Source organism: Anopheles darlingi, chromosome 3 (assembly GCF_943734745.1).
Source record: "Anopheles darlingi chromosome 3, idAnoDarlMG_H_01, whole genome shotgun sequence".
In the NCBI taxonomy this organism is placed as follows: Eukaryota; Metazoa; Arthropoda; class Insecta; order Diptera; family Culicidae; genus Anopheles; species Anopheles darlingi.
Genome location: NC_064875.1, coordinates 17,657,007 through 17,723,966, shown reverse-complemented (window position 1 = coordinate 17,723,966; position 66,960 = coordinate 17,657,007). Strand labels below are relative to the sequence as shown.

The window sequence follows — 66,960 nt, the reverse complement described above, 5'->3', positions numbered from 1 at the left end:
CAATGCGCTATATTTAATCCGTTTAAGGTGAATTTATCGATTTTTTAAAAAAAGTCTCGTTGAAAAATGCTAATGTGGTTTTACAATTCAATTTCAATTTACATTTTTTACTGTAAAAAAATAATGAAAACTCTATCATACTTATAGTTAAATCCGTAGTTTTTGTCGGATTCGTTACATTTCTCTTAGTTTATTGTTTTTGGAATGAGAGATCATTTTTGAAAATATCCTTTATACAAACATGTATTTAAAAGGCAATCCGTGAATCCGTTAACATGATCGAGTTGGTGAAAACTCTTCTTATCGGCATTAATTTGATGTAAATAATAATACTTTGATAATCCTATTAAATTGTACCTTCTCCTCTTTTAACTGTTGAAGGTACCTCGTTTTCCTTTTTGCTGCTTTTTTGTGGGCAGCATTTTGTTTACGGATATTCTTGTTATTTTGAGGATATATTTCATGTGGACTCCAGAGTAACTTCATTTTGTAATAGAATGGCTAAAACAACAGTAATTAGATGAATCCCAATAAGTATGGAGAACGGGGAAGCTATTGTTTAGCCAACTGCTAGTTATAAAATCCAACCAACTCTTCCTCATCTAATGCTATTCAGGTTGCCGTTGTTCATCTGTGCACATCCCTTTCACGGACACGTCCCGACGCCCAGCTGGACCATGTGACCATCATAAAGTTCCTGTTCCCAATTACGATTGCTGGCGGAAGTACTGAACCAGTTATCAAGCACAACTTACGTCTTTTCACTTCTCCGTTCCCGCTCCACCACGACAGGCGGTTGTTATCCCTGGGGCACTTTAACCAAATGCCAATATGCTTGAAAAAGCTGGTCCTGGCATTCCGGCGCTAGTTAGGGCTAACTATAAGCGCCAACTAGTTAGGGGAGTCGAGTCATCCGTATAGATAGATCGTGTCACGTGTAGTAGGGCACGAATAGCACCGAGAAATGGTTTCAGTTGTTCGCTTTGTTTTTCCTTTTTTGTTTTTGCTTTGGATTGGCCAAAAACAAACATTTAGATTCAATTCCCGTAAGAGCCATAGCCGTTCAAGTGGCCCCTTTTCTCCGTCTGTGCGCGCTCGTGTGTGTGTGTGACTCCCAAAAACCACTTTCTATTTAGTAAATGCAAGGCAGGGCAGGGACACCGTCCACTCCACTCCTCCTGGTTATAATGGTACCCAAGTGGCACGTAATGCACACACACAGCCACCAACCTCTCGCTCCGCTGCATTTGCTGTCCCGCATTCGTTATGATTTAATTTCCGAAATGCACTTCCGCTGCTGGCCAGTGTCCTCGTCGTCCTCGTTGTCGTTCGCTTGCTTGCACCGGCTGTCGCAGCTGTCACCCGGCAGTGGCGGTCCGGGCATCTCATTTACTGCCTTGACCAAAAACCGAAAACGCAGCGAGAAGCGAGAAGTTTAATGTCGAATTGATAGGCCCCGAGGGGGGTGAGGAAGGAGGGAATTTCCCCCCTCCCCCTACCTCCCTTGGTGTGCTCGAATGCGGGTGTTGCACCGTCCGGGTCCGTGCTCTTAATTTGTTGCCGTTGTTGTTGTTGCCGGTGCCGTTGCTGCTGCTCACTTCTGTCGCCCGAATGGCCGACTGCGATTGCGATTCTCATCCGTGATTGCCTCGCACGAAGACACACACAACAGACACACACACTGAGGCCACAAACGAAGCACGAAGGAACCGAGCGAGCGAACGAAAATATGCAAGCAACCGGGCGGCTAGATTGGGAGGAGCTGGAGCTGGAGCTGGAGTGGCCACGACTACGGTTGGCGACTTGTTTTATCGCTTGTTTGCCCGCCGCTGCTGCTGCTGTTGCTGCTGTTGCTGCTTCTGCTCCACTGTCCACCGGATTTCGGTTAAGAAACAGGCAAAATTTAGAACAAATTACCACTTCCTTCCGGCACTGCTGCTAGTGGTGGTGGTGGTGGTGGGGTCCGGACCAAACCGGAAAGTGTCGACGGATGGACGGGGGAGTAGTGTTCTCGGGGACACCCCCCACCCCCCATGCCTGCTTCCGGCTTCATCATTCGATAAGGTTTTCCGTTTTTGCAAGTTTAATGACACACCATCTGTGGCTGGCGTGGCTTCACTTGACACAGAGAGAGAGAAAGAGAGAGAGAAAGAGAGAGAGAAGAGAGAGAGAGAGAGAGAGAGAGAGAGAGAGAGAGAGAGAGAGAGAGAGAGAGAGAGAGAGAGAGAGAGAGAGAGAAACCAAATTGGCGAAGAGGTAAATGGCCGCTGCTCTGCTCTGCTCGCGGGACTTTTCACGGGAATGAACCACTGAAGCCTCCTCCAGAAAAACAGAAGTTGGCCACTTGCTGGTCACTTGCTAGACGGTAGTAGTGGTGGGTGGGTGGGATGGCCAGAATATTTATGGAGCAGAATTTTTATTTCCTCCTCGACGCGCGCGCCCGCCCAAGAGAGCGAGAGATATCCACCACTACCCTTGGGCCCTTGGGCCCTGCACTAATACACCTCGTGACGCCCACCGCTTGGTGTCGCGGAGTTGCCTTCGTGCCAAACGTAGATTATTAATATGCTAAATGGAGCGGACCGAATAATTGCACCATTTGCTCTGCTTTCCCCTCCTTTTGGGTTTTCTCTACGACTACCGATACTCGTTTGCGACGTGTGACAGCTCGAGCGAACGCGACCGAGTGGAGTAGAAGAGAATCAAGTGTACTCGAGATTTTTCCCGTTTTACTTTCCACTCGCCATTCACTGAAGTGGACCGAAAATGGATGGAAAAATCTCAAATCATATGCTCCAACACTTGGACCGCGCGTTGTGTGCAGCACGTGAGCATAAAAATGTGCGACTCCTTCACGCCTCACGTACCAGCTTATCGCGCGCGCGAGAGGGTGCTTCGCGTTGGCCATGGGAGGGCTTTATATAACGGTTCCGTTTTGTTGCCAGTTAGATACATTTTCCAGCAATCGACGATGCAGCGTGTGAGCATTTTACAACCTTTAGACTCTTTGCATTCCCGCAGGCTTCGGGAGATCCTTTTTACTCCATACGGATTTTTAGCGATTTACTCGGCCGGACAATGGAGTGAGGTGCGAGACGTGCTTGTATCGAGGGCGCGATGTAACAATTTTTTTTTTTGATCTGAGAACTGTACGATTAATCCAGCACCATTGGACTGGTTGTTTCAAAGAATTATCTTTACTTTGATCGGCTTTTTTTTTTGTATTTATCGATCGCTTCGCGGTTGATGTAAATACACACATGCATGCGCTCTGTATGTGAGAGAAGGAAAGAAAAGAAAATGAATCAACAGTTCGAGTGAATTCCGGGTATCACATCAAACAGTATTGGAGCGGTATGGCTGCTATCACCTCTGCAGCAGTGGATGAATGTTGTAATGAAGCGTCCCGGGATTGAGCGGAAAACCGATCAAAATACGGACGTACGTTGCTGTTTGGTACATGCCATGCCACAAAGCCCAGCAGCCAATATGAATTCCTTGTGATGTCTGTCACGTTAGTAAATTACAACAGCAGCAGCAGCAGCAGCAGCGACTAATCAATACTTTGCAGAAGCATTGCACCTTACTTATTGATTGCTTTCTGCTTCGCCGAACAGTATGCCGGGGGTTCCGAGGGAGGGTTTGGTCGTTTTTGGTGAAAAGTAAAATTCGGAAAATGAAATTTCCTTCCTACCGATACCCGCTACAGCACTAGAAATGTGAATTGAAAAGGTTTCCGAAGACAGGGACCGGGGTTGTTTACTAGTTTCATCGAGGGCTCCTCGATACGAGCTGGTAGTACACAGGCGGAAGTACTAGGTAGGGAATCTCATGGTTTTTTTCCTGTTTTGGTTATGAACAGTGAATGGTTTGAAGTCAATCGTTAGGCATTTGACATTCACCCACTGCCAGGAACTGTCGTGACGCACGAAATCACACAAGTTATGCGCTTCGGGGATTTTTGTAGCAACATGTTGTCTCTTTGATGTTGGTTTTCGGCCTGAAAAGGTTTTCCCAGATAGCCATTCAATGGGATCTACCACAATGCTGCCATAACGAGTGATCTATCGACCGAGGTTGTCGGTTCCACGTTGTGGAATATTGGAACTACGTCAGCCATGGCTAAATGATTCAAGTTTTTTAATTGCATGTGAGCACAAGAATTGTCACATACACACTGTACGATATAGTATCTACCTTGTGATCGTTTTGGTTTTTTTATTGCAAAACTCAACGAGGCGTTTTATCTGCATTCTTTTTGGGGTTAACAAAACGAAAGATTGCAATCTTGCCGTAAACCAAAATCCCATAACAATGTTTAATGAAATACCAACGGTGTACCGAAATCCTTCGTATTTTCTCTTGGACACTACTATCATTGGACACTACAGAAAACGTCATGTTAGGTTTATTTTTTCAGATTTCTTTCTATTCGCAACTGTCCAGCAGGCATTCCAATATGCAATGCACTGAATAGCATTAGAGAGATACTATATCACAAAACAGGAGAAAAGAATCTGTTCTTTCAGTTGAAGAGTGGCAGCGAGCAGCTCTGTAAACCCTTTTTGAATGTCAGAATTTACGTTTTCCATCGGTCAATAAAATGTCTAATCTTTGCAATAGCAAACAATTCTTAGTAGCCAATTAAAGAAGACAATCAATATAATGATAACTACGTTGATTTGTGGCTGTATAGAAGTGTTACTACGAAGCAGTATGGCACTGTTCGGATTGTTTTTTTCTCAAAAACTTTGCCAACTGCTAATTCCACTAATGGATACGTCCAGATCCGAACGATGGGCTCCAAGAAAAGATTTACAACGATACAAAAGGATTTGCTTTAGACACCACCTTCCGGGAACTACAGCTTCTTGGAATTGCACTCTCGATAAACATCTCTTGCTTTCAATTAAGTGCAATAGAAACCAAATCAACACTAATGGATGGATCAACACATTTCCTTTTTCTAATGAACAAGAAAAACAAACGATATTTGTATAAATGATAGATGATAACGTGTTGTTTGCTATGATTTCCCTGCATCCATCTCCTTAATGAAACGACCGATAAACTTTAATCGCCCGTATCCGGATTACTGATCTCTAAGAAATTACTGATAAATGCTGTAACCAGAGACGTTACATAATCTCGCATTCCATTTATCAAACGAAGCTCTGCTTAAAGCTGAGATCGGTAATGTAGAGCTGGTTCCCGGAATGCCAAGTTCTCCAGGAGCCCCTTGTCTAGCGTGTTACATCCGCCGTATATCCGTGATTGCTGACAATGAGCCGTGCGAATACAAATTACTGTTACATACTATCACCATCCTCACCGCCCTCGACGGCGAACCATTTAATAATCCTATCACATTGCTTTCCGCTGCTTACACACCGCGGTGTGCATGAGTGCTGCTGAAGACGACTGATCTGCTCACAGCATCACTGTAATTGGCAGATTACACCGTCGAATGATGCGTAGGCAGTCAGGCAAGCAAGCAAGCAAGCAAGCATGGGAACCAGTACACCGTTCGGTTTGTGCGTCTGTTTGTCTACGTCTCGTCACGCCGTAGCTCCGCCAGAGTAAAGTATCGTCTCCAGTAAACCGCGTTGCACATATCCTCCGCGACTGTTTGTGCGAAGTGGGATCTTGTTCCCAGAAGAGAAAAAAAAACGGAAACAGTGTCCTCTAAGGCTTCGTTTATTCTCGTTAACTTGTCCCTAGCGCACCGGCACTAAACCACAGGCGTAGCACGGAGCATTCTGGTCGTTAGCCAGCCTCCCTCCTCCCCCAAAAGGTACCGTGTTTAAGTGCCAGCGACCTCACGGATTGCGTACCAATCCATGGTTTCGGGACTGGCCGCGAAGGGAAGGTGTGCTCTCGATGTTGATGCTGCAAAAGGCCACCATCGCGGGGAGAGCGAGAGAGCAAAAAGCGCAAGCAGCAGAAAAGAAACACCCGAAACAACAACAATGGCGGAAAACAATTTTCCCCACACACCCCCACGCCGACTTACTGGTCGCAACCGAAAATGGTATTCGATAAACAAGTGAGAGTGCTTGGGCTCGGGGAAAAGTCACAAAAGTCAAACAAACAAACGCAATTAACCTTACAGCGGAGAACAGTGTAGCTCCCCAGTAGCACAGGTACCAGAACCAAACCGAAGGGAGGCTAAAACCAGGGAGGCTACTGAACAAACGGAGCTTGTGGCCAAAAGGGGTAGGGGTTTTTTTTGGCAGCCCCCCTGCAGCAACCCGGGGCCACCCGAAAGCCAATTGCTTCTCATCGCGCGGCGGCCCCTCTGTCACTGCCTGAAAACTTTTACCCGCCAGACGAAAAACCGCCAACCAGCCGTAACCCTTAATTATTCCCGGTGTTTTTTTTTTCTGCGCGCGCGCCGTGGGTTTGGAACGGAAAAAAGGGTACGGGGGAAAGGTTAGAGGCAGGGAAGGGGTTAGGAAGGGTGTGTAAAAAGTTTCGCTACGTGTTATGCTTTCGATTAGTAACACAATGATGTCCTGGCGATGGTGGTTAAGGCGAAAACATTGTGCCAGTGCCACCTTTGATTACTTCCTCCAAAAACCCAATACCGTGCGTTACCGAAAGTGTAACGCACCGTAACGTAAGGATGACAGCACGCAGCCTTAACTGACGACGGGCCTGACGACGGCGTCGAAGAAGGCTAAGCTTTCTCTATTCCTTTCTCCAGAAGAGGCTACTTAGAAGTTGGCCTTCTTCATCGTAAATCATACCAAATATCCACGCTTAACATTTGACCTCCAGTACCACCCGACCCCCCCTTAAGCGGCCAATGGTCGGATGAACCCGATTTTTAATAAACGACGCATAATTAATCATCTCGTCTCGACCAAGGTGGCGGTGCTGGTGGTGGAGGTAGTTTCCAAATTGTCAGGACACGCTGTCGTTATTAATTTTATCGTGTTATCTTATTAAATTTGGAGAATTAAAATGAGCGTACCACTCGTGCCAGGCCAGGCCAGGCAGCGGTGCGTGAAGGGTTGGAGAGAGCACGCGAAGAAGCACCCCGCCCGGCACAAGAGGCACCGGGTACGGACCGTAGGGTAGGGCTTCGGAACCGGCAAAGGCACAACCCTTATCTTTCCCCAAGTCCCGTGTCTTTGCCGGTAAGAACACATTCGCGTGGCAAAAGTTATGAATTACACTTTTGACTTTCCTTTCAAACAGCACCCTCTGCGGCACCGCACAGACCTTCCTGCCTTTCAGTGCCCCCAGTCCAGGGCCATTGGAAACGATCTGTAACCGGCTGCGACCTGCGGGTCCTTCTCCTTCTACTCGAGGGGCTGCGTAATAATCTTGAACAGCCCGGGGGAGCCAGTGCTACTACTGGTGAGTGTCAGCGCTGGCACCTTGTGCCACAGATGTTACTTACTTGTCTCTGTGTTCAGTGTTCCCTCTTCTGCTCCATGCTCCTTGCTTCGACCCCGTACCCGGTGACAGGACAGGAGTGCGCGCGTTCTCCGTTACAGCTGCTCGCGACCCGAAAGGAGCCGACCACAGTGTGCCTACGGTGTACTATACCAGGCGCAACGTGTAGTGGTGGCACAGGTAAGATTTTAATTAAACCATAGTTTGTAGCCATTTGATGGAATAATTATATTCTCTCCTTATAGTACCTTTTTGCTACAAGGGCTTGGTACGTCTTCAGGGTGCTGGCGGCCACCGTTCCTGACCATGCTTGTAAGCACTGGGACGCTAGGATTGATGAACTAGACGAGAGGAAACTCAGCAAATGACAGACCGACCGACCGACCGACGGACCAGACGGACGGCGTGGGCATGGACCTGAGGAATCAGAAGTTCTTTTCCAAAGTCAATCAAAAGACCTTTCGGCTGCGGCTCTTCTGTTCTTCTGTTCTGTTCTGTTCTTGGCAGCCGCTGTGGTATGTGCGGGAACGCAATTTCTGTTTGCCATCTGACCACTACCAGCACTCCTGCCTGGCGTGGTAGGTTGGGAATGCCTTGGAGCAGTAAAATCAATAAAGCACATCAGCTATGCAAACAGTGTCCAGAGAGATCCTCCACCACCGGCGAGGCTTGCGAGTGGGAGATGCACACGTGCATGTACGTATATACGTAGGTATCCTCACTCCAGGAGGGGGAGGGAGTGAGCGGATACTTTTCGTAACACACACACACACACACGCACCTACACGCACACCGTCACAGAAAGGACAGCAAGACAAAGTTTTGCTCGAATGAACAAGCGATTGAGTACCGGCCGTCCAACCGTCCAACCATCCGACCGAACCAAACTGAACCATCATGGTAAACGATGGCCTTTCCGGTCGGGACTTCCTTCCCCTAACTACTCGGGACGATGCCCCGGTGTGTGTCTTCCCGGTCTTCGTCTCAACTATCTCGATTGGTCGGATAATGGTCGAACGAACAAACGATAAACATATGGAGCGGTTGGAGTTTGGGGAAGAGTGTGGCGGCCTGGACGGGAAGACCTGGGTCAACATTCCGGTCCGAATGACCGGGACCATAAAAACCGGAAATGTAATTTGTTTCGCCACTGCCGGTGACGTACGGGGCCCGCGCCTACCCCAAATGATCGACGCTGTATCTTAGTTGTGTTGTGCGTTGCGCAATTCCACTGGATAGGGCATAGAAATTTGTATTTCTCTCGCGATGGTCTCCGTTGTTGGGTAATGGCGTCGAGGTAAGGGAACGATTTCAAGGACGCCATCACTATCTTCACCCTGGAAAAGGATCAAACGCTAATCGCTAATGTTGTTGCTGTTTTCAATTTTTGATTAGCCTTTCTTTTATCGAGCGACCGGTCGGTAGATTAGTCATAAATCATCCGTATGATTCCAGTGCGCGGAATGGGCTACGAAATAGACGGACAAAAGAGATGCAGGATGATGAATGGCACAAGTGATTGTATATGTGTGTGTGTATTTGTCTCAAGTGTTTGCCATGGTAATAAGCAAAAATGTTTGCTTTTAATTAAAGCCACGCAAAGATGGATGCTATGCGGTGGTTCCTAGTGAATCAGTGTTGCCAGCGTGCATCGGTAGGACGATGATGATGATGATGCTGGAATAGGGATCACAGGAGACATTGGTGGATTGAAATCTCGTTTTACTGAGCCAAGAAGCTGATCGTTATCGACTTTCGGTCCAATAATAACGTACCGGTATAGCGTTTGTCTCATTATGGTAAAGCTTGGAACAGTTAATATTTGGCCGCTTTTGTTTACTCATTGCAGCGCGCCTAGTGGTCACTTTGCCATTCCGTTGACGGCGTTTTAATCATTGTAGTCTGTTTATTTAGTGGTAAATTTTTTGTCAAAATTGATCTATGCCTTCAAAAGTTATCGCTGATGGAACGCAAAGGGAGAAAAAAAAATCTGCACACTCACTGTAAAAATTGGATTTGGCTGGAGAAAAAACCTCGAAAGTCTTGAATTTATCAAATTCAACTCAAAATACCGTATGTAAACTTTAGTAGGGGACTTTTACCTTGATTCTAGGAAAATAAAACAGCCGAAAAGTGTAACGAATGCCCGATTCTGCAAACAAAATTGAATCAACACTCCTGGGATCTCTCAGCGTGATTCCACCAAGAAAAACTCACGACAGTCGACATAACAGTTCAGGATATATTTTTAAAAGAAATTTTAAAGTCATAAAAGCTAGAAAATAGCCAAATAGGGCACTAGAGCGCAGCTTGATTGGCCAAATCCGTGCTAGGAAGCTGTATGAACAAGAGTTGACCGAATACAAACCATGCATTTCGATGGACGATGCAACAAACGTAAAAATGCATTTCGAAAAATACCGGCCAAAAAAATTACTTTACCTATCATCGAGGGAATGGTTTAGGAAGCGTTTGGTTTATTTACGGAGGTAAATTTGCCCTTAAGATGATGATTTGGCGTGGGATTTGTCATTGTGGCGACAAATCAAATGTTTTCACCATTAGGGCTACTTTCATTCGAAATTTGTTCCAGAAAAGAGTGTCTACAGAAAAGGATTTTGTTCTTCATTCGTCCACCAACGGTCCTGTGTAAGTTTGGCATGATTTAGATAGCTGTTCTTGTTGAAGGTATAGCGTTAATGTTTTGAATTCAAATAGATCGATTTCACAGGGAAAACTATCAATCCACAAAAATGACTGGATTTTCGTTCCATCGATTTCTATTGGACAATTATCACAAGGAAACTTAAAAAGTATATCAGAAATGTATAAAAACCAACTAAAATGAGGGTGACGTGCAACAGGAGGACAAATGATGTGATTTACAGTACTGTGCAAATATTTTTGGGTGATGTCAAAGTAAAAGTTGAAAAAGTCATATAAAAAACTAATGAATAATTTGCATCAATATTTCTTATTAAAGGCAATAAGAAAACCTACAAAATGACACCTTTTTTTTCTTTATACGTCATTTTTTGGCTGAGATATGACCTATTTTGTGCGGCCAAGTATTAACTGTTCCAAGCTTTATCTGGCTTAATTGCTTGCGGGGAATCCGGTTCAATCGTAATTTGGAAATTCCCGAAAGTGGCCTTTATTTGCAACGCCAATCATGCGTAATAAAAGGATAAGAGCATAAACTGCTCGTTCAACCGTCGATACAATTACACAGGTAGCGGTACCTTTGGAGTATTTTCCTGTGGAACCCGGTCTAATTGCGCTCCCGGTAGCCCGTAGGCCGGCAGCACTGTTTACGTATTTACGTACATCAATTTAATGGCTTCCAAGTAGGGCCCATTCCTCCCCGGGGGCTAAAGCCCATTAAATCAATCGCCACAAAACAATAGATACCAGGCTCTTTGTTTGGTCTACCAATTGAAGCTGCAGGAGCGATTCCAAGAACTTTGCCCGGTGCAGGATAGTGCTGCATCTGGCCACTCGTTACACAACGACGGTGCAAAAATACGACCACATACAAACTATTGGTAAGCAGGGAATATGTGCAAAGCTTTAGCACACGCCGCCGAGCGCACAAATTATGCTCCAGCGAAACCAAACACCAAAACAGCCACCAACGACCAACAACAAAAAAAAAATACTAAACAGACATAAACAAAACAAGGCACAAACAAGAGCAAACATATTGTGCTTTGGCGGAGGGGAGGGGTAGAGGGGGTAGTGGGGGCCACCCTTGCTGCTCGCTTTATGGTGGCGTTTGTTTGGAGCAAAGTTTGGAACCACCACCCTTCCCGGTTCCGCCGGTTCATCGTTGACTTAATGGCCAATGGCGTCGCGCGATGTGTGTGTGTGTGTGTGTACGAGTGTATCCTGTTCCGCGTGATATCGCGTGAAGCAATATTAATGTTACAAGTTCATGAAGGTGGCTTCGATTGCCCTCTCCCCCTTCGTCCTCTCCCCCCCCTTGACTGGGACGATAATTTTGTTTGGCTCCGGCCACCGAAGCAATCATGCGTTCAGGTTGCGTTTCCTGTCAGCAGCGTTTCCCTGTTCCCGGCTGTGTTCGTGTGTGTGTGTGTGTGTGTGTGTATGTGTGTTTGTGGCCATAAGGAGTGGGGTGTGAGGAGGTGTTGGTGAAGAGAGAGGGAGAGAGAAAGTTTTATCTTGGCAAAACACAGTCCCGTTATGACTGTGGGGCCCGGCCCGTGTGTCGTTGAAACTTTCTTCGGCAGACAACACACACCACGCCTGGTGGCCAGAGAGAGAAAGGAGCGAAAAGGAGGAAGAAGCCAGGCAGCATCCAGTCCGGGTGGTCCTATCGTGCACACCAAATGGCCAGAGTATTAAGTTGTGCTGTTGCTATCGGCGCGGGTGTGTGTGTGTGTGTGTGTTGTTAGGAGTGGTTTTGGGGGGCGTGAAACTACGATTGCAAGGTGTCTAATGACTAATTTAACTTATGGCCAGACCGGACTACAAACTCCTGGCAGCCGTTCGGTTCATGAACTGCGTTTTCGCTATCGGCTACCGTGCAGCATTCCGGGCGTCGTTCCGAGGTTCCGTGGTTCGCGCTGCCTGGTATAGGTCTGGTCGTACATGCCAGCAAACCGGTAATTCCCATTTCTTGCCATTTGTTCGACGTACCAGGTAAGGAACTTCCTGGAACCCCGGAAGTTTAACCTTTCGTCCTGGCAGTGTCAGACCCCGCGAGTGTCACGTGTCATCTCCTCATTCTCATGTGCCCTCCCCCCCAATCACGGGTAGAAATCACCACGTTTGACTTCTGTTTGGTGAAGGTAGATTAAATTATGAAACTCACATACCACACCAGCGCACGCACGCGTGTCCGTGTGTGCGGGGAAGGATTTTGTGATTGAATAACACGCGAGGAAATTAAATTAGCGGCGCTGCGACGGCGTGTACCGTGTTGATACCGCGAAAACCGCGATCCTTGATGTACCTGCCTTTAATTTCCCGGCAGGCAGGCAAGGCAAGGGTCTCGATCGGATTCCGATTTATGATCCGATGCCAACGATGATGATCACTGTTTTACTCTGTTTGCTCCACATTTTTGGGGTTGAATTCGATTTTTTTTTCGATCCCCAAAGGTGCTTAACCGTTTATTGCCAAGGATCAACTGACATGCGAGTGTGTGTGTGCGTGTGTGTGGTTGTATTGTTTTGGAGGAAGTGCGGTGGTGTGTGTGTGCGGAGCTTTGATCTGCTGTCACTGACAGAGCGCGCGCGTATACTACACGTGTATCCATGTGGTTTCAGTTCCAGTTCACGGAACACACATCCAAGTGTGCTTTGCGCTCCGACGAGTAGGAGCCCATATTTAGTAACAGTCTTTCGAGAATTACCCACACACAGAATCACACACACACACACACACACACGTGCGTGGAGTGGTTAATTAATTTCCAAGTGGCTTTTTTGCACGCGTTGGCCTCGGGTCTGTGGGTTCTTCCGATTTCAATCACTTTGACTGACGTTCATGAAGGCAAAGGTGAAGTAAAAAGAGGGGAGGGGGGGGGGGGAATCCCCAACGAATGTTCGTGTTCGTCTGTATGCGTGTGTGTGTGCGGTTGAGAACCGTTTTTACAACTTTTTAAATAAAAAAGCTCTCAAACTGACACAAAATGACGCACCTTGGTAGCTTTCGGTGTCCAATAATGCAATTTCGGTCACTGTGCACTCGACGACCGAGCGCTGATGCCACACTGGACAGGACAGAGTCTCGCACACGTCTGCGTGCGTGTGTGTGTGAGTTTCCCTGGAAAAATAGTTTTATCGAACCCATCGTACCCCGTGGTGCTCCTCTACCCCTCTGCTCTGGCGTAGGGTTCTTGTTGTTCGTTCTTGTTGATCCGTTCGTTCGTCTGTTCGTCCGCCGGCGGTAGCGGGTCGTGGTGTGTGTGTGTGTTTGTGTGTGTGTGGACTGCATATCGCACGATTACCTTGCACCACCGCATCGCGATTGGCCCACTCGCAAACAGCCGGTTGAAATGGCACTTCCGGCATTCTCATCATCATCATCATCATCAGTAGCGTCATCATCGCACGGCATCGCGTGTGCACGCGTTGGCGGGCGAGGGAGGGTGGGGCGTGCCGTTGGGCTATTTGCGCCAGCATAACGCCCTTCGCCAGTCACCGTACTGCGGCGACGGTGACTTCCGGGCCGGGAGTTTGCCGGGCGTTCCGTGCCGCATGAGACGCCAGGAAGCCGGAGGGCCAGGGGACCAGGCAGGCAGGCAGGCAGCAGACAAACAAACATACACCGCTCACGACAGCAGCTAGCCAGGATACACTCGATAGACACTGGAACGCCACGGACGGAACGCCACGCTGGATGAATCATTGATTTGGTATTACTCCAAAATGACTCCACCAAGGGATCGACAGCAATACAGCCGATTGATTGACAGCGTCAGGTGTTGCCGATCGGATTTGCCATTAAGGAAGTGTTTCAACCCGTTTTGTTTATCTTAACGGACGGGGATAAGCAAATGGTTTCAAATGGTTGATCAGAACGACGAATGCCGAACATTCAGTACCGAGAGCTGCTCAAATGACATTTCGTTGCGCGTTGTGTGTGAACAGTGAGCCTCTTGCATGACCAAATAGATTTCGTCTCAAAGCATATGGCAAATATTGTTATTGGAACGGAATTTATCGTTTCTAGCAGAATGAAAATTCTTGTTTTTTTTAGTTTTCTACTAATTTTTGATATTTATATTTACTTATGTTTACTCGTTGCTTAGATATCTGGCCTCGGGGCCAACATACATTAATTTTAAACAGGAATAAAAGAAGGAAAAGATATACAAAAGTTAAAAGGTAAAACTTAAAAGGTTATTATGTTTTGAAAGTTGCAAACCAAACTTATATTCCTGCAAGGCTGAAATAGCTATTGCAAATCTCGAAATGACAATTTGCGCTAAGCCAAGTTAGTCAGTTCTCATCGTTAAACGAAAGCTGCTATCGAGTACTGGCACTTTTTGGAATCAATTCAGACACAGTGTACTGCACGTCCCAGAAAACGCCACATCGGCCACACAGACGGACTCGAAGGGAAGTTCATGTTCGCAGTCCATCAACATTCCGCTGGTCATCGACAAGAGGCCCCTCGCCGGATGGTCCGAGCCAAGTCGAGCATCACGGAATCGACCCAAAAGCCCCTTTCCCCGTTCAGTCCGCTGCCGCCACCCGCTTGTCCGGCTAAACTGACGCAATCGATTGTATTCAATTTAGAATACACTTCACTTCACGCCGACCGCCAACACTTACTTTCCATCAAAGCGTTGGATGGGAAAATGTCGAACCAAAGGAACGAAACGCTAGGGAGCGACTCCGTACCACATCAACCCCGTAGTAGGCCTAGCCCCGCTGAAAAAGGAGCAACAATCGCGCGCGCTCGCTCTCTCTCTGTATTGCTCTCTTTTAGCGCGATCTAAGCATCCTGGATCAACCCCGGAAGCCACGGACCATAATAGGGGAGTGTGAAAAGCGAGAAAAAAAGATATAAATACAAAGAGAGAGAGAGAGAGAGAGAGAGAGAGAGAGAGAGAGAAAAGAGAGAGAGAGCGAGAGAGAAAAGAGAGAGACAAATACAGAGAAAGAGTGAGAATAGAAACAATCCAAATGGAAAATCATTTCCTCGCAAACGCACAAAAGGGCTTTTCTATGGAAGTAGAAAAAAAAGACAAGAAAAAGGCAAAGTGTAACAATCGAACAACAATAACAGGAGCACCAGCCGGGAACAAACGAAAGGGAAGGAGCGGAGCGAGCGAGTGAAACGAAATGCGAAACGAAGCGAACGAAACGTAACATTCGGCACGAAACCCGGTGACAGGAAGGTGGCAAATAAAGTCGAAACACCGCAAACGCGGCTGTAGCTGTCACTGGGGGGGGGCTCGGGGAGGGTGTTTGTGGGGTGGGGCAACATGAAACCTGCCCTGCTGCCACCGAACAACGACCGAACCCGAGTACAAACGGTGGGGCCCGGGCTAAAACGTCAAGTGCCACGTCCGGATTTATTTGATTTCCATTCGTGTAAACCAATGCTGACGTTAATGGTGAGCGGAGCATAGAAATTTTCACGCCTCGCACTGTGTCGTAGACGTGGGAGAAGGGAGGGGGGGGGGGGGTGATCCGACCCAGCGGATCCAGACACGGTCAGAGGACGAGGAAAAACTCCCTCCTCGAAAAAAAATAAAAGGGGGATGGAAAACCGAGGAAAAAAGTCTGCTGCTCTGGCCGGCAGGGTGTCGGGAAATTGAGGTTGCATGTTGCGAACTTACCCCCGGCACTACACACACACACAGTCGGTCTCACATGATGGCAGGTAGGTCGGCGAACCGAACCAATACCAAAGTCCAAACGAAACCGAGTCTAACGTCTGACTTTTCGGGGTGGGGGTTGGATTGTCAGGAGTCAAAAGTGATGATGTACCCCTGGGGTGGTGCCCCCTGGGTAGGGTTAGGGGTTGCTGGAGATGTGCTGCACACACACACACACAGACAGAGGCAGGCCGCGAGGGGATTGCCACCAAATAACACGATACCTGTCGTGTTCTTGTTTCAACTAAATTTGTTCCCTGCCACCACCATCACGGACGCACCAAATCACGCCACCAAAGGGAGCCACAGGGGGGGGGGGGGTAGATGCACCCCTTCCAATGAATATTCAATACCTTTTCCGCGCACTCTGCTGCGCTGCGTTGTGTGTGTGTGCGAGAACGTTGACCGTCGATGAAAATGCATCCCTTCGGTTGCGGTGCACCACGGTTTGATGATGATGATGATGATGATGATGATGGTGTGCACGCACACACACACGCGTGCACCGCACCAACCGCGAAAAAGGAACATTGGAAAGCAATTTCACTGGCGGGAAAGAGGGGATCTGCCCCAAAAGAGACATTTTATGTGTTTGATCTAATCTCGCTCTTGCGGCCTCAGCCACGGCTTTTTTGGGAAAGGAGGAGGGGGTGGTGGCCACAACTTGCTGCGGATTACTTCATATAAATAGCCCGGCATCATATCCCTCCCTCCGATGCTGGTGACCTCGGTTCTCGTCCCCGGAACGTGATCTCGACTCGGGGCCGGGCAGGTCGATTCGTCGTCATCGTCGTCGTCGTCGTCGTCGTCCTTTCATGGCGGATGTGGATGAATCTTTAAACTTTCATTACCGCGAACATTCGTGGTTCGTGTGGAAATGGATTTACCTGGTTCAAGCTTAAAACCGGCGATCGTTGGCCGGATCACCGGAGAGAGAGATAGAGAGATAGAGAGAGGCGCAGTGGAAGAAGGGATTCAATTTCGGAACTGCTTGCCGAGGGATTTGCGGTCTTGGAGAGAGAGAGAGGCAGCAGCAGCAGCGGCAAACAAATGTGAGAAATCGTATTATCATCATACCCTTCCATCTGCCTTCCCGCCCTCGGGCCTGTGGAGGGTTCTTTTTCGTCTGACCTTTCCTTGGGTTGGCCGACGCATACGTGTGCCGTATGCCAAGGGAAGGATTTACCGTTAATCCAAGCGCTAAGTGTAGCAATCAATGAGCTCTCGGCCATTGCCGACGCCGCTTATGCGCTGGTTTCTTGGGCCTGATAGTTAGTAAGCCCCGCGGGTTCGAAAGTTCGGCGGCAAATCGTTGATTACAGCGATGGCAGAAACACTCTCATGCACACGTACACACAGTAGGAATACAGGAGCTGGTTTACTTAATCGATTTTGCATATTGTCATTAATGAATTCTAGTTATTTAAAAGGTATTTTCGTGAATGTTTATCCTTCCAAAAGTGTTGTGTGGAATTTTAGGATTAATCGAAGCAAGACTGACAATGATATTTATTTTTGAATAATGGTGCTTCATACATGGCTCAATGTATGGCTCTCGCTACTTTGAAAACAGGTTCTGAAAACTTACGTTTTCTAAGACGGTGCCCTTCGTAGCAGAACAGGAGAGTTTTCTTAAAATTGTTGGTACTTTTTGTTTTGAAATTTAAAATTTGCGTTTTTCAGGAAAAATCGTGAAAGGCTTCTCTTTTCAACTTCAGAAAGCGGTCAAAAATCGAAAAATCGAAGATTCCATTAAAACTCGACGCTGCTACCAGGATAAACTTATCATATAACTTAACTTACATCTACATATACATAACTTATCATCTAATCATAAATATTGATTTGTACATTTCCGATAATTTTGCAGAATGCTATGACGGCCATCGAAAAACATTCTAATAGACTCGTCTGTCTTGGTTAAATGCCATGAACGTAGTTTTTAACTGCTCTTCCCCAAAATGCAACCGAATATGTACTTTAATGTGAAATTTAAGTTAAAAAATAAAGTAGAATGGTTTCCTCACAAATAATCTTCAGAAATGAGCCTGAAATGCCGAATGAACCTTAACGTGCCTTTTGGGAGAGGCGCTACTTGAGATGCTATTTTTCACAAAACGATTTAGTGTAGTTTAATTTATCAACCTCATATCAGCACTTATCGGCTGAAACTATATTTATAAACTATAACTATAAACTATAGTGTAAACTATATTTACACTATAATGTAGATTAGACAATGCACTAAATTATCTCTTGTGGATGATAATATTGAAACGAATGGACAAACCTACATTAGCATATTTGTAGCGGAATTCTTAACACCATGCATGGCTCATGTTGAACTTATGCTAAGTACACGCCTTGTATCCCAGGTTGCTTTGCTGCTTTCATTCTTCCTTGTCATTGTCACCGTTGTGGTCATAGTGAGTCAATCCTAGGGCCGGTGGCTATTCAATGCGCACATCGTGGTTGCCATGGTTTACAATTCGCTGTAATTGCTCTTCCGTCTATGTATGCAAGCATCACTGTCAACGCTGGCCTACCTGGCGGGCAGTTGTAGCTAGCTAGAAAATGTCATGAAACCATTCTCCTGAAGTTAATCAGGATATCGAATGCAAACAATTGCATGAACATTCTCCAACACACCGGAATCTCTGCTTTTGTTTATCGAACAGTACCGATGGCATACATTTTATTAAAGACGAGCAATGCGTGGTTTTGCGGTACTTATCGTGTTATGGTTGGGGTTGCAGGGAAAGAAAATCGAAGCAAGAGTACTTTAAAGTGTGTGTGTGGGTTTTTTTTGAGTACATGTTGTGTGTCCAGAACAGTTGCTGATGACAAAATAGAATTGATTCAAAGCACGAGGATTCTCCAGTGCAATAGAGTGCCATTCGAATAGTAATTACTTTGTGGGAAACTAATCAAGATCGACCTCAGGACGCCTCAAAGCGCATTTTGTGCTGATAGAACACTGATTCTCTTAAAATGACACATTTTACTAATTAACCAACATGGATTCCTGCTGGTCGTACAGATGTAAAGATAGTCGATAATCCAATATAATATTAGTGTCGGACATTAACCCTCGGTTGGGCACCCGGGTACCCGGGTATCCATTTCAAGTTTCAGCGAAAAAATGAATTACTTCCCGTAAATATTTTTTTACGAAACTCCGGATCCCCAAAGTACAACTCTTTTCAAACCGAATTGGCTTTGGAATTGTTTTGATAATTAATATTTCAAGGTAATTATGGGCCGATTAAAATAACATACGCCCAGTGGCACCCGGGTACCCGGGTACCCAGCGCGTTGCCTATGCATATGAGCTATGTTTAAAAACACAAAACAACACTTTTTATCAACATTTATCAATTTTCTCGGGTCTATCTATTGTTAAATAAGTAAACTACAATATTTTAATGAAAATAAATTCAAATTTTAATTATTGTTGCGCTATAACACCACCAATAGGAGAAAAATAAGTAGCACATTATGCAACCCTTTATCTACAATTTCAGCTATACATTATTTATCATACTGATTAAAAATGGTTTGTACAATGCCATTTTCATAACATATGAGTAAACTATTAATTTATTTTGATTCAAAAGACTTAAGGTGGGGTTTCGGTTGTCCCCAGAGACAAATATAGCAAGTGAGAGCTCTGATGGAAGTGGAAGGCACCGCGATAATTTAGATTTATATACCCTGTAGTTGATTTAGTATTTGGGAATTTCATTTTAACAAAAAATGCTCTATACTTTTTCAACTTTTTCAAAAACTAATCTTACAACTTGAGCATTCAAGCAATTTTCAATTAGATAACTAGGGAATTTTTCCCCTGTGCGGATGAAGAAGTCGCCATTCATAATACTTTTGCACACCTCACATGTTCTTTTCTAAAAGTTATATGAATGTGACAAAACAATTGGCATCGCGGATAACGAAAAAAAGATTTTGTTGATTATTGTTCCTTGCTAAGTTCCAATATGTGTGAAGTTCTGCGACAATAACAAATAAACTAATTGCAAGTACCTGAACGATTGTGATGATTCTGTATGGTTCTTCTCCCGGGTAAGAAATCAAATATTCTACTTCTCTGGCGTGAATGCTTGTCTATCAGCCGGAAAATGATTGCCCGGTGGTAATCTAATCAGATTACAGATTAAAAACAGATTAAAAAATAATGCATGTATTTCAACACGGAAACTTCTTTACTATACACTGTTAGCTCTGAGCGAATGTATTGTGTAATCGTGAAGGTACCTTTTTATGAATAGTTGCTCGTAAATTTTTGAGGAATACCTTAAAAATGACAGCTTATGTTTTACAAAATTACTATTTTGCATTGTGCATACCTCTCTTACTAAAAATTATGTACCTTTCACATCTGCAACATCAATTCGTACAAATGGTATGGTATGACGAAAGTGTTTGCTATGTCGGTCACCATGGTCAGCATCACTAGTATCAATTGTGTGGATTGTGCAAGAGCCTTTTACGATGCAGAACAGTTTTATTCGAAGAAATAATTAATTTCATTGAAACAATTACAGAAAAATACCATCATTTTTGGATTTTAATGCTTGCTATGCGATGTACTCGGTAGAGAATGACCGTGTGAAGCGGTCCCAATGATACTATGTTCCTTGTTTTTATTGTTTTTTAATGCATTTTGTTTTGATTTTGAAACAAAAACACTTTGCCAAGGCCCTTAAATTAGTTCTTGTGCACTATTTTTGCCATAAAACTGATGAAAACGGCGGAACAATCACTTAACTATGCAATGTACATGAGCTGGGTACCCGGGTACCCGGGTGCCCAACGAAGGGGTAAACGCCGGGTGCCCAACCGAGGGTTAAAAAGTGTTTGAAATAAAACTGTATCCCTCATTATGGCAGCATCCATTTCGATTCTCAATGCAACTGCAAACTCCAACCAAAAGGGACGTTGCTACTCCAACAACCCTTACTCCCTTCGGAATTAATAGCTGTCGCTCACATGCGGTCTTCTGAGGTTCTTAAAACTGACTTGCCTAATCCACGATCGATCCTTCCGGAGGCAATAAAAAGCCGCTACGAAAACACTCCGCCAAACTTCGCACCAAAAACTATCACCAGCTTTATAATTCCCAAGCGTCATAAACGTTGCCAGAAACGGTCTTGTCAAAAACTCTCTGCAAAAAGGACTCCTTTGCAACCCCAATATTCGAATGAGGGGTTTCGCTCTCCATAATGGCGAACTGTCACTTCGGTTCCCTACGTTCCGGAGCTTCTGGGGCCACCAAAACGCCATTTTTATCGCTCGTCACTACATAAACCCTCCCCTCCAACCCGTCTCCCAGTGGCTTGGCGTCAATTCGATTCCTATTGCCAAGTGATTAAAGTAACGATCGGTCGACCATCCGGCCTCAAAACCGTCGAACCCCCTGCTTCGAAACCAAACCCTATCGCGTTCGCAGGTCATCTCATTAGGCGCGTGACCAACACATGCGCCGAACACTGGCAACAGTAGCAGCAGCAGCAGCAGTAGGGATATCAAAACGTGCGTGTGAAACGAGTGGCACCGCACCACCGTCATGTCGTCGCATCCGCCGCTACCGAAACCGCTGCTACCGTCGGTCTCGAATCAATATCAATTAGGAAGCCCCTTGACCCCGTCTGACCGAAACCGGCATGCCAGCATGCCTGGGTACGGCCGCTGTACTGTGCTGTGCGCCAAATGCGCTCGGGTTAAATGGAAAGAATTAATTAGATTTAAATAAATTTAGCAGCTCAAATTGGCTTAAAGGATTGCATCGCTCCTGGCGGGTCGCTCTCCAGCAGCTGGTGTGTGTCGCTGTGTGTGTGTGTGTGTGTGCGGCAGTCGCAGTTGAAAAACCAAAGAACAGTGAAACCGGGAATATAATGAGGCAAAAAATGGCGCGTGGCGAGGGAAAAGGCGGGCGGCCCCAGGCCAATATCCGTACAACATCAATCGCCGTCGCCGTTTGCCCTTTTTGTCATGTTACCGGCTGGTCGGCCATTTCACTCGGTCGGCAAAAGACGTATTACGCGCGCGCGCCCTCGCGAGGTAACAGCTGAATGGTATTTAACGCGCATTAATTATGCGCTTCTCGGCCTGACCTGATGGCTGACCCGCCCCGCCCCTGGACCGAGTGGCCGGCAGCAGATTAAACAAAATTAAACAGAACAGATCGCTCGAGGAGCGAGATCGAGCGCTCGGAATCGATGCACACCCCGGACCGTGGCATGATGACGGAGAGTTGCGAGTAGTGGATGAGAAAATAATATTATCTTGCCGGCATCGAGCATTCGCACCGGGTCGCCATTTTCGGATTACGAATGATGCGCGTGCGGAGCCCGTGGGGGGGTGGGACTGTCCGCCATGATTGACGATTGTTGCGAGTTGCGAGTTGGCGAGAGTAACAGTAACTGGAATGGCCGCTCCGCTGGGTAAAAGGGTTTTGCTTTTGCTTCGTTTTCCGCCTCGCCTTCGTCTTCTCCGTTCTTCCGACTCGCACAGAGCGATCCGGGGCAGGGTTAAAGGGTTGATGTAACTCCTTTTTTCATCTTTTTTTCCCCTCATTCCATCGGATCGCCCACCCAACCACCAGCAGAGTGGAGTGTCTGTTGAAAGGCTTGGGAATTGAGCAAAAGTTTCCCGATAAGAAGGTAAAGTGATTTCGCAACAATTGAAAGCGACCTCTAGTGGTGGTGGTGGTGGTGGTCCCAGCCCTCATCTTCCCCGGGCCTTCGACGGGTATTTGTGTTACTCACGGGGTAACCTTTCTTCAGTCCAGGCTGAAGAAGCAGCTTAACTTACTTGAAGTGATTTTGGGGGTTAGTAAAGTGCAGAAGAGAGCAAGAGAGAGAGAGAGTGCGGCCTGGTTGTGGCTGATAAATCCCCTCGCACGTGAAGCGGTTTTGCTGTTTGCGGGCTGTTCGGGTGGAGGTGCCTTTGGAACCTTTGGAACTGTTGCTTCTATGTGGGAAGGTGGAAGGTGCGCACTCACTCGGGGCTTCAGCGAATGTGATTTTATGTGCTTTTCGTCGGCAAAGTGCGTTACTTCAAAAGGATGCCCGAAGAACCCGAAACCACTCGGTGGTTGGCCAACTTTCTCTCGCAACGCGGCTTCCGACGGACCGACCGACCGACCGGTTTGGATAACGCCGACATGGCATTGATAGGGGTCGCAGGTAACACTGTGAGCTATGAGGGGCAGGGGGGTGGCTGAAGTAGTTAAGCAATCGCACATCACACACTGCTGCATGCTAGTCCCATTCTCCTGAGTGTGGCCGGTGAGCTGTTTCGAACACTTTGCTGATTTTTTTTGTGTGAATTCCATTGTTTATTTCTTTGTTTTGTTTTTTATTCCATTTCGCAAACACTAAAACCCCGTACCTGTTTCATTCTGACCACACAGAATACATCATACAAGAAACGATATTAATAGAAACGATAGGTGCCATTTTGAAAGTGTTTTTGTCATTGCTTTTATGGAGAACAATTGATGCAAATTATTCGCTAGCTTTTTATGTGCCGTTTTATACGCTTTTATTTTCATTTCATTTTCCACCACAATTTCCGTAAATTTGCGTATTTCTATTAGAACTAAAAATTTCTGACACTATTTCTTCTACGATTGGCAAAGTCCAATTTGTTGTCTGGTATTTATCGAAATGCATTTTAAAGTGTGTTCGATCGTCCATCAAAGTGCATGGTTTGGATTCGGCCAACTCTTGTTTGCCGGAGGGTATGGGCTATCACGCTTAGTTTTAGGGTCCTATTTAACTAACTTCTGGCATGAAACGGTCACGAACTGCGAGCGAACTGAGATGTCTTTCGCGGTGAGTTTTTTTTTGTAAAATCACGGTCAGAGATCCCAGGGTTGCAGAGAACAGTTCGGTGAAGTTTTGTCCGTAAAATCGGGCATATGCTACACTTTTTTCGGTTGTTTTATTTTGCCAGATGCATCTTAAGAGTCCTCTCGTAACGTTTAAGTACTATGTTTGAAAATTTCGTTGTAATTTCTTTGTTTCGATTTAAGTATTATGTTTGAAAATTTCGGGAATTTTGCGGTTTTTCATAGATTAGTTAGATTTTGTTTTAAGATAGAACTAATACTTTTTTTCGCCTTTCGCGTTCCATCGGCGATAACTTTTAGTTCAGTTTTGAAAAAAAATTATCACTAAATGCCCGTCATTGTCGTTTGGAAACTCCCAACACTTGAGTTTTAGTTGGAGGTTGATGCGTTGGTTCTCGATCTCGTTTGCGCTGCGTTTGAAATGGGAAGCTTATCAGCAGTTTTACAGGGCGCAGCACGTCGTCGGCACTGCTACAACTCGATCGTCCCAACACGATCGCTCAATCACCGATCGCTGTGTCGCCGAGTGATTGAGTCGAGATGGCTTACAGCATTAACGTGATCGACATCGACGGAGTAACATTGAGCGGTGGAGCTGCAACATGCAATCAATAGATCGATCTTACTTCCGGTGGTACGTCATTCTGTTACTGTCGGTGTTGCTGTTTTTCAATGGTTGTGTGTGCGAAGATACAAGTGCATCGGAAGAAAATGAACTCTGTGTCCCGGACTGTAGTGAGAAGTGTGGCAAAAATGCAAACATTACGGAAAGCTCTGGCTTTCTAACGAACCGTTGGGAGTTTCCCTGGAGTGTGGCGATATTCCGGATCGCTTTGGTGGCGGGAAGAACGAAGAATATATTTCTCTGCGGTGGAACTCTTGTGGGGAGAGACGCCGTCTTGACCACAGCCGAGTGCGTTCTACATGAGACAACAGCATCGCTGCGGGTATACGTTGGCCAATGGGACTTGGCGGAGCGTATTGAGGGTAGCGAAGAGGTGTGTATTCCGTAGCTCCGGTCAAAAACGTGCGAGTGTTTATCTTGGGACGTTAGTTTTTAAAAGTTTTCCTTTCATTGCCGTAGATCCTGGAAGTAGAGAAAAAGGTGATTCATCCGTGCTACAAACTATTGAGTAAACAACACAATCTTGCGCTGCTTATTCTGGATGATAATGTACAGCTTCGTCCATCCGTCAATCGTGTCTGTATTGCGGAAGCAGAGCAACAGTACGAGCATGACCATCATTGCTACACAGTCGGATGGGGTACGGAGTTCATTAACGGGACAAACCAGCTGCGCAAGCTGAAAGTCAGGCTGATTCCTCACAACGACTGCCAGAAGTCGCTTCGAGCATTTTTGCGACTCCGTGAATACGAGCTTGTACCGGAGGCTGTCTGTGCTGTTGCCGATGACGACATAGAGCTATCCGTGAAGGATTATCCGTGCTCTAGGATAATCGGTTCTGGGTTAGTGTGCACGGAGGGATCACGCACCGATCAGTTCTATTTGGTGGGCGTTGGTTCTGATTTATCGCGCAATTGCTCACACCGTAATGTGCCTCCCGATTTGTTCATGGATGTGAGAAAGTACACCGGATGGATCGATAATGAGTTAACGCGACGCTGATGCGTGACATTGAGTAGAAATTTTTCATCATTAAATTAACAACGTACAACATTCTGTACTCACTCCTCATTAAGAATGGTGTGTGTTAGAGTGAATCCTGGTAGTGTATGTTTGCACAAATCATCTAATAGTTTAATGAATCAAGCTATCAAACAAACAGCTCAAAAAAGTAGAAAAAATTCCACAACCATTCCACAGTCATTATACAGCTCACCAGTGCCTGCCAATAAGCAGGAATTTAGGTTCTAGATTGCAACGATCTTCCCAAAATTCTTAGTCGCGATGATCTAAATTGAGTGATACTGTCATGTTAAGAAAAAGGCTTTTACAGCCGTGGAAAAGAAAAACTAATACCGTTCATGTTATAAAGTAGTACCACGATTATTTCATTGCTACACGAATGCGCTAGCGATTTAGCAGCTACGTATTAAAATTGATTGAATCGTACAGTCAAGACGATAGCATTTGCCAGCTCAGGAATATGAGGATCACTTTGCTGCTGGTATACTTTGCTTGATTGCTTGATGATTTGACAGAAATTCAATTCGACTGGGAATACTTGGAAGCGAGATTGCGTCTGATTTTCTTCGAATTAGGCGGCAAACTAAAGGCGTCCGATCTAAACGATCGCTTTTTATGCGGAACAAACCCAAGGGTCAATTGATAAGCGCTCTCTATCAACAACGTGGTCTCAATTGGCTGGGATTCCCCAGAGGCTACACATTCGTTGACATCGTTGGCTGATAGTGGAGAGGCAAGCTGTCGGAGAGAGGAGCACGTTGTTGTTGATAGTCTCTGTTCACCGCAAATCACCGAAGTCCGGCAGCCTTACAGTCACTGCGAGAACGACCCCGGAATCACATCTAGTAGCCGTTTGTTGCTGGTTTCTTTCAAAGCAAATGGATCATCGCTGGGGGTACATTGTAGTGTTGCTGTCATTATACTGGACGTTAAATACTTCGATGGTGCTTTGTAAAGAGTTACCAGATCCATCGCATTATGATGAGTTGTACCGGAGCCAATGGATGCCGACGACACGGGGGGAGTTTCCCTGGAGTGTGGCCATATTTCGGAAGGATCAGTTGTACGGAAGACCAAAGAACATATTTCTCTGCGGTGGAATTGTTTACGGGAATGGTACGGTCTTGACGTCGGTCGAGTGCGTTCGAAACCAGCTCAAAGCCACTCTGACTGTACGCTTCGGTCGATTGAACTTGGGAGATGGAACAGAGCAGGACGAAGAGGTAGGTAGCACACAAATCGTGGGCTTCCGGGCACTACATTGAATATCTTTACTTACCGTAGGTGCTGGAAGTAAAAACAATAGTGCACCATCCGGGCTACAAACCATCGAGCAAGCAGCACAATATTGCGCTCCTGTTTGTGAAGAGCAGCACCACTTCAAGCAAATTTAATTCCCCCGTCAACCGTGCCTGTATTGGGCAGCGAAATCAGGAATACAACACTGGCACTCCCTGCTACATTGTCGGATGGGATACTGAGTTCAGGGATGGGGCAAACGTGTTACTTAAGATGCCTGTCTACATACCAGATCGCACAAACTGCCAGGAATCAATACGACTTTTTACGCGGTTGCCAAAATTTGTGCTATCAGCAAAGGATGTCTGTGCTTCCGCCGTGGGACAAATGGAGGAAAACTATCCGTGTGCGAGAATAACCGGTTCTGCGTTGGTTTGCGACAAGGGCGACGGTCAGCACTGTTTGGTTGGCATCTCTTCGTACTCACTGCGGAAGTGTTCTCGCGCTAGGGTCAACGATGTGTTTGTGGATGTCCGAGAGTACAACGAATGGATCAACGACCATGTTGAAAATAACGTTATCGTGCATTAGTACGTTAGTACAAATAAAACAAATCCTTTGTAGATCACTCGTGTTAGCATACTAATGGCACATAGATATATGGAGTACGTATAGAGGACGTGGACAATCGGACTGATTGCCCTATCACACAACCATCATTCATTGGGTAAAAGTGTAATCGTTCGTCGTGACGTCCAAAGTCGCACCATTCACCACAAGTACGAGCAATAGCATAAACACTGAGCGGAGGTTAGACAGAATGGCGAATAAGACGATGGCCGAAATCATAGCGTCGCGGCTAAGCGTCCAACGCTCAACGTTTCTCGACCGGATTAGCTTGACTCACGTAAAGTGTAATAATTGTCCTTGAATACGCGATAGACCCAGACCTACGGTGCCACGAACGGTTGTAACGACATCCCCAGGTGTAAGAAAACGATTGCCAGATGACATCGGACGGCAGCGGTGACCTCGCTGCGCGCTCGACAGCCACACTTCACGGACGGTGTGCCACTTATCTCTTACTTTCGGGGAGCTAGTGGCCATCATAATCCTCACCACATCTCTTTCATTCATTTTTTTTTCTTTCGCTCTTTCGCTCTGACATCACTGACCATAAATGTTGCAGCTTATTCTTCATATTTTGTTTCGTCCTCCACGAGATTACCGCTGATCAGCACACAACGTTCTAGAACAATAAAAAAACGAACGGACAGATGTTCTGTAACAGTGATGCAGCGCTTGATACCCTCGTGTAGTATAACCGAGAAGTTGACGCCGGTAGCGCAGGGTCTCCTGACCAGAAGGACACAGAAACGGAAGGTTGCTAGATGTCGTAGTTCATCAAGCGTCGACTACTGGCGAGCCTTTATGAGCCTTTGCCATGCGTTCTTGTGTACTAGTTACGTTTTGGGTATGAGCTAATCCTTGTTAGGAGCAATCGAGGATGCGAATCAATTTCCGGTAGCCCAGATCTAGTACCTAGCGTTCATTTGACGGACAGCAGCACCGTGTTTTTTGGCATTTTGAGTGATGACCATAGGGACATCGACCAATCAGCAGGAACGGACCAGCTTTGTGTGTTGGCAGAGGCACCGGCGATTACGTACACTGCCGCTCGACCTGCACTGATAACGATGGTTAATTCCCATCGTTCCCATCCAATCGACAGACAGATAAGTTCGTCTCTGTAACCACTACTGCAACACACCACAAAAAAAAAATCTCAAAATGGCATTACGAAAGGCATTTAATTAAAATAGGCGTTAGGGAAATTTCAAGCGAATAGAGCGGTTATTGTGATTTAAGAAAATAAAATTCGAATCTCTTCTTTAACAACGTAGAGAGTGTATTTGTTCTTTCCGCGCAAGAAAATGGTGAATACTGTGACCAAATTAATGCGTAACACTGAACGACGGGACATCTGGTGCCAGTAAGCAACATCTCTCCTTTATTACGCAGCCACGAAGTACAGTAGAAGCACTCTCTAGTCGTCATCGTCTTCCTCCTGCTGATGATAAGTGTAGCTGAACGGACTAAGACCCTCGGTGCTGATGATTTGGTCGATCCACTCGCGATGATAACCGACGTTCGTCAGTACGGTCGGTGCGTCCTGCACATTACAATCGAATCCCCACGAGCTGAGACCCACCACGAAGTACCGCTCCTGTTCCGTCGGAATGTTGACCATGTACGGTGAACCGGAGTCACCTTTGCATGGCAGCATTTCCGGTGCGTGCCCCTCAGCGCAGATGAAACTGTCGGACAGCGTGTACCTCGGAGTAATGAGCTTGCGCATCGTCCGCTGGCACTGCTGCGCGCCGATAACCGTCAGTTGGGACTTCTTCAAGATGGTTTGAGGGAGCTTCTGGGGCTGCAAAAAGCTGGGCGCATCACCCCAACCCACACCGACAATGTCGTTGAAGCGAAGCGAAGCCTCCGGTAAGCACGCCAGACCGATCGTGTGCGTCAGCTGGACGCTATCACTCAGGATGATGATGGCGATATCGTTAACCTTATCCCGGACACTGTAACGCGGATGAATGTGCAACGTTTCCACCTCACGCTCGACGGTAGGAATCGGTTCCCGATCGTTACTCAAATCCCACTCACCCATCCGCACCATGAACTTGTTACCGACGCCTCGATACTTTTGGAAACAGCTGGCCGTCGTTAGGACCGCGGCAACGTCGATCAGTGTACCGCTGCACAGAAACTGGGGCTTGGGTTCGCCCGTCAACCGGAAGATGGCCACCACCCACGGGAACTCACCGTACTCGGATTCACTGAACACATTGTTTTCGATCTTGAAAATCACTCCGTTGGGATTGCGCTGACCACACTGTTGCTGATGGTAGGGAGGTACGAAAGGGCCCGGTGGTGCTACCGTCGTACTCGTACCTCGGTCCGTGCTGGTATCGTTTGGTGAAGGATCCACCGTTGTATTTTCGTTGGGCTCCTCTGGTTCTTGGCAACATTCCATCAGTGGATTGCCGCATACATCGCTGGACCGTATATCGATTAAACCTTCGCCAAATTCAATGATGTACCCATCCTTACACCTATACTTGTACACGCATACACCCGGTTTGGAGTTTTTGATACAGGTCTGCAAAGTGAAGAATAAGGCACAGCTTCTAACTACCTTGATTGTGCCGGGGCCGGCGGTACACCTACCTCAATATCTTCGCTCCTTGTCAACACGACGCTTGCCAGCAACACTAGCGCAGCATAAAACAGTCCGCTGGAAGTTCTCGCCCAACGCTTAGCCATGATCGCGAACCTTTCCAATTGTCGTTCTTTCGAGGAATGATCGCTGCTGTTCGCGGACTATATAGACATGATCGTCCTATGTGTGATGATAACGCAAACACACTCGCTATGATGAATGATCTGCCGGTACGGTTTGTGCGAAGCAGAGTGTGCCAAAAGGTCAATTGATAAGCGTTCTTCGTCAACAGCGTGGTCTCAATTGGTTGGGATTCCCCAGAGGTTACCTCTCAGCTGACCCCTGGCTGATAGTGAAAGGCGCGAGTTATTATTAAGCTTGACTTTGCTCTCCATCACAGTAGTCCGGGTGCCGTACAGTATCTGCGAGAACGACACCGGAGTAACATCTAGTAACCGTTTGCTGCTGCTTTCCGTCGAAGCAAATGGATCGCTTCTGCTGGAGGAGGCACGTCGTCGTAGTGTTGCTGTCGGTGTTGTCGGTGAATATCAATCGTGGCGCGTGGGCCGATACGAGATGTCCGGGAGAGAATGAAATCTGTGTCCCGACCGAAAGCTGCCTGTACGGTATTGTGAATGAGGCAGCCGCCTTCATTATGGTACCGCGCTTTGGTGAAGATGATGAGTGTGAGGACGATGATCAGGTCTGCTGTAAGAAGGTGCCGGTTACGGCAAACACATATTCCGTCATCACTACGACTGAGACACCGGCGGTGAATAGTGAATCTGAGGAGGAGGAGGAGGAACACGATTGGAGTGAGCAGTGCGGCAAAAATGCAAACATTACGGAAAGCACTGGCTTTCTGACGAACCGCCGGGAGTTTCCCTGGAGTGTGGCGATATTCCGGATCGCTTTGGTGGCCGGAAGAACGAAGAATATATTTCTCTGCGGTGGAACTCTGCTCGAGGATGGTACAGTGTTGACCTCGGTCGAGTGCGTCCGACATCAGCCGAAAGCGTCTCTGAGGGTTCAATTCGGTCGGTGGGATTTAGGAGAAAGTAATGAGAGAGGCACAAAGGTAAGGTCAGGAGCGGGATGTCGGTGCCAGCTCGATGACAGCCATTACAATGCATTTCTTTATCTATCGTAGGTCCTCGAAGTAGAAGAGATAGTTATTCATCAGGACTACAAACCATCGAGTAAGCAGGATAATATTGCGCTCCTGTTCCTCGCTGACAATGTGCGGTTTGGTCCGTCCGTCAATCGTGTCTGTATTGGGGAGAAGAAACACCGATACGACACTGACTATCACTGCTACACGGTCGGATGGGGTACAAGGTTCATTAATGGGGCCAATCGGCTGCAAAAGATGAAAACATTCTTGGCCCCCACTAACGAGTGCCAGGAATCGATTCGACGACATACGTTGTTGTCCAGATTTGAGCTATCGCCGAAGGATGTCTGTACTGATGCGGTGGACGCAATGGGCACGGACTATCCGTGCGCGCGAATCACCGGTTCCGCGTTGGTGTGCGCGAAGAACAATCAGTACTTTCTGGTCGGTATTGCCTCGTACTCACTGCGGAAGTGTTCTCGCACCAACGTCAACGATGTGTTTGTGGATGTCCGAGAGTACAGTGCGTGGATCGATGGACATATGCGCTCTCGGTTCCGTGAACCAAGTACCTACCGTCCCGTTCCCGTTGAGTCCGATTAAAGAGTAATAAAAAACCGTTCTACCGCGGTACCTACGGTGATCGTTCAAGTGATCGTGGTCCTTTTTTTCTTTGCGCAGCGTTCACCAATATGGTGCACATGTTTGTGTTGCAGTTCCACTGACCTTGGTACTGAACCGCTTCAAGGAATTCGTCTCATTTGCTATGTTGAGTATCAGCTCCGTTATCAATATTTGGAAGCCGCAGGCATAACAGTCACCACGACAGGCGCAATAGTGGTGGTACACGGATTGCACAACGACACAACCTGACCTGTGCGCGGTAATCTCCAAAGTCTTACTGCGGAGCAAATGCTCAGTATACATTCAGCCGCCAACGGAATCATCGGTAGCAAGCAGCGGAACAGTAACCATAGAACCATGAACTCTCTTGGCAGTTGCACGTTGGTGCTGCTGTTGCTACTAGCAACCGCATACGGTGCGTTCGACCAGTCAGCTTTTACCAATGGCCCAAAGTGTTCGAATGAAAACGTATCTGGAATGTGTCTTCCACAAGCGTGTTGTCCGGATGCCAACAATTCCATAATTTCCTCTGGCGAGTATCGGGAAGGCAATATTTGTTGTTACCTTGCGGCACCTTTTAAACCGTGTATGGAAGGAAAAGGTTTGTGCCTTCCGGTTGGCTGTTATCCGAACGAGATGGATATGATCGAAGTGAAGGAGCGTTACAACGAGTGCGCCACGTCTGAAACTTGTGAAATCGTGAAGCCAACGTGCACTATGCAGAATTCGACACCGACAACGTGTGGCCTACGGGGGAACATCCGCGAGAGCACGGACATTCGTGCGAACCGTTGGGAGTTTCCCTGGAGTGTGGCCATATTCCGGGTCACCACGATGTTCGGTAGGCCATTTAACGTATTTCTTTGCGGTGGAACACTTCTCGAGGATCGTAAAATCGTGACCATCGCTGAATGCGTCGATCAAGAGCGAACCGGCCAGTTACGGGTACACCTTGGTCGGTGGGATATGGGCGCTAGGAGTGAAGAGTGTAGCCAGGTAGGTAGCTTAGCTGTTTGTTGTTGCATGATCATGTCATCGGGGACTGTGTTTTACTTCTCTCCTTCAGATACTGCGCATAACAAAGATAGTCATCCACAAGAACTACAATGCAATATCCCGGAAGAACAACATTGCGCTGCTGCTGCTGAATAGCGACATTATTCAGTGGTACTCATCGGTGAATCCCATATGCCTGCCAACAACGGCCATGAGCGGTCAATCCGATCCTTGCTACATCGTCGGATGGGACACGATGCCTACACTATCGGTCAACTATTTGCTCAAGTTCAAAGTAAAGACGAGCAAATCCTTACAAGACTGCCAGAAATCTGTACAAACGAACTATCCATCGTTGGCGTACGAGCTGTCCCCGGAGCACGGCTGTGCGTCAGTCGTGAAACCAATGGACAAACACTATCCCTGTGAGCGTGTGACCGGTTCGGGGTTAGTTTGCAAATCCAGCGCTACGGCCCAGTACTACCTGCGTGGCGTGGCCTTGTCCGCATTGCGCAACTGTTCACTCTCCAGCATCAATGATCTGTTCGTGGATGTCAACAAGTACACCGGTTGGATACGTAATACGCCAGAAGGTTAATAAATCGATTCACAACCAAACAGCCTTGGTATATGGCGTCTATTCTGACATTAGCGAGAAATTTTCAACCGACAAAGATCGGTTAAATGTTAAAGCACGGCCGGTCAATGAAAAAAACGGTCCTAGCGGTTGATTTGTCTTCTTGGAACAAGTGAAGTCCTAGTAGGCTAAGGCGATGCGAAGTTGGGAGTGTAACCAATGGTTTTCCATGGTCTACTAGGAATTCGTTTGTTCCAAGAAGACAACCTAAGAGCTTGAAGATGTCCTTTCAGTCCAGATGATAACACGGAACCTGGCCGGACTGCTGATAAGCACTGAATGTGCCGAATCTAACAGGCGATTATGGTCAAGTTTTCAACTACACGACAGCGATCGGTGACGTAACAACGATCGCCTTCAGACACACACACACACGGACCGTTAAGTTCTCTGCACCATCAGTTTGATTACGATTGGCAATCCAAAGACAATAGCTTCCTCGTAAAACAGGAGCAAGAAGAAGTCGTTACCTCGCAGCTCGAATCCCTGGCTGCGGCTCCGTGTGTGTATGTGTGTCTGTGCGCTCGCAACCACACGGCAAGGAAGGAAATGATTAATGTGTTCGTTCGTTCGTTCGTTCGATCGTCCGCTCCACGTCATCGCGCTGCGCCACTTCCGGTGGCACCGTGCGAAAGGTGATTCCTCTCTGTACGAGGTCCTTGGGCACGCTGGATTCCCGGTTGGTTGGCTGCTGCTGCTTGACATCTGGTTGTAATTTTGTGTAATACTACAGCCATCATAAAACCGAGGCCAATCCGTGCACCGTGGCTGCTGCAAGATGATGAAGAGCAGTAGTAGCAGGAGCACCATAGGGGGATGGCCAGGTCGGGGACCACAGGCAGGCCGCCTCAACAACAACAGTCGCTCAAGCTGCCAACCAGCTGCTCGTCGGTGTCGGTCGGTCGGTCCGTCGGTCGGTCTACCTCTCTGCTACCCTTGGTACCACAAGGGGATGGTGAGCCGCATGATGATTGATGGATTGTAATGCTTTTTAATATTAAATTTTGCGCTCGCTCCCCGCGGCTAAGCCCCCCCCCTTAACCCCCGCTGCATCAAGAAGCCCACTCAACACACACGCGCGCGCGCCTTGTTGCTCTCGCGGGCACTCCCGGATCGCCGACGGCCATCGCGAGGGCCTTCGGGGAGAAGAGCTTTTCATTTTCCTGTTGGCTCTGTTGGATGGGGGTGTAGGGGCAGGAGTGTGCCAAATATTTATTCATTGGCCCGAGGGTATGTGGCCACCACCACCACCCTGTTCTCTCTCCTCCCCTCTCCGGCCATATTGCACGGCCTCTGGCGGTATGGTAAATACTTACGCTCAGCGCACGGGCCGGGGGATAAGATTGGCTTTCAAAAAAAAAAAAAGGAAAAAGAAAAATGCGCCGCTCCACGGTCACGGCACTGGCCTAACGCAAACGCACGCTTCTTTCCACGCTTCCAGTCCCCCCTCAAGCACCGTCTAGGTTACGCCTTTCCTTCATTTGCGCCCTCTGGTCTCTCTGGCTCTGGCTTCGGTTCGGTTCGGTTCGTGGGCACAAAATGATTTATAGCGGCAATCATACTGTCAGCCGGGCTAAGCTTCGCGGCGCAGCAGCAGCAGCCCCGGTCTTCGTCTGGCACATATGTTGCATCCGACCACACCGCGGCACTGGCTACATCATCATCATCCTCCCTCTCGTTTCGTTCGTTCCGATTTCACCTCCTGGATTAGCATCCCGGTACAAACAAAAGGGGAGAGAAAGTCCACAAACTCCGCCAGTGGCACAGAGCGGATGGAGCGTGAATGCTAGCGGTTTGGGGTGGTGGCTCGCGGAATGCGAAAGGAGCAAACCAAAAAAATAAAACCGGTTGCAAAATTGGTTTCACGATGATTGCTCCCACCGCTAGTTGCCGTTCCCTGTTTGAAAGCGAGCACACCACCCCATCCACAATGCTGCTGAACGCGAATTAATTACGCTCGTTCCTCGTGTGTGTTTGCGCACTTTTTGTTTCGTTTCTTTTTTGTGTGTCAAAATTTATTCACTTCCTTCCCGGCGGTACGGCAGCTCAGATTGGAGCCACGTGCCTAACCAAGACGCTTGTTAAGGGGAGGGAGGGGGAAAGGGCATGATGGTGATGTGAAGTGCCACACTTCATCCAGTGCTGGTCCTCCACGATATCTCGTGGTCGTGGTCGAAATGGCACTCGGTGGACGAGTCTCGAGCTCATCATGAAAATTCAGCTGCGATGCGAGGCTGTCGCGGGCACGTTCGCGGAGATTGGCGGCGTTCGGCGGATGTTCGGAAGTTGCTTACGAGTTACGAGGATCACGCGTACCCCGCACGTGTCGCTCGTGTACGTGTATGATGGTGTGTTAGGGATATTAAAATGAATTCCACATTTACTCGGACGCCGTTTACGGTGTGGTGTTTTGCATGGAGGATGTGTGACGTTGGAGACTTTCGCAATTGCGTCTGGCTCTCTCTCTCTCTCTCTCTCTCTCTCTCTCTCTCTCTCTCTCTCTCTCTCTTTCTCTCTCTCTCTCTCTATCGTGGCTGACCTTTGCAGGCTTAAATAATTCTAAGAAAATGATTAGAGAGCCGGCATTAATCTGGAAGCAAAGTCGCAAACTTCTACCGCTTCATATTACCATATGCTCTATTGGATTACTGTTGCAATTTGCGAGTGGTTTTGGTTCATACAACATTCAGCGTTTCATCTTCCAGCGAAAAGTCGAGTAGCAAAAAGCTGATAATCCTCAGAAGTAACTTGTTTGCAATATCTAATCCATTCTAATCATCCATCACTCCTTGCTAGGGCTTAACCAGCAATGGTAGTATTACAGCATTGCTGGTTTTCTGAAACGGAAGTTAGTTTCGTAGAAATTATGCAGAAAATGCTTATTCGTGCAATTGGTGCAATGGTAACTGAGGTCGTTCTATACAACAGTTTTATGTATAGTCAAGTGCAGCACTTCGCGTTGTTTCAGATTTGTTTTGCAATTGATGACTTTCATCAACAAATGTAATTTCCCTGCTCTTGCTTGAGTAATACATTATTATTTATTATTACAATTAAGTAGCATTATTTACAATTAAGTAGCACTGCTATGAATTGATTTTTTGTTGAATATTTACAGAACTTGCCATCAGTGGGATCTATTTAAATGAAATCTTCTAGACATTCACTGCTAGACACGCTACAGTTCAATCAGTTTGCTTGAAATATTCAAATACAAATACAAGCAGTAGGCAGAGAATGTGGTAGAAGGTAACAGCCATAGCAACAGTTGATGCGACTTTCTGGTTCCAATATTATTATTATGCTCATCTAAAGGATGCTTCAATTTCTACCATCCGGCCTGATTAGTGCTATCAATCTATTTTGCTCCACTGTATGCTCCACTTTAATCATAAAATGTCCGTCTGGCCATGTTTGCATGAAACTTCACGCATTGAGCTAGGCTTGCTAGGATCCACTATCCATTTGCTGGTATCCAAGCAGCTAATAACCAAGTGAAATGACACTGCATTCTCGGTAAGCAGATGCTAATCTGCTTTAAATTACGATTTCACAATTGATTTCCCTTCAAACGCACCGTACCACTCAGAAGCTGCAGGAAGTAGAAAGGAAGAAACGTGTATGAAATGGTCGACCATTTCTCACTCCAGCGAACAATTGCATCCAGTGTCTGAGTGCAGATGCATTCGATCGGAACGCTCGATAGCACGAACCGTGCGTCCAGGACTCGCCCCCCCCCGTTCAGTCACGAAAGTCTTTTACGAGCAATTGAGCATGAATTGAGGGGAGCGTTTTGCTAAATGAAAATTGATGAAATGCGCCATAATCCATCCGTATCAATAGTTTTCCCCCGCCTCCCCGCCCTCTTGAGCAACCAGGCACCGCACTCCGCATATGGCTCGATAAAGCATCGAGTTTGATTGCTATTAATGATTGTCCGGATGGGCAGTGATGGTGCTGATGCTGCTGCTGCTGCACAAAATGCACTTTTAATTCGTTGCGGTACGCCCGGTCAGAGGAATCGGTCTAGCGGTAACGGATCTTTCGAGCATCTTTCGTGGAACAATGCGGGCTGGTGCCAGTCGAGCCCTTTTGTCTAAGTTCCGGCATTGAAACTGTTTCTAAACAACCAACGTAAGCAGCGCTGCGCATGAAATCGTCGTTCGTCTTCGAAACTTCCTAAGCCCCGTACCATCGCGCGAAAGGCCGGCGATCTGGACAATTAAAAACATTGTTCCCTCGTTGCTGCTGCTGCTGCTGCTGCATGCTGGAAGCACGGAGCGAAAGCCCATCCCGTCGATGTTCCGGAACCCGGAACCCAACCGAGCGCCGGAAGTTTGGCACCGGAAGTTGCTCAACGGAAGAGAAGGGAAATTATTTAACAGTTGTCACCGTGATTCGGACGGAAAGCACTCTCCACCCCTCTATCTACGCTTTTCCTCACGCCAACACACCATCTTCAACGAACGCCAACGCGGTCGAGATGCAAAGCTGGACGGCACGGGACCGAAAGCTCAAACGCTGGACGATCGTCGGAAACTATTCTTTGAGTTTTAGCCAACCCCCGCCCCACCCCGGGTTACCGCACCTCCCCTGTCCGCTGCACACCCCCTGTCCATGGTGGTCCGTGGTACCAGGCGCCTCCATCGTGTGCCGGTTCCAGCTTTTTCCACCGGTTCCACCGGACGTTTTCTTTGTATTCCTCACTTCTCCATCGTCTCGCTTCTCTCACCCTGTTTTTGGTTCCCCGATTGGCTTCATCTCTCTCTCTCTCTCTCTCTCTCTCTCTCTCTCTCTCTCTCTCTCTCTCACTCTCACGCTCGCTCGCGCTTAGCATATGTATGCGGTCCAGCAAAACGAGACATAAATCCTAACGGCAAACACAAGAAACAGACACTTTATCAACTTAACTCCTTTCGGGGTCGCCTCGCTGCGTACCATTATGTGGCCACCATACGGTCCCAGGATGTGAGTGTGTGTGTGTGTGCTTAGGGTGTATGTGCCCCCAGTGAGCGGTCTCGGATTGTGTGTGTGTGCGCGTGCGTGTGCATGCGGTTCAGTTCCGCTGTTTAAGTTATTCATCCACAGCACACACACACATGGCACGGCATTGATGAAGATAAATAAGATTATGGCGGACGAGCGAACGAACGAGCGAGCGACCGAGAGAGGTCCTTAATATTCTATATACGGTTCTACTTACGAAGCACCACATTTCATAAAAGTTTTCACTTTTATTGAATTTCTGCATGACTTCGGTTAAGGCCAAACGACCTACCCCGCATCCCCACAGGGGGTTGCGCCCACATCAGGAACGCGCAAATGCTAAACGCTTGGCCTGGACGGAGCACTCGAGTGCGAGTGTGGGTGGTCCATCCTTTTTCCAAACCCTCAACCGACCCCTCGCGCTATTCCTTTTGAGGCGGATATAATAGGGAGTGGGGGGAAAGGGCTGGTCGCCATCATGGTGGCATGTGTCTGTGTGTGTGTGTGGACGACGCTGAAACGATAAACTTCCGTCTAACATACATTGTTATGTCGTAACTCGCGATGGTCTGGCGAGTCCTTTTTTGGAAGAGGCTGCCGCTGCTGGTGCTTCTGCTGCTGCTGGTGGCCGGGCCAGTCGTACGTTACCAGACGACGGGGTTTCCATCTATTCCCCGTTCCCTTGTCTCTTTTTCTTTCTCTCTCTCTCTTCCTCTTTTCCTCGTTTTCTTGTTTTTTTTCTCCTTTGTCTAACTCGTGGTGTCTTTCGTGTTTGATCCGGTCTGTTCTCTTTCTCTTTCTATCCGAACCATACCATCGAGCGAGTGAAGAAGCAAAATGGCAAAACATAAGTTTCCGGTTTCCACTCCGAAAGGATGACGACTCGAGGGGGTTTGGCGTCCGGCGACCGATGAGACATAATGTGGTCCCGAGCTGTTGCTGGCCGTGGCGGCGACTGACGGCTTTAAACCCGGTGCAGTACTACCCAAGACCCCAAGAAACGATTAGGGATGGGGAGACTGGGGCGACGGAACCTATCGAGCAACAACTTTTATCCTTTTTCCGAGCGACTCTTTTCCGAGAGCTGTTGTCCACGATACGAGCGTCGGCTCGCCAGCAGGTTGCCGGCCACTTGCTTTCATCGTGATGCATCCTTTGCAGTCGCGTAAGGAACCAGACGGTGTAACAGTACGACGGCAGCACATAATCTCACGTTTCGATCTTGCCGCGATGCGATGCGATGCGAAGAAACGTTTAAGGTTTGATTTATTGCCTTCGCTATACTTACTCGTTCGGTCGGTCAGTCGCTCAACTCCCTGGCTCAAAGGAAAGTCCCAGGGTCCAAGCGAGCTAGAAAGCCGACAGATGCACCCCATGGGAGAGGACCTGCAGCGTGTCACGCACGAGGCGCACGATCGGACGAAACGAAAGCACCAAATAAAGGGAATCGATAATTGGAGCGAAGCGGCAAAACAATGTTTGGTGACCGGGACCGGGTGCAGTAGTGGCTCCGTGTCCGGGGCACAGACACACACACACCGGCAGACACTGACAGACACAGACAGACAGACAGACTGGTGTCCTGGTGATAGTTTGCCGGATAAGCGAACGGATTGGAAAAGTAATCAACTGCTTGCAACGCACTCCGCGCTCGATGCTTCCGCGTTGCTCCTCTCTCTCTGGTGCTGCCACGTTGTACCAACCACAACGACAACGACGGTGGCGACGGTGACGACAACCACAACCACGGCCTCAATTGCAGGCGCACAACATCAAACGGACGATCAGCGTCGATATGATAATTTGTTTTTCCTCGCTTTTCCTCGGGCTGCATTTGGCGTATTTGGTGTTCCCCGGGGGGGTTCGTTTTCAATGCGAAACGAGCTCGTGTGAACGTCGGTGGGGAGGGTGGGGGGAAAAGAGTGGGTACGGGGATGGAATGGTGAAATAAAACAAAAATACCATAGAGAGCAACATACTTTGGCACACTTTGAAGTGCGAGATATACCGAGATAGATCGCAATCGATACACCCCTCGATCGGAGGGGGGGCCATCCTCATCCTCTTTTCATCCCCCTCAAATGGAATGACAGGACGTGGCCGATTGCTGAGCAAGCAGCCGGTCGTCAATTAGGAGTAGAACGGTACCGGCGCCGGCGCTGGCGCCTGTTTTTGTTTCGCTTAGCTCTTGGTTCGTTCGTTCGCTCGCTCGCAAGTTGTTGGTTTTTGTGACATCGAGCTGTATCAAACGGGACGAGAACGGGAGGAAATTGCGCCGCTAGAGGTCGTCGGTTTGTTGTTGGAGGAGGGGGGGGGGGGGTGTTGTTTCTGTTTTGTAAAGACCTGACCGGACGGTGTTCACCTCGTTGCGCGAGCACAAGACGTTTGCGGCTTTGGTTCATTCGTTTTCCTTCGCTCTTAATTAAAACCGGGGCCCCCTCTCCTCCTCCCCCGGTTGGACAGTTCTTCCGACAGTTCTGCTCGTCTCGATGCCCGGTCTGTGCGGTCTGTTTTGCTTGGGATTTTTTACTCCACCTCTGCTGCTGCTGCTGCTGCTATGTCTTACCGCGAGAACGAAAGAATATCATTGCATTGGTTCTCGTATCGTGCTCGTGCGCCGTGGTGGAGTCCGTTTGGTGGTGTTTTTGATGTCGGTTAGTTTCTTTTTTCACTCCAGAGAAGTTGCGCTCGAAGGAAAGCGAATACAAAACGAATGAGCAGGGCAAATGGTTGAAGGACGAACGACGTGCCAACATTGATGTTGCCTGGATAGCGTACTGATGGAATTAGCAATTGGAGAGGCTTTATTTGGTTGACTTTAATAAATTATCTAAGGCAAACGGGACAGGCAGCGGGTTTGTGGCTGCTTGCTGGCACTATCTGGCACTCTCCTCTTTGTCCCTTTCTTTGGTTGTTCTGATGGTTTTTCGGGATATGGAAATACGGGAAGAGAACGCTCTACAAAATTAAGCGAATTGATTAACGCATTAACAGTTTTCACGTCATTTTCACGGTACGTACTTTAAGTACCAGATTAGGCGGTTATTCGCAAAAAATGTTAATATTTATTGAATTTAATAAGTTCTATGAATTTTGAAAACAGAGAAACAATACATATTTCGTGTAATATTTTCCAATAAAGAACAACGAAGGGATACTCGTGATAGAGCACAATCTATTGCTTACTTGCACAATCTTTGGAACTATTCGATATGCACTTTAACGAAATCAAACACCTTTGTACTGTTGATCTAATATGATCAAATTAGAGTAAGAATTCATCGAATTCATCGAAGTATGCATTGGAGCTGAAAGATTGTCATCTAATGTTTTGAACTATCTCGAATCAAATCAAGTTGGCTGTCAAGTTCCACTTGAGCCAGTGTAAAAAAGAGTTTCAATTTGCCATGAAAGGACAGAATTTTCTCAACATTTCTCAACGTATAAACATGAAGCAGACCAAGATCAGATCTGTTCTCAATGATCAAACATACTTTAGTAAAAAGATTGCAGGTCTTTTATTAAATTTCGCTTAAACGTTACTATTATAAAGAGCATTTGATGAAGTTACTGAAACTGTTGTAAACGAATAATGCGCATACATAAACGACCGAAGTTACTGCACTTTTCCTGCAATTCCCGGAACTCGTTCCCGTCAGAGCACCGTCTTACTCTCGTACTACCATCCTGTTCCTCTTGGAAGGTCGGAGGTGCTATCGCTTCTAGCAGAAAACTTAATCATGAGATTGCTGCCCGTTCGTGGCTGGCAAACGGAAAACGCAAAAACAACCAGCCGCAATGAAAACGCTTAGCAAAGAATATCAATAAAACCCGAAAACAATACGTTCCCAATCCGACGAGCGGACGCTGCGCCAGCGACGACAACGACGGTCATACCATATCGAGCATCATTAAACGTCACATTGATCAAAAATGGTCCCGCTCGTAAAATAGCGAATCGTTTCCTCTCGACCGAATAGAACCATAACGAAAAGGAAAGAGAGAGAGAGAGAGAGAGAAAAAATAGCAAAAGAAGAATTGTCACAACGGAGAATGGCCGGAAAATTGTCACCGGAACCCTGGACGAGCCCCGGGACTGCCGATATCTGCATGATTTCTGCATGATCACCGGTACTACACCGGTTCCCTTCGCCTGTGGAAGTGGAATTTGATTTCTCTCCCTCCTCCTCCTACTCCTCCTTCGCCTCTATCCTCCGTTGCCCTGTTTCTGTTCGAACCGTTGTTTGTGGCGAAAACGACGTTAAATCATTCCCTCTCCTCAGTTGCGTAGTATCAGTGTGCACCAGGGCCCGGACCATGCCAGACAACGAGGAAAAAGAAGAAAAAGAAGAAGAATCCTCCCTCCCCTCACCCCTTTTAGGGTCTGGCCAGTAATGGGGTTTCCCGAAGCAACTTTATCCCTTTTGATCGCTTAACACAGTATCATATTCGTTTGGCGGCCAGCGACGTTCGGCACGTCGAGCTGCACGGCAACAGCAATAACAGCAACTGCACACAACCCTGCAGCCAACTGCAGGGCATCCGGTCCCCGGTCACCGGCAAGGGAGCGTGTATGTGTGTCAGATGAAGAGAGTGGGGCGCTTGTTTGAAGCATAAAATTTATCGCCATCGAAACTTGGGCCCATTGCTCGTGATGCTGCTGCAGCAAACGCGCTGTTTGTCGATGTACTTCTTCGCCTTCGCTGCAGCAGCACCGAGCAACGAGCCTGATGACGACGACGACGACGACGACGATGAGAACGACGAGTAACGACGATGCTGATCTATCTCCGAGGCTGTGAGAACGTGAGAACAAAAGCAAGCATGCAGCAGCAGCACCGACAGCAGAAGGAGAAGCATAAAAATGCCCTTCTCTTCCGTGCCACCAGCAGGAAGAAGGGGGAAAGGGATGTACCGTGGGTGAGTGGCAGTGTATTGACATATGGATTAAATTTTCCATCGCTTTGCCTCGAGCTCGCCCCTCCCTATCCCCTCCTTAGCGTCCGTGTGGAGCGAGAGAGAAAAGATAAGAAATGAGTTTACCACCACGACCACGACCACGGCGCTGGCGGCAGCAGCAGCAGGAAGCGGAAGGCGAGCAATAAAGATCCACCTCCCTCCCCCCCTCCGGGAGGCCCGAGGCCCGGCTGGATGGCTTGCTGGCGGGCTGGCTGGCGGGAGTTTTATAGTTTTCGCTCGAGCGTGATTTATGGATAACATCCTGCAAATGGGACTCACAGGAGTTCCTCATTCCCCATATGTGTGTGCTTGTCTCTCTGTTTGTGTCTTTGTGTGTGCCTCATACGTTTAATCGTTCATAATGGTACTGAGGTTGAGGCAATGGTTGCTGTGCTGTGCTTAAAGTGTAATGAGCCTTCGCGGCATCGTGGCCGCGGTTCTCACATTCCATCACAGCACGCGGCGAAGCCCAAGCTCCAGTGGGCTGGCTGGCATGTCCCTTGCCGTCGTCTGCCAATGCACCGTTGGCCAAAGTATCAATTAGAAAGCACGGCTCCTGTCAATCCCCCCCCCCCTCCTCACGGTGCTAAGTTCCCGCGAAAGGATGAGTTTGTTTGCTTCGTCATGTTTCCGCCTCCCTCGCGGGGTGGTTTCGTTGTTGTGTTCCCGCGGGCACTTAGCATTGTAATTGTTGGCAAATTGTTTCCTCTCGCTCGAGTGCAAGTGTGTGTGTGTGTATCCTAGAGGGCACTTCAGTGCAGTGCTTCTGACGGTGTGTGTCTGTGTGTCTGTGTGTGACTAATCCCGCTTTGTCCATGCAGATGCATGGTCGTCTTATGGCGTCAGTAATGCATTCTGAAGAGGTGTTTGCATCGATGGCCAAGGAAGGTCTGGTGGCGCGGGCGTAAGTGTTTATGCTCCTCCGTCGCCAATGACACACACACACACACAACGCTGTTCGACGCTTTACGGGGGTCTACAACAATGTAGTGTATGCTGGTTGTTTAAGTTCGAGGAAAGACAATGTCTTCAAAACTTACCCTCGTTCAGTCATTGATGGTGAGTTTTAATTGAACAGGTTAGTTGCTGCTGCTGCTGCTGCTGCTGCTGCTAACGGTGTGTTAGGTATGTTGGAATGATTAAATTTGCAGGACTGTTACACAGCAATACACTTTGATCATTTGGTTTGGAAGATAATCTATTCTCGCTCAAGGGATCTGAAAGCATCTCAAAATCCATCGGCTACCGATAAGAGCATGTAAAACATCAACATTGTTTGTCTGCCAGTTGGGATTACAGAGACGAATGTAAGCATTCGCTTTCGGGCACTGTAAACGCTTTGATGTTGCGGACTGTAAGGTTGAGGTTCGGTTGAAGATACGGCTCGATCACACATAAAAAAAAACCAGCTTGTCAATGAAACACTTCAATGCTGCTTCAAAGAGGTTGTTTGGGTATCTGGTATTCAAGCTAGAAGACACACCAGCTGGGCGATTGAAGGGATGGCTAAATAAAAGAATCATCAGTCCATTAGGACTCGACGATGGAAACTGTTTACCATTGTAGCGTTTCAAGTAATGTTAATCTATTGATCTTGATCAAAACTTCAGGTGGTCCACTCAAGGAATCTATTTCGGAAAAAAAGTCTATGGCAGAGCAGAAAGCCACTTACAGATAATAAGCCTGCTGTAGGGCTCTTTGGCGTTGTATTGCATTTGAGCAAATCTCGAAACAATGTTCATTTAAAGCTGACATTTCATTGAAATATGTTTATCGAAAGCAACCAGACGGTACGGTTCCACAAGAAACGGCAAAAGGAATTTATTGAATTTTTCTTTCCAACCAAACTGCATGGCTGTAGATGCCGAGGCTACATTTATGTAATGGCAATTCCTCGAATACGACAGGGAGACGATGTTGTGTTTTAAACATATTTAGTAATTAATAAATAGACAAACTTACTAAACTAAATTGAGTTTGCTTAGACCCCTTAGTCCATCGATATATTTTTATGCATTCATTAATATTGACTCTTTATAAACAAAACCTCGAAGATGGTCAAAGCACCGAGTTATTTCACAAAAAAGATTTCCTGGGTTAAGACGAATTTAAGCTCAAACATACGGCACGTCCGTCTTTTTATATGTTTAAAAAAATCAAATCTAATCGTAAAATTGCTTAAAAGAGGTCCACAATTTGCTTCCCTAAATGCACAATGCTTTGCTAAACAATGCTCTGCAACGTTTTAGTATAATAAAACTGAATCGACACTAGATATGCGCTTCATCATTTCATCGTTTCGCGGAATAAGAAGCATTTAACGGATAAAGCGCTCTCTTTTCAAGCATCTCCTTCAAGCATTCTCTCAAATGGCTCGCCGACCAGTCCTGCTTTTATTATTTTCATCATCATCATCATCATCATAATTGGCATGAAATTGGTCAAAGCGACTATGGATGTCGGTAAAATGTGGCAAATCTTCCAGTAACTCCAATTCGATAAAAGCAATTAAGCAATTTTTAACGACTTCTCTAACCACCGGTCCATGCCCATGGTTTTGAATGATAAAACCCAACAGCCAAACAGCCCTCCAACGAGTCTCATCTTGTGCTGTGTGAGGTTCGCTCCATCGCCAGCGAAGATGGTGGTGATGGTGAAAAGCCAAAGCAATCTGCTCTGCGAAACCATTACTACCCACTACTACTGGTGCGTGGTTTGACTCTTGGTCGCTCTCTCTCTCTCTACCTCTCTACCTCTCTTCCTTTTAGCTCTCTTCCCCTTTGGCTTTTCTCTTCTTGGCGTGCCAAGCTCGCCACCCGAAATGAATCAAATCCTCTGGCACCAACCAAAGCCACCGCCGAAACCCGTCACTCATTCATAATGGATGTGGTCCCATTCGTCTTCGCTGCAAACGGGTTTACTATTGGGCTTTGCTCATGACAGTTCACCATCCGCACCTCCTCTTCCTCCTCTCTGCCTTCCTCCCTCGTGGCATGCCACACATCACCACCAACACTACCACCACCACCACAACACCTTACCACACCTTGTCACCTTTGCTGACTGCTACTGCTGCTGGTAGTGCTGGTGATGGTGATGATGATGAAAACAAATGATGCTCAAACAGTCAACGGTTCGCGCGGTCCCAGAGACTCCGGACCGGGCCGGGTCGGGACCGGTTTTCAGTTGCGCTGAATCGGCTCATGCGGATGAATGTATTATCAGAAGCGCGGGGGGCGTAAATTCGCGCGCATAGCATAGCATAGCTCCGTACTGACGTGTAGTGCCTGGCGTGGCAGCCAACATTATGATGACGGTGGGTGGCTGCCTTTCTTACCAGAAGTCATTATTGTTATTAGTGCTATTGTTTCTGTTCTGAAGACTTTCTGTCCAAGAAACACCAAGTCCAACAACACCAAGGCAGCCAGCGAGCGAGCAAATGCCATGCCCAGAACCAACCAACGAGGGTGAATGGAAATGACAACGAATTTAATATGTCTCCGCGGTGAGTTTAATTCGATGTGCCGCCGCTGTTGCTTTGACTTTTCATTCGTTCGTCTCGGTCGATGGCACTGGTTTGGGGTGTTGTGTTGTGGCTTGTAGTTCGGTTGTTCGGGGGGACCCCAACGGGCGGCCATTGTCGTTGCCAGGTTTGCGAGCGAGATGCCACGAGACGGTTGCCCTTCGCGGTATGACGCACATTGTGATGCTCATTATTTGTGATTCGTCGTCCTGTGTTGCGTTGGTGCGACGATAGCGTCCCTGATAGTCTCTGACATTCGCCCATCATGGGCGAAAGGGGCGCCTTCTACTAACCAACACCGGACCAGACCGCATCGCACCAGCGAGAATCGTTAATTTTGTTGTCTCGCGTTGTCTTTTCTTCAAAAAGTTCCACCACCGTTGATGGTTCTAAAGGATCGTAATGTCTAATTGAATAGATGGCCGCAGAGCAGCTGTATTTGGAGTGGGGGATCGGTGTTTGAGAGGGTTTTGAGGGTTTATCTTTGATCAGTGGTGTAATTGATTTGGTTTTCGGCAACAGTTCACCGTATGCGCGAGTGGTTTTTTTAGATATTTTTTTATATTTTACTTTTTTAATGGATTTAAATGATTCTAAACCTTCTTTGAGCAATATTTTGAGTAAAGGATTCGTTTGAAAATGTTTTGTCGAAATTTTGCATTTTGTTTCAATGTTCGTTTCCAAATATTTTCAACATTACAATGCTAAATGTTATGTTTCTATCGATTCTGCAGCCTTTTTAACCCTCGGTTGGGCACCCGGCGTTTACCCCTTCGTTGGGCACCCGGGTACCCGGGTACCCAGCTCATGTGCATTGCATAGTTAAGTGATTGTTCCGCCGTTTTCATCAGTTTTATGGCAAAAATAGTGCACAAGAACTAATTTAAGGGTCTTGGCAAAGTGTTTTTGTTTCAAAATCAAAACAAAATGCATTAAAAAACAATAAAAACAAGGAACATAATATCATTGAGACCCCTTCACACGGTCATTCTCTACCGAGTACATCGCATAGCAAGCATTAAAATCCAGAAATGATGGTATTTTTCTGTGATTGTTTTAATGAAATTAATTATTACCTAAAATAAAACGGTTTTGCATCGTCAAAAGGCTTCTGCACAACCCACACAATTGATACTAGTGATGCTGACCATGGTGACCGGCATAGCAAACACTTTCGTCATACCATACCATTTGTACGAATTGATGTTGCAGATGTGAAAGGTACATAATTTTTAGTAAGAGAGGAATGCACAATGCGAAATAGTAATTTTGTAAAACATAAGCTGTCATTTTTAAGGTATTCCTCAAAAATTTACGAGCAGCTATTCATAAAAAGGTATCTTCACGATTACACAATACATTCGCTCAGAGCTAACAGTGTATGGTAAAGAAGTTTCCGTGTATTTCAAAATGTATTATTTTTTAATCTGTGACTTATTAGATTACCACCGGGCAATCATTTTCTGGCTGATAGACAAGCATTCACGCCAGAGAAGTAGAATATTTGATGTCTTACCCGGGAGAAACAGAATCATCACAATCGATCAGCTACTTGCCATTAGTTTACTTGTTATTGTCGCAGAACTTCACAAATGTTTGAACTTAGCAAGGAACAATAAGCAAAAAATCTTTTTTTCGTTATCCGCGTTGTCAATTGTTTTGTCACATTCATATAATTTTTCGAAAACAACATGTGAGGTGTGCAAAAGTATTATGAACGGCGACTACTTCATCCGTAAGGGGGAAAAATTTCTTAGTTATCTAGTTGAAAATTGCAAGAATGTGCAAGTTGTAAGATTAGTTTTTAAAAAAGTTGAAATATAGAGCATTTTTTGGTAAAATGAAATTCCCAAATACTGAATCAACTACAGGGTATATGAATCTAAATTATCGCGGTGGCTTCCACTTCCATCAGAGCTTCCATCCCTAGTTATATTTGTTTCTGGGGTCAACCGAAACCCCACCTTAAGTCTTTTGAATCAAAATAAACGAATGGTTTACTCATATGTTATGAGAATGGCATTGTACAAACCATTTTTAATCAGTATGAGAAATAATTTGTAGGTGAAATTGCACACAAAGGGCCTATTGCTGGTGTTAAGACGCAACAATAATTAAAATTTGAATTTTTTTCATTAAAATGTTGTAGTTTACTTATTTAACAATTGATAGACCCGAGTATATTGATAAATGTTGATCAAAAGTATTGTTTTGTGTTTATAAACATAGCTCATATGCATAGGCAACGCGCTGGGTACCCGGGTACCCGGGTGCCACTGGGCGTATGTTATTTTTATCGGCCTATAATTACCTTTAAATATTAGTTATCAAAACAATTCCAATGCCAATTCGGCGTGAAATGAGTTGTACTTTGGGGATCCGGAGTTTCGTGAAAAAATATTTACGGGAAGTCATTAATTTTTTCGCTGAAACTTGAAATGGATACCGGGGTACCCGGGTGCCCAACCGAGGGTTAAAAGCGTATCTAAAGCCTATTTTCAGCTTGCATGAAGAGTTTTCACTTCAAAACAATAATGTAATCATTTTTTCTCCTCTTTTCAACGATGCACGTGACTTCTTTTATCTCAATTGCATCTTTTTATTAATGTATTCTTTCAAATTAATATAGTTATGCGCCTAAGAATTATGTTTTAAAACTAATAGTGGATAAACATTTTTTTCATACTGTATAAAGCAATTTTTTGCTATTTTCATATGATATCTTGACAATAAGACTGAACGTTTTAAATCGCAACAGATAGTTATGCGAAGAGGAATGTTTACGCTGACCAGTCGTTGGAAAGGAATGTACTATTTTAACTAGAATCTTCACTATAGACATTTTTCTATCGATTCAGATCAATACTATTGCTCGGTGACTGAACGACTCTTGGTTCAGGATAATGATGATGCTATCGACTATTCGCATCAATGGCATGAATGCTGCTGGTTTTTGTTGTCACTTTGAGAGGCTAAGATGTATCCCAGGTCGCCGTGGTCGTTACAACCGCGGCAGAAATCATTTCCATTAAAATGTTTGTTTGAATTGATAATCTCGATTTATTCCAAAGCATTCAATAGTTTACAAATTCCTGTCGTTATGGCTTCGACCATGATAATCATTTTCTCGTTAAAAGATGACTACCTGAGTAGCGAAGTAAATCTCGGTTTTGTTGAAACATTCCCACAAAACCATTTCATTCCAGCGCCCCGCAATGCATCAAAACACGGCTGGTGGTGGTGGCCGGGGCATTGTACAGGATTCCAATAAGAAACCGCGACCCTAAAGAGCGGATCGGAGAACGAAATTTGTACAAATTTATGTGCAAACACGTAGCGCGCGTAGCATGCCAGTGGCATTCATTTAAATGCCATTTAACGGTCCCGATGGCCCGGTCCTGGCCCGGCCCGGCCCGGCCGGCGGATTGCATTTCGGGTTCGGGCCCTGCTGTTTTGTGCAATTCAGATCAGCTGCAAAAGCATCCCCCCCCCCTTCCCTTTGGGACTGTTCGGTGCATTCCCGGGCGTTGACGTTGGCGATCGTTTCGTTTATTCAGCCGTCGGTTGCAGTGACGGTAATTCTTTGCCTCGTTCCCCTTCGTCCTCTTATACCATTCCTCTTTTTGCTGCAGGACTGGGGGCTGACTATCTCTTTCAAACTCCCTTCCCCCCGTTGCAGGATGCACCTGCAGCATCCAGGGTGTGTCCTGGAGTTGAACCGAAACACCTGCGACTGGCTGGAGCGAGCACGACGTCACGCTCGACTCACGTCGATGCGATGCACAACGCTTTCGGGCGAAGAGGAGGTCGCGTTTGTTTTGTCGTTTGGATACCGCGTCCCCCGCTTTGCAGCGGGCGCATGCCAAGGGGTGAATGGGGGATGAATGGAACAACGATTCAACCACGATTCGAACATAAAACCCGACGACGTAATCAGCAGCAGAGTCCCAGCCAGCCAGCAAGCGAATAAATAATAACGCGCGAACGTGAAACAAATAAAGTCGAGAATTTCAAAACCACCACCACCTCCCGGGGGGTGGTAGGGGAGGGGGGTGCACACCCCAACGGCAAAAGGGGTGAGTTTTCCGTCACGTTACACCACGTAGCCTCTTTCCAGCCACAGTGCACAAAGGATCTTCGGAGGACGTTCGGAGACGCGCAGACCGGGGCCACGGCCACGGCGCTGGAAAGCGGCGCTGTATCGTGTATCGTCGTGTCTGGCAGGACACGACGTGCTGTTCGCGAGCTCGCCAACGATCCAGCATACCATACCATTCCGGATCCGGGTCCTGCAAGGTGCCAAAGGATGTCCGGGGCATACAACAAGAAAATGACGCTGACGCGAGCACAACACCTTCTACTTCGGCCGAACCGGGGTGTCGGGGCATCGGTTGCACCGGCCAGCAGAGTATCCTGCGGCTCCTGTCATCCTGGCGTTGTGGTCGAGTGGCATTCGTGCCATACATCTTCCGTGGGCCAAGTGGACCAAGCGAGCCCCGCCAGACGAGTCATTTTGCAACCTCTTGGAGCAGTGGATGGTCTCGCTTTCCATTTCCATTTCCCTCTCGTCTCCGGTGGTGGTGATGGTGCTGCTGCTTCTCGGTACATAATTTAAAGCGGATACTGATTACTGGTCGGTTCGGCTTGGGCACTGAATCATTTACTCTATGCTGGCGATGCTAGCGATGCAGGCGATGCTGGCTGGAGAAACGTAATCGACGATACAGTGCCTCGGATCAGGTCAGCTTCCCGGAACCCGGACCCGGTCATTGGAAGGCGATCAGGCGAACGAATCGATCGGAGTGGGTAACCAGCGCACCGAACCCGTCGTCTAACGATGGAAACAGACCAGACCGGACCGGACCAACAGACCGGACCGGACCTGGTTGGAAATTATGGACGGCCCGAGGCCCCCATCGAGGCAGTGCACCGGCATAGCACCGGTGTAATTCGAAATCGTTTATCAAAAGCGAACTTCGTCTCATCCGGCTCAATCGGGCAGCACATTGTGGGCAGTTTCCCGTGTTCCTGTTTGATTGTTTCTAGGGAAACGGGCGCTGATCCCATCGCCCGGGCTCTCGCTATCTCTCTCTCTCGGCTTGCACGGACTGCTGTCTACCTGAACGCGTCGTTGTCTAGGGTTCGGGCATCACTCTCATCACCGCAAAACCGTGGACGTCGTGGGCGAAGCGTTCTCGAAAGTCCTCGTGGTTGAATAGTCACGAATGCGGTCGCTTTTTGCGCTGCGCAAAATCGCTTCTCGATGGTACCGTTCTTCTGGTTCTTATGTCTAATTGTGAAAGCCGGAAGTCGGCTTTGGAATGCAGGAAGGGCTCGGTGCTATGCTTTACATATTTTGCAAAAGTTATGAAGAAATCGATAACCGATCGAGTATTTGAGATATTTGTCGAGAAAGCTTCATTCGTTCATATTTATCGATTGCTTGTCATTTGTGAGGGTGGAAAATATGTTAAGTGCACTCGAACTTTTGGTTTTCAATTTCTGTTCCGATGCTAATGGAGGCGCATGGTGATGGAGGCGCATGGTGGCTCACGATTTTCAGACGCATTTTAATGTGGTTTAAGGGCAATAAAGCATTGAACTGCATTGCTTTTGACCCAAAAAAACCACACATGTTGTGGTACACACAAAAGCAAACCATATTCTTGGAAGAAGAATCTCTAATCTCTCATGAGATGGAGGCGCATGGTCGCTCACGATTTATGTTGTTTATTCCGGTGGTGAAGCGATAGCTGACGCGTGGGTTTAGATCAGTTTTAGATCAAATTGACACGTGCTGTCACCACCCCGCAAGCAAAGGCGATAATGGCGATAAGAAACGTCAAAATGAACCAAATGAAAATTCGCTTACAGGCAATAGCAATCACCGCACTGGACTAGACACCTACTTAAATGTAGCTTAAAACGGTTTAAACACAAATAATTATGTATTTCGATGCTCATTGGTAGAAGGAAATACTTGCACTTTCAAGGTGCTTGAACAATATTTGTTTTCTTTAAAGAATATCCCAACAACTGTGAGAGGATCTCGTCTTCTCGTTCCCGCAATTGAATCGAACATTTTTGCACCCGCCTCGCGAAGAGTGACGAGCAATAAATGGCCGCCGATAATTATCGCTGATTATAGGGTGACAAAGTTTCCCGCTTTCCCGTGACAGACAGAACGACGCACACAACGACGGTTCCACCTATTCCCTATTCATGATGCTTGGCCTCCCGCGGTACGTTCTCGCGCCGGTGGCGAGTAATTGTTCCTCCCGTTTATCCCCGGTTTAACCACCGACACATACATACACACACACACAGGCACCCGAGCCCGCAGATGTCCGACGCGCGATAAACTTATTTACAGCTACTCTTTATTCATAGTGTGTTATCAGCGACGGCAGGCAGCGCGGTGCGAATAGATAGTGACAGGCAGAGCACACAACAGGGAGAGTAGGTGGCTTGGAAGGGTTTCGACGGAGGAAAAACGAGAAAACTCGCAGCGAAAGAGAGTAAAAAAACACACACACACCCAAGCGAAGCATCGCGCAAAGCACGATATTAAATTTATTTTCAATAAATCCACTTCTCGTGCATCGCGCATCCTGTGAGGGAGGGAGCATTCTGCTTCGAGGAGGGGCTTCACCCGACTCAAGACGGGGTGATCCTTACGGAGAATCTCACTGGCTCGAGAGGCTCACGATACTTGTACTACGGGGGTACGGCTTCCTTCTACCGAGCTTCCCTCGTTTTGCGGCTGTTGTGTGTTTTTTCTCTCTCTCAGTGTTTTGCTTAAAGTGTTTTCCTACGTTAAATTGTTGCCCCGTCGCGTGGAAGTAAAGTTTTGCCGTTGTTTATTCCCCACCTTTTCGGGGTACTCCGGGCCCGGTCCCGGCCCCTGCTCCGGTGGCGTGTATCAGATGCCTTACCAGCAGCATCAGCACCGTGGGTTGTTGTTTGTGTTTCGCATCAAATTTATCAGCGCTGATGTGTCCGCTAGGATGCTGTTGATGGTGCCGCTTGCGCTGCTGTAGCGCTCGTAAGGCCCCTTTTTCTTTTCGTCCTGCGCGCTCGTCGTGAGATTAATATTTTTGTGCCGCTTGGCGTGAGTCCACGCGTTCGTCTTAAATGGCTTTAGATAATTTTTTATGCTCACATACACAACGATCCATACTTTTCCTCTGGCCCAGGTCCCGGGGATTGACGTTTTAGACGATGTTCTTCTCGAGGGTTCCCTGTCGCCCCCGGACGGACGAGCTGCGTTGTGTGCTTCAAGTTAAACACGCTCAAGGTGCTGTGTGAAGAGTGGGGAAAGGCTATCAGGACAGATCGTTTTCTTTCATCGCTGCCCGATTAGCGCACCGGTTCCTACGGTTCCTCGGTGGACTAACTTTGGCTCATTGATGTATTCATGATAGTATCGTGCGTGGCGAGGGCAGGAGAAGGAGGAGGAGAGGATATCACAAAAACGGACGCGTTGGCTCGTTAAAGCGGGGCGAGCGCCTTCTGGAGCACCTTGTTACCACGCTTGTTGGACTGTTTTATTAACGGTTTCTTTCCTCTCTTTTTTTTACCAAGCAGTTCCTACGCAAATTCCGACGAAAGGGTCGGTCAGTCCACCATTCCTCCCTCGTCCGGACAATCACTTATCATCCCTTCGTAATGCGTAATGCGCCAGGCACCTGCGGTCCGGAATTCGGTTCGCATGAAGTGTAGCAGCTGGCTGGGCTAGGCACGAAATGGTTAATGCAAAGCGGCATCTTGTAAATGATAAACTCCCACCCTCTCTGTCAAGGGGCTGAGGTGGGTGGTGGTGTTCCTGAGTTCCGGCTAGATAACGGGGTGAAACGGCCACATGCGAAACCACATAGTAGTAGTGTGCGATCGTCTTTTATTTTTTTCCTTCTTTCCTCATTCCTGCTCGCCACAAATCGCCATTCCACACACGTAGCGTGTAGCATTTAAAAGCAATTAACTTTCGCCGACTCATGAATACATTATGACGGGGTGTGTTTATCAGCACCGGGCGAACGCGAGCGCGCGCCCGGCGAGTCGCGGTGTGCTAATTTATGATTATTGTTGCATACACCTAACACGCTCGGTTTGGTTTGGTTTGGCTGGCCGGCCGGCCGTCGCGCCTGTCATGGGTGTAAGTTATGGAAGCTTCTTTGGATTGGGAGGTGCCGGGAATGCCCTTTCCTTCTTGCCGTGTTTTTTTTTGCTGTTTCACGAGCTCGAATAGCAGCTCAGGCTGAGCGAGTGTGTGGCATTCCACTTTAGATACATCAGCGGCATACCATTTGCTTACGTCTATTTATGAAGGGCACTGAATGAACAACTGGCTATATAACTGTGTGACCGCGTTATGACTGCTGTGGCGAGGCGCGTGCTACTGTGCTGCGTTGCCAAGCAGGTGGAGGCGGCGGGATTCCATTTCCGTGCTGTATCTATTTGCACATTCACGTCCAGAAGAGGTTCCCTGGGTTTGGTTTTGCTAGGGCTTAAGGAAGTCCAGAGCAGTGAGCGTTCTTGTCCGGAACAATTGTCCGAGCATTAGCTAATAGGAAATCAGAACTCATTATGGAAGATACATACTGGTGGCATTACAGGTTTGATTATAATTAAAAACGATCGGCTCTTTAAAGGACTTGCTCTTCCCTTGATAAATGTTGCCTTTTATTTAGCGTAGATATTAAACTATCGAATGCTTAAGCTCTAAGAACAGTTTTTGTAATAGACGAATTCATGATACTAAATATCAATACCTTTGTCTTTAAAATGAAAGAGAAAATTGATAGTTTTAGGCACGTTGAAGGTTGATTTAGCAGAATAGTTTACTAACAGATGTTTGTGTGCCGGTAATGCAGAACCTGGGACACATTTAAGAATTAATCTATCTTTGAATACTCACAGTTATCGATTGGTTTAGTAATCTGAGTTATTTAAAAAAATATTAATCATTTGAAAAGAGATTTGAGAATTGAACAGAAAGATTCTTGTAGGTAGGTTCCACCACCTTTTTAACACATGTTTAATCATGTTGAAAAGGGCCACATAAACACGTTTCATTTGTTTCGTTCGATTTAACTTTTCAAATAAAAATTCTAAAAATGTGAAAGTATCAATGTTATAAGATGAGATGTTCAAACGAATTTACGGAAAGATTTGCCCCATTGTTTGCCATTTTTAATAGAACGATTAAAAGAAAAACAAGGCACTAGTAGACACTTCCTAGAACGAGAATGGTCTTTTACGCTATTTTGATCATTCTTCATTCGTATCACTCTTCATTCGTATCATTCTTCATTCGTATGTCTAAACGTTAGTCTTATGCTCTTTTTTGCATTGCATTAGGTGCATATCGGTTTTCATTATCTAGAGACGATCGATTTGCGTAATCTTCATCATCCCGAAACTATCGATTGACTCGCGAACGCACTAACGCACATCAAACGATGCACCGCAGCAACACAACGTCTGTCAGCGTAAAGTATCATCCGAAAGAAAATATTTGCTACCCCTCTCCTGCGTGATGACGTCTCATTATCGATGCTTTTGATTAGTTTTCAAATTACTTGAACCCCATACTAGAAGTTGGTTGCACCAGCCACTGAACCTTCCCTTCTTCCAATACCGTTTTGCGAAAACTTTGCCTCGCCACAACCACAAAGTGGATCTCATCTCCGCTAACCAACCGCAAACCGATCCCATATCCGTCAACTTCTCACAAAACCCCGAGCCAATCCTCGAGCGCAACCGTTAGAGTGATTCCTTTTTGCGCTGATTAAATTTCAATCAACGACGACGCAACGACGACGACGACGACGACGATGACGATAACCGTGAACCACCAAAACCAACGTAACACCGCGGTAAAGATGCGAATCCCCATGGTCCCAGACGTGGTGTTGGTGGATTGAAACCTGTTGGTGGTGGTGAATACCTAAGGGATTCACGAACAACCAGCACCTCCCCTCACCAGTATTGAGAAGGAATGGGAAAAAAAAGGAATGAATAGAAGTGAAGTGAAGTTCTCTCCTATATCTCAATATTCACAGCTCACAGTGCATTAACTTCTGCTTCACTGTGCACGTCCGTGAAACTGACAGCTTACAATCGCGGATGCACTCAGCTCTGCAACCTCCCAAGCGCCATGCATAACGATCATGGCACACACACACGTCCTCCATTGCAATGGAGCGCGAAATGAATATGAAGAAGCTGCAGAAATCCGTTCCCGCTTTTATGCGCTCGAAGCAGCAGAGCGCATTGCAAGGTGAAGCGAGGCGTTAGCGAAGCTTCGCATCCAAATTGTATCGATAATGTATTCCAAGCGGGTGGCAAAATCGCAATCGGTGGTGGTGGTGGGATCTCGGGAACGCGCGCGTGGCGAAGAAATCGCTTCGATCCGGGGATGCTTGATGCTTTTGATTCTACATTCTCCTCTTTTTTCTTCTTCTTCGCTTCAGCTTTCTCGAGCAAGCAACCAACCGGAGTGACAGGCACCGTGACCATTTGTTCCTGCGCATATGAGAGGCCAACGGTGTGAGCACTCGGTGTAAGCACTTGCCGTGCCACGAGTCGAGTGGCTGCCACGTCACCAGAGGTAGAGTGAAATTTATGAAACCTTTCTCGCGAGCTTTTGTTCACCATCGTCACCAGCAATGGTATCATCTTCCTTTTCCCCGGGATTCCGACATCGACGGGAAACAAAGCGACGACGACGACGACGATGCAGTAGATGCCAGAGACGATTCCCGGTGGTGTGTGCCGTGCCGTGCCGTGGCGTGGCGCTACTGGACGTAAAAGTTTGACAGTTTTGCAAATTGACGACACAAAATTAAACCGAACCAATTTTTCTCTCGCCCAAACAACGGCCAACGTGACGCGATGCCCGTGTTGAGGCCCCGTTCGGGGTTTCGAGGCCGCAGCACAGGGCATGGCGGAACGGTGACCGAGGACGGAGCGCTCCTGGAAACGAACGAAGCAAATCTCAATTTTCCATTTCACAGTGTGGTGGTGCTCGGTTGCCACACTGGAAGGGATGGAAGCAGGGGTGGTAAGGGAGATGGAGGAAGAGTAGGAGGAAGAGGAGGAGGAGGAGGAAGAAAGATTGAATCACACCGTCGTCACGTCGTGGTCCCATCCATCGAATGGATACCATGTTGCTGGTCTTCGGGACCGGGGGAAGTCGGTCGGTCGGTCGCTGCGCTGTTGAGGAGAAAAATCGTAACCCCAACCCGTGGTCGTCGGGCATCGGGTGCTGCTTGCTACCCTTAACGCCCTCCCCATCCCCCTCCCACCCACGCTGGTACACCGGGAAATGCCACATTCTGTGCGAGAAACTATTAATCGTTATTTCGAAAAGCCATTAACATGAAAGAAAAGGGTCGACGAGAATGGCATATAGCACCAGGGGAAAAATCGAAAATAAAAAAAAAACGAGGAGAAAAAGCAGAAAAGAGGAAGAAGAGAATAGGAGCCATGGAAAACGGGGGGGAAATGAGGGAAGCGGCGTGACGCCACCCCTCGGCCTGGCTGTGGCTTAGGTGCTCGAGATTGGGAAGTGTTTTATAAATAATCCACACTTTTGCGCTCCAGAGCTATCCGGGGCTTCAGCAACAGCAGCAGCAGCAGCAGCGGCAACGCGAGTGAGGTTCGGTGAATGGAGGACCTGACATTGCTGGCAAGTCGATTTCTAGCCCCCGGGATGCTTGGTGGCTGGCGGATTGAGTAGTTTGTGGAATTCTAGCTAGCATTGAGATCGATGTGGCAATCCGGTTGATTCGATACATCGGACAACATTAGTAGCAAGAACCGGTAGTAATTCCGTGAGCATTAAGCAATCCATACTGGAAACATAGACGGTACTGTTGCATTTCAGATATATGCTCTGGCGGCTATTTAAATCGCTAATAAAGATGCTGATAATCTTTGCTGATTATAAAAGGTGTTTAGGTTCGATTGAATGTCTTCTTCAGAAGGCCTTTTAAAGCAGTGTTGAATGGAATTAGTTAATGTGTCTTATTAATCTTCTAAGGTATGAAGCAGACTTGGAAGAAGCACTCACAACAAAGCAAATTTCCCTTTCTTCTTTAAAATTAGTTTATAGGCATTATTCCAACGATTTTGTATGGTTTGCAACTATAGTTTTGGTCGATAAAATAGCAGCACTAGTGCTATATCCAAACTATATCCGTCCTGCTCACGCTCACATTTGTTTTTAGCTCAACTTTGATGAATGTGTAGTTGTAATTGGTTGGACAGCTTTATGACATTCAGTTTGCATATTTTTCAGGTATTTAAGAGAAAATAGAGTTTTTTGTGGGCCATATTTTCTTAAACCATTTAAGCATGTCATTCTTAATGTCAAAACATGCGACTCGTCCGTTATTATATATGTTAAAAAACATTCTTAATGTCAGGGGTAAAAATATATAAATATTAAACGATAATTAGAGAGATAGAGAAAGACAAAGAGAAAAAAAAGAGAAGAAAAAAGGGAAATTCATAGGAAAAGCAATCGAATGGCAGTAATCCTTCTATTCCTATGACTATAACGCATTGAACGAACCAAACAACATCTTTCAATGGTTACTGCTGTGAGTTCATATTGCATCAGGTTTCGATTTAGAACTGATTGGTATTCACTTCTCATTTCCCATTTCGCTATACAAATGTTATAATTTTAAGCCAAAGACCGTTGAAGCGATTTGCAACACCGCACGGACGATTGCCCTTCTAGACACTTATCCACCGAGCACTCCGTAATGGCGTTGCAGAAAGCTTCACCATTCTTCAGCGATATCTTCGCGCTATCGCCTTCAACCGCAAGAACCTTGGCCACGATCCCTTTCTCCTCGCCTTCCCTCGCACATCAACCAATGCACCCCCTCTTTGTCCCTTCTCTATCCGTTTGTTTGTGTGTGTGTGCACTGTAGTTGTGCACGGGGTTGTGTTAGTGTGCAGTAGATGGCGTGCAGTTCGTCATAGCGCGGCGGTACCGTGGCGAGTAAGTGTCGACCTTCGACTTGCACGGACATCCGTGGACGCGAACGCGGACTCTCGGGTTGTTATTCTTTGTGCTCCGCAGCACCGCTACACCGGCTACAATCTACATCTCGTTTCATCACTTCCCGGGGCCCAGCATGTTGTTGACTCCGAAGCCCGCGTTTTGTGTATTCTACGTTGGCTGGCTGGCTGGCTGTGGAGTGTGTTCGCCATTCATCCGTGGTGCTGGTTGCTGGTAGTTGGTTGCTTTCTTGCGCATAGAAGGAGGCAAATTTGTGCCGAGAAAATGAAGTCTTAGAGCTGGCCGCGCTTCCTTGGGCGAATTGGTGTGCCCGGTGAGGCGCTGCTAAGGTGCTGCTTTCTCTCTCTCACTCTCTCTCTTCGTTTGTAGAACTATCCTGGAACAGAGCACCAGTCAAAGTGATAAATATTCATAACATCACTTTTTGCTTCAACCTTCACCTCTCTCGGGTCGGTTGCTCACCAGGACCAGGGGCACACTGGACTGGAACCCTGGATCGGCTAGAACCCCTGGATATTTGCAGAGCTCCCGCTGCTCTCCTTGTTGCTCCTTGCGTCGCTTCCTGAAAGGAGAACGGTTCTCTGTGGTTCTCTGTGGACGGTGGGTGCTTGTTCAGATTTTCCATTTTCCTGCAATCCTCACCGTGACTCTCTGACCGATGGCTTCCACCGATGGCAGCACGCAGCAGCACTAGCACCAGCACACCCCTTAGCCTTCTTACTCTTCTTTCGGTGCGACCTAAAAGTTTCACTTTTTCCTTTCTTCGTCTCCGTCTCGCGGAGCTCGCTTTTTGTGGTGGTGGTGGTGGCCTTTGTCTCACAAGATTGCCAAGAGTTTTGCGCCAGGGAACCAACGCGCGTTGCCAATGATGGTTGAGCGTTCTGACGGTGCTGCTGCTGTTCCCCTTTCGAGACTTTTCACTTTTCATCCAAGCAGCTAACGCCGTCACCGTCGCTACGACGCTTTTCAACGCGTTGTTGCACCTTTTCTTGCTCTCTCTCTCTCTCTCTCTCTCTCTCTTTCTCTGTCTCTCTCTCTCTCTCTTCGCACCCAATCTGAGTATTTTCAGCTGCTGCTACTGCTGTTCCAGAACCACTAGCAGCAGCTATTTCTATTATCTGCTATGGCGATGGTTGATGGCAATCCTGGCTGAGCCGGTACTGGGCACTCCTAGCACCAAACGCCACCGCTGTTGAGCTGCTGAAGATGCTGAGGAAACCACACACACGGATACACACAAAGACATTTGCGTGGATCCGGAAGAGGCCCTGTGGTGGCCGGGGTTTTGGGAGGATTTTTCTCGATTCTTCAAGTGGACGGACGATGTTTTCTCATGTCCATGCCCATTGCCCGCACCATGTTCGCCTCTGTGCGTCTGTGTGTGTGTGTGCAGTGGAGTGAAGTCGGTTTGGAGTAGGAATGTTCTTGTACCACGTACCAGATTTAAACACTTGTGCACTTTGCACACGCTCGCAATGCATCTTGTCTTCGTTTTCCATTTCATTTCCTTTCCACACGAGCTACTCGACCGCCGGTGCCGGTTGGTGCCGGTTGGTGGATTCGCTTGGATGCCGAGGGCAAAGAAAAGATGCTGTGCGTTCCGCGTGAGGTCCAAATGTGATGTATCACTCATCGAGCATCATCTACGAGCCGTTGGTTGGTTCGCTTGAATTCGCTTCGGAGGTTCTTTCTCAGGCGATTCTGGTGCATTGCTAGAGCCGAGTTTGGTGACTTTGTAGCCCGGTCTGGGGAGTGCACAGGTCCCGCCACGAAAGTGCTGGATATCCAACAAGTCTTTCGAGCAATACTGTGCGTTCAAATGTTGGAAACAAATCCAGGGCATTCCAGGACACCATCAGTATGATTAAAAATGATTTGAATATATCATCGTATCGATAAATCGCTATTTATTGGCATGAAATAGTGTCGGCGATATGAGTTGACAGCATTAAATGTAAAAAAACAGCGATTGTGTTGACAGCATTCAATATCTATCATAACCAAGCCTTATCGTACACGAAATAAATGATGTTCATCATAGTTTTTTTTCGTTTTTAAGAATATGGGATCGCACAGAGGGCATGTAGGTGCCTCAAACGATAACGACTTCGTCACAAAACAAAATTTAAGCTTAACTATAGAGTTATGAGGATAGGAAGAGGGATCCTGTCCTATACAACCCCAGATATGGTCTGTTCTGACTTCCGTAGTTTCCGTAAACGTAGAAAAAAGAGGAGTACAGTGTAGTTGTTCTGAAGTAGAATCCGTCTATGAATCACAAATATCGCATTAATATCGCATTAAAAGGATTTATTGAAATGAAATTAAATTTACAAAATATGTTGGTTGATCCATTTATCATTTTATTGATAAGTAAAAGAGTATAAAAGTGTTCAAAAGTCCAACTCCATTTTTGTTTGCAAAGCTATGGTTCCAGATTCTAAAAGAAAATGGTCTTTTCCTTCGAAAACAGTGCTTATCTTAGACAGAAGCGGTCAAACCATGAGGAGCTCACATACATTGTTCGAGGGCTTCAACACCATTTTCGGGCCCAAGTAAACAACCAAGCTATGTTTCTAGCCAACCGCCAACAGTAAATAAACTGTTTCGCTCCAACTAAATACTGGATCATCAAGTAGCCAGTTGCCAGTTGTTTCTAGCCATCGTTCAAAATTTCTAGCCAGTCGTAATGCCGCAATCATCCTTGGCGCATTATGTGAAATCGAAAGCCTTTTTTGTTGTGTTGTCTAGTCTAGCAAGGATTTCAACAGATTTCTCATGGTTTTCCGATAGATGAGCCATCAATTAGATAACTAAAATGAAAAATGGAAATGCAACAATGAAGGGAAAATCAAATTTTAAACCGATGAAATGTATGATTAAACATTTTCTCTTTTTCTCAAAGCTGGTGTCGTGTGACAGTCACTGTACTTGAAACCTTCGAAACCGCAACACGTACAACAAACGCACGCACACACACACACACACATTCGCGGACACACACGCGAAAGGTGCCTCCAAGGTGCTACAAAATCCCCGGAGAGCTGACTGCAAAACGGAGAAACTCGAAACTAAGAAATGAAACGCACAGCCAACACCACCATCGCCACCAATGCCTGCTGCCAGTGCCATCACCACCACCCTGCAAAAAGCTCTGCCAAGCCAAAAACCGCACCGCGCAGCCAAATGAAAACAAAAACAAACAGCGAGCTAGCGAACGAGTGAAGAAGGATTCGCAATTCGAGCAACGGAAAAGCTGGCAACGGAACCACGGTACCAAAAAGCGGGGTGGAATAGCTCGAGGAAGGAGGGGAGCACACGAAAGACGACGTGAAATAGAATCGTCGATCTTGGCGCGTACCGTTCGTTCGTTCGTTCGTTCGCCGGCGTTCAATCTAACCATCCATCTACCGTTTTGCCAAACGGAGGTTCAAGGGTGAGGGAGAATGGTTGGTGGGGGGGGGGGGTGCGCTTTCGTAGTGCCATTTTCCATCAGATAACCGGGTCATTCTGAAACATGGGGGATGGGGTGTGGGCTCCCGGCATCGTTCCCGGTTCGAAGCCAAGCAACCGGATTGCATCGACCGACCGGAGCTCTCGGTCCGTGTTGCGGTTTGCGGCTGATAGCATGAGCCCCTTCCTCCACCCTCCCAAGAGATGGGGTGAGTGGGGAGAGGGGGATGGTGCGTTGGTTGGTTGGTACGAGATCGAGAAACGAAATAAAATCGATGAATAATGCAGCAAGACGGAGAGATATCTTATCGACAAGTGGCTGCGACCGATTCCCCCAACCCTCCTCCGGTTGAGAAGAAGCACCACTACCCTCCACAACAGGAAGGAATGGCTGCGGAACCCCCACCAACCCCCCACCCCCCGTCATCATCCTGGCCTGTCAGCCGGCAGAAGCATGAGCGCATGAGAAATGGCGAAGGCGAGCATCAATAAGAATCGGGGCGAATAGCAACCGGAAAGCGAACACTACTCGAGGCCTCCACGACTCAGGGGAAGGGGGGGATGGTCTGGAGCCCCCCCCTCCCTCCCTCCATTCCGGAACAACGGAACGCGTAACTGGAGGGTTTCTAACGCAACGAAAAGCAATAAGCTATCGCTACCCCCTGGTCGAGGGTGGAGGATGGCTTTGCGTTCACGTTGATCATGAATAAATAGAAGAAGGAGCTCAAGCTCGGGCACCTTCTCGAACCAGTTACTACCGAGCACCCACCTTTCCCCCTTCTCCATGCAATCTCTTGCACCCTCTCTCTCTTCTCTCCCTTACTCTCTGTTTTTGGACTACCCCAGATAGGGGTAGTGCTGTGGCCAGAGTGCATTGACAACCCCCGAGAACCGGTTGCGGTGCGTTTTGCTTTGGTCGCGCGGTGTGGAAAAAACAACAGTTGCACCACAACCGAAGGCGCACCGGTCGAGAGAGAGAGAAGTTGATCGGAAAATCGGCAACAATCGGAACGAAACCGATCGATCGGGGGGGGGGGGGGAGAGATCGCACACTATTGTTTCTGCATGATGGAGCGAACGAATGCAGCAGCAGCAGCAGTTCTATTGTTTTCGGTGCTCTCGTAGCTCGTAGAGGAAACCAAAGAGGGATGGAAATGCACGCGATGGAAGGAGAGGAGATCGTTGAAAACTTTTCAATTCACATCCCGCGTGGCCGACCGCGGGAGTACCGATGGAATACATTTGTAAGCCGTACTCGTACTCACGAAGGAGTTCGATTCGAAAAACGGCGGCTCAACAGTTGAGCCAAAGTCGGGGGAGATGGCAGGTACGACCATAAGACACTCCCCACCGGATCTCCATATTTGCTGTATTCGATTTTTCTCTATTCTGTTTCTCTTTTCTTGTCCTTTTTTTTTGGCCGGGGTTTTCAGGGGCCTCTTCCTCTGTGACCTAGGCCCTGGAACGCACGATTCGAAATGGATCGAAGAAGGAAGGAAGGAATGGGGTTCACTAGATCCACGGACACGCTAGCGCGCATCGATACACTTGGCGCTACTTTGAATGAAAAGGGATATCGCACACAACAATGCGCCCTTCTGGTGAGGTGCGGCAACCTGGTGGTGGGAATCGCATGATGATACCCCTGTATGGCCTGTGAAAGAAGCCCTCCACGGGAACCCTTGGACTGCCTACCGTGCACGCGAGATCGGACAGGCAATCGGTCGCTTCTCGGACGATGTTTTAACATTTATGCATGAGGATGGATATGTGCACCGGAATGAAACCCCCAGCAGCCCGGGAGCTTCGACTGAAGATGGAATGAATTATTTAGATCCGGGGTTCCAGGTTCCAGGTAAGCCAGGATGGCCTCGAGAACGAGAACGATGGTTTCGGCGCACGGCCGATGGCGCGCCACCGCCACAGATATGCAGATACAGTGTGCGTTGTGCGTCGCGCTTGTGCGATGGTTCCCGTTCCCGGGGATTTATTCCATTTATAGTTTTCCGAAATCGGATCGTGTAAGATCGTGTCACGGGGGCCCGGAGTGGAGGTTTCTGGGGAGTTCAGTTCCTGTTAAGCCACTCGTTGTTAATGCTTTCCGAGTGGAATACCATTTTGCCAGCAGCGGTGGTGCAATTGGATGTGGAATTTAATTCGGAATTATCATATCACCGAAGGGAAGCTCGTCCTCGAATTCGTGATGGAGCACAATGTAGCAAACTTCATTGTGATTCGCATCGTATGGTGATTCGCAGCGGTACAGGTTTCCTGTAATCCGTGCTATGGATCCTGGATCCGTGCTGGTGGATGGTTTTGCTACTTCGTGTGAAGTTCGTCAGCTATGTTGTGTTCGATAGATGTTTTGCGTTACACTTTTATGGTTTGTTTGTTTTTCCGCATCATAATCTATATGGAATGTTTTAAGGAAGCACGAATGAGTTAGTAAAGAGCTGCTGCTCAATGGCTGTCATCTCCCTCTACTACGCATATCCGGATGATCAATCGATTGCACAAACGTGGTACAATCATGTTTTACTCAAATGTAATAAAATACCAGTTTTGTTAAGCAATAAACCATTTGATCTGAGTTTTCACTCCATTGGGCCGGTTTGTTAGTGCTTTGGAGCAACAATGCTCCATTGAATCAATACCAAATTAATCCAGGAAGGGCCCTTTCATGCGTCCAGTGAAAGCAGCATGTTTCCTAGGAACAAATGGAATTCTAACTACTGCAAATTCACTCGCATTATGGCTTGTTACGGAGAACTCCAGAAACGCTTTTTTTAGAGATCACAATCTGGTGTATACAACGACAGACAGCAAATCAGTATCATTTCACCGAAACAACTTCGATAACGATAAAAATAAGCCAATCAACAGTTTTTTTTGTAACATATGCTAAGGATGAACGAAATGTATGTTTCAATCAACAGTTAATGCATTGCATTTAATAAGCAGAACGAAAAAATATTACAAAAAAAACATGTAATAGCAACAAATATTATGCATTATTAGTTACCGGCAGTAATATTGATATATTTTCTAGTGTGTGCTCTGTACAGCAACCTCGTTACAGTGGCTTCAAATGTTTTGCGCAGGCTACTTAGTGGAAGAACATGCCGGTTACCTAAATAATCGGGATAATTTTTATAAAAAAAAAAGTGCGATAAAACCCTATTGGGAGATTTTCGCTCGCGTGGATGGATACTTTTGTTTAAGGCTCGTAGAGCATCTCTCGGTTTATTGTGGAAAAAGTATCGAAGCATAAATATACTAATAGTTTGAAATAGTGGCGCAAGAATCGCAAAATATTCAAACAAACCGCGCCATTCTAGGACCTTTCTGCTTCACGCAAACCACATTTTTCATGCGAACGGTTCTGTTACGCCGATGACACGCCACACGACGTAGAACAAATGTTTCCATCTAGTCAACCTACAGCAACCCGGGGAAAAAAACACCCCATGTAACAGGACGAGATGACGCGCTCCTCAGCATACACCCATACCCGGTTCGTTCCCCAAATCGATACCCAGATTTCCTCCTTTTCTTCTCTTCGTAGCGCGCATCGGCGCGATTGCGGCGGCTGTGGGTCTGTCCGGTGGCTGAACGACGCACCGAGCGAGCGCATGTATTGCGAGTATCATAAACGTCAAACTGTCGCTCCGCCCGACAACAGCCCGGGCCGAAAACTCTGTCGCTCGACGAGGTTTACGGAGCCTCCCCGGGGAAGTGACCGGTCCCAGCACCGTAGCTAGCCTGCGGCCAACGGCTAACGGAGATAAAATTTGTCTCAACCGCCCTCAACTTTGCTCAAAAAAAAACAAAAAAAAAAACAAAAAACAAACCGTAGATAAAAGCCCGGGCAACGACCACC

At 47.1% G+C, this 66,960-nt stretch overlaps 4 protein-coding genes across 4 annotated transcripts; 3 read left to right on the top strand and 1 right to left on the bottom strand.

Annotated features, from left to right (window-relative positions):
• Positions 1 to 24,190: 24,190 nt before the first annotated feature.
• Positions 24,191 to 28,322, top strand: LOC125953492 (phenoloxidase-activating factor 2-like). The gene is made up of 3 exons (XM_049683103.1): positions 24,191 to 24,631; positions 24,718 to 26,504; positions 26,566 to 28,322. The coding sequence occupies exons 1-2, from the start codon at positions 24,236 to 24,238 to the stop codon at positions 25,258 to 25,260; spliced, it is 939 nt and encodes a 312-aa protein (XP_049539060.1). The 5' UTR covers positions 24,191 to 24,235; the 3' UTR covers positions 25,261 to 26,504; positions 26,566 to 28,322.
• Positions 28,323 to 28,474: 152 nt separating this feature from the next.
• On the bottom strand, positions 28,475 to 29,901 carry LOC125953465 (phenoloxidase-activating factor 2-like). The gene is made up of 2 exons (XM_049683075.1): positions 29,758 to 29,901; positions 28,475 to 29,689 (listed from the first exon to the last, which is right to left on the bottom strand). The coding sequence occupies exons 1-2, from the start codon at positions 29,851 to 29,853 to the stop codon at positions 28,568 to 28,570; spliced, it is 1,218 nt and encodes a 405-aa protein (XP_049539032.1). The 5' UTR covers positions 29,854 to 29,901; the 3' UTR covers positions 28,475 to 28,567.
• A 188-nt stretch (positions 29,902 to 30,089) lies between these two features.
• Positions 30,090 to 31,506, top strand: LOC125953476 (phenoloxidase-activating factor 2-like). The gene is made up of 2 exons (XM_049683086.1): positions 30,090 to 30,827; positions 30,900 to 31,506. Exons 1-2 carry the CDS (start codon positions 30,234 to 30,236, stop codon positions 31,464 to 31,466), a joined length of 1,161 nt encoding a protein of 386 aa, XP_049539043.1. The 5' UTR covers positions 30,090 to 30,233; the 3' UTR covers positions 31,467 to 31,506.
• Positions 31,507 to 31,508: 2 nt separating this feature from the next.
• On the top strand, positions 31,509 to 33,089 carry LOC125953464 (phenoloxidase-activating factor 2-like). The gene is made up of 2 exons (XM_049683074.1): positions 31,509 to 32,483; positions 32,554 to 33,089. Exons 1-2 carry the CDS (start codon positions 31,776 to 31,778, stop codon positions 33,079 to 33,081), a joined length of 1,236 nt encoding a protein of 411 aa, XP_049539031.1. The 5' UTR covers positions 31,509 to 31,775; the 3' UTR covers positions 33,082 to 33,089.
• The last annotated feature ends 33,871 nt before the right edge of the window (positions 33,090 to 66,960 follow it).

What these genes read in the sequence shown, in the direction of transcription:
- LOC125953492 (XM_049683103.1), top strand. Translation starts at nt 24,236, where the DNA reads ATGCAATCAATAGATCGATCTTACTTCCGGTGGTACGTCATTCTGTTA. An exon ending in GTATTGAGGGTAGCGAAGAG is followed by an intron (nt 24,632 to 24,717) that starts GTGTGTATTCCG and finishes TCATTGCCGTAG; the next exon opens with ATCCTGGAAGTAGAGAAAAA.
- LOC125953464 (XM_049683074.1), top strand. Translation starts at nt 31,776, where the DNA reads ATGCTCAGTATACATTCAGCCGCCAACGGAATCATCGGTAGCAAGCAG. An exon ending in GGAGTGAAGAGTGTAGCCAG is followed by an intron (nt 32,484 to 32,553) that starts GTAGGTAGCTTA and finishes TCTCTCCTTCAG; the next exon opens with ATACTGCGCATAACAAAGAT.
- LOC125953465 (XM_049683075.1), bottom strand. Translation starts at nt 29,853, where the DNA reads ATGGCTAAGCGTTGGGCGAGAACTTCCAGCGGACTGTTTTATGCTGCG. An exon ending in CAAGGAGCGAAGATATTGAG is followed by an intron (nt 29,690 to 29,757) that starts GTAGGTGTACCG and finishes TTCACTTTGCAG; the next exon opens with ACCTGTATCAAAAACTCCAA.
- LOC125953476 (XM_049683086.1), top strand. Translation starts at nt 30,234, where the DNA reads ATGGATCGCTTCTGCTGGAGGAGGCACGTCGTCGTAGTGTTGCTGTCG. An exon ending in GTAATGAGAGAGGCACAAAG is followed by an intron (nt 30,828 to 30,899) that starts GTAAGGTCAGGA and finishes TATCTATCGTAG; the next exon opens with GTCCTCGAAGTAGAAGAGAT.